The 71,926-nt window shown below is 42.2% G+C and overlaps 1 protein-coding gene across 5 annotated transcripts; it reads left to right on the top strand.

Annotated features, from left to right (window-relative positions):
• The first annotated feature begins 31,697 nt into the window (after positions 1 to 31,697).
• On the top strand, positions 31,698 to 69,566 carry FBXL5 (F-box and leucine rich repeat protein 5). Of its 5 annotated transcripts, none has more exons than XM_040966459.1 (11): positions 31,698 to 31,853; positions 39,053 to 39,268; positions 41,336 to 41,431; positions 42,772 to 42,958; positions 45,095 to 45,277; positions 50,682 to 50,807; positions 55,295 to 55,443; positions 55,989 to 56,071; positions 57,287 to 58,012; positions 61,434 to 61,582; positions 68,799 to 69,566. In XM_040966459.1, the coding sequence occupies exons 1-11, from the start codon at positions 31,770 to 31,772 to the stop codon at positions 68,873 to 68,875; spliced, it is 2,076 nt and encodes a 691-aa protein (XP_040822393.1). In that variant the 5' UTR covers positions 31,698 to 31,769; the 3' UTR covers positions 68,876 to 69,566. The 5 variants fall into 5 exon arrangements, with proteins under 5 accessions (XP_040822393.1, XP_040822392.1, XP_040822391.1 ...); XM_040966458.1 differs by having other exon boundaries at positions 31,720 to 31,852; positions 39,103 to 39,268; XM_040966457.1 differs by having other exon boundaries at positions 31,720 to 31,853; positions 45,098 to 45,277.
• The last annotated feature ends 2,360 nt before the right edge of the window (positions 69,567 to 71,926 follow it).

Raw genomic sequence — 71,926 nt, 5'->3', positions numbered from 1 at the left:
TCTCACCTCGGTGGTCTCTGGTCCACCAACGTTAGAGGTTGCCACCTCCAGTCTCAAAAGGACTCAAAGCACACACAGCTTCACAAGCCACAGCTAGCCACACCCCACTTCACCCCAATTCCTCCAGCCACACCGCTTCCGGTTTCAGAACCCGTCCTCTTCCTCTTTTCCCCTCTTGCCAGAAAACAGCGGGGTTGGTCACCAGCGCACCCAGTGCACAGGGTAGTTTGTCTTTCCTAATCTTGAGTCTCTCGCCGCAGTCTCGTGGTATCTGCCCCTTCCGTGTTGTGGTGGCAGGTGCGCCCTGGGTGCTCCCTAGGCGGACCAAGGGACAGAGGAGGGTCTGAGTGTGTCGGAGGTGGGGCCAGCTGCTGGCCAGTGCCCCTGCCCCATTGGCTGCCGTCCTTCGCCCTGCCCCAACCAGACAGGGAAGCCAGTCAGCGGAGCCCCCCAACCCCCCCGGAACTTTGAAAGTCTGTGTACAAGAAATATAGAGAAACTTGAACTCTAACAATAATATTGGCCTGTTTACATATATAGCCATATTTAATAATTTAGTCATCTAGTACGTCTGAGTTAGCAGTTCATTGATTTTTTTTATACATATATATGTTTATCCTCTCCTGAATTTAACAAAACACATTTGTTGATCGATCACAAATCACTGCAAATTCCCGCGTACCCAGCTGACTTTAGGGGTGGGCATTCCGGCTCCACCTCCACCCAGGTTTGTTCAGACCTGCAGAATTCAGGAGAAGCCAAAGGAAGCATGTGGGAGGTGGCAAGATGGAAGAGAGGGTCAGGCCTCCCCCAGGCTGTGTCCCCGCTGCAAGTTCTTGGAGCCTGCTTTCAGAGGTTTTCTGCAATAGACATGCTTGGTTAATTCTTGACCATTTTCTTCAACTTGGTCTCCAAGGTCTTTCCCTTTCTCAGAGTTGGAGTCAGGTGCTTAAAGTTCCAACACTGGATTTCTAGTGAAATCTTGCATCTGGCACTGAACCGGGCCAGACCCCAACACCCTCTGGTGTCCTGGAGGACCAGGATAGATGTGCGATGGACTAAGCAAGGTCTCAAACCCCTACTGAGCCATGTGTGAGCCATATGTGGGTATGGACAAACCATGGCTGGGCTGAAACATCCAACAGCAAGAACCAGTTTGGGTTGAAGGCCAGTCAGGAAAAGCCACTATTCCTGTTATGACAGGAGGTGGACTGAGTAGGGCTGGCTCATTTACCCACTGGTAGGCATGAAACCAGGCATTGGGAGAGGTTCTGATGGAGGAGCCTGGGCAACTCCTCTGGCAGGACACAGACCCGGCAGGTAAGCGCAAGAAACATGATAGGAAACAGCCCAGAAAAGGCCATGAAAAGTTACCCACTGGCATACAATTGGCAGAGGTCAGGGGAAGACCAGGCTGAATCTGTCCATGTCATCTACTGGCAAATCCAAGCACCAGAACAGTGTGGGTTGAGCCAGGTTTGGTCGCAACAAGGACTAGTGCACAATACGGAATGTCAAGGTGAGGTTGCCTGTACAGGAAGGGACCACAGTGCCCAACCAGCAAGCATGAGAACAAGGAAGGGAGGGGGCAGAGCCGGCAGGGGAATATGGGAGGGTTCCTTTGCTGGACAGCTACTCCCACAGGAGAGCATGGGCTGGGTTGGGGGCAGACCAGACTAGGCAGAGCTACCACACCTGTGCGCCTCATGTGGACTAGATCAGGGAAAAGCCAGGCTGGGCTGATTATTCCTACTGGTGCAAACAAAATTAGAGTGGGTGAGGGATGTTTGGGCTTAGCCACAGCATCAGCTGGCAGAAGCTGACACTGGGGGCTAGTTTTGTCAAGTCAAACCACAGAACTATCTGGAGAGTGCATAATCTTGGAGTGGGAGAGGCCTGGGAGGGAAATAGTGGGCTCCTCCCTCTTGGGTTACCACTTCCACGGGAGGGCATAAAACTAGGACAGTGGCTGGGTGGAATGGGGTGTGGGACAGACTGGATTACTGCTACAGATACTGGCAAACCAGGGTAGGGGGCGGGCCTGGTGGGGGTTATTGCGGGTCGCTCCAACTAGGCTGCAGCTCCCACTGGTTTATGTGAAGGCTGAGTATGTGCTGGGCAGCACCAGGCTGGACTGCAACACCCATTGGTTCCAGTGGAAGTTGGGAGTGAAAACAGAACCAACCCAGCAATTGCAACCACCAGCTGATTGGGGCGATGGACTGTGCTGGGCCCTGTACTTGCTAGCACATACAAGAATCTGGTTTGAGCACACCTCAAAGTTTCTTTGGAGATCTCCCCAATCAAAATGCTGGACTCAAAACGCTAACCAAGAAAAGAGAGAAGCCAGAACAGGTCAACCAACCATCTCAGCTATGATGGACTATGTCAATCAGTGGATTCTTCAAGGACCTCATAGTGCTTCGAGTGTCAAGACTGGCAGCAATTCATAACTGTTGAAATATCAAAACCACTTGAGCAAGAATCTCAGAGCATACCCTACATCCGGGACCTGGGGAGGGTGGGAAATTGGGTGGGCCTTCTCCCTTAATAGCCCCCTGTAAAGATGAAGGAAACAATATGGAGAAAATACTAGTCTTACCCACTTTCCTGTAGCCCTTGAACCTTTTTACCCTAATTAAGTATGTAAAGATTATCAAAATTAAAAAAAAAAAAAAGAAATCTTGCATCTGGAAGCTCTGGAGGGTCTCTCTCTGCCCCTACCCATGAGTCGCTTCTCAGACATAATTTCAACTGTGCTTGACAGGGAAGCACTGAATTACAAGACATGAAATTCCAAGAGTTTTAGGCACTGAAGACAAAGGATAAATACATTTTTTTTATTAGACCACAAAAGAAAATCCAAAATGAGTGTACGAACCCCACATCCAGGGTAAGGGATAGGAGGGTGATGCCTGTTGAAGTCCCCTCTGTCTCTCATTGTATTCTGTTCCCTCCCCAGCGAAGCCTCTATCTTGCATTCTGTCATCCAGGAGATACCACTGTTTAGTTTATTATAGCTTTAAGGCAGTTTGGCTGTAACCCTATTGCATGCATCCTTTGTCCATTGTTAATATAAATGGGTGTTCCTTTGCCTGCATGCTTTTATATCTCACTTTCATTTAACCCTTTTCCTAATGAAATCCATTGCTGCTCTTCCCTTCTCGGCTATACAACATGCTGTTTTAGAAATACACCACACTTGGGCCCGGCGCGGTGGCGTAGTGGTTAAGGTCCTCACCTAGCACGCCTGGGATCCCATATGGGCACCGGTTCTAATCCTGGCAGCCCCACTTCCCTTCCAGCTCCCTGCCTGTGGCCCGGGAAAGCAGTCGAGGAAGGCCCAAAGCTTTGGGACCCTGCACCAGCATAGCATTGGCCGTTGCACTCACTTGGGGAGTGAACCGTCAGACGAAGATCTTCCTCTCTGTCTCTCCTCCTATCTGTACATATGCCTTTCCAATAACAATAAATAAATCTTTACCAAAAAAAAAAAAAAAAGGCAAATGGACACAAAAAGAGACAACTTTTCCATCCACTAGTTCTGGGCCAGGCAGAACTAAGGGGTCGGGAACTCAGCGTGAGCCTCCTACGCTGGGGGCAGGCAGTAAGGACAAGGACCATCACTTGTCTCCTCCCTGAGTGGAATGAGTGGACAGTCCCAAGGGCTGTGCCAAATGCTTTCTCTGCCCAATTTGTCATTGTACTTTATCCCTGTTTCCAGTCTCAGTCAGTGTATGTGCTACCGAAGCGAGCACTTCAGTTTCGGTTTCTGCTGTAAATTTTAGCTATAAGTTAACAGTGCTTTGAAGAAAGTGAAGTATTGAACAAAATATGGGAAGTGAAAATTAGAGTGAGTTCATTCTTCTACAGCTTACATAATTCAACAGATGAAGCCAGTGATCTGGAAAAGCTCCTCGGAGCTCCCAGCGGCTTCAGCTGCTTCCCGCGGTCTCTAGGGGGCATTCACTGCTTTTTCACTAGTTCCTTGTGAAGTGACAGGAAGTTGCAAATACAGCGATTGTACTTATATGACCAGTTAACCTGCCATTAGGGCAATTACCTTGCTTATTTTCCAACATGATTGAAATGAGGCAGCAGGGCCCTGCGCGGTGGCGCAAGTGGTTAAGTCCTCGCCTTGCACGCCCGGGATCCCATATGGGTGCCGGTTCTAATCCCGGCAGCCCCGCTTCCCTTCCAGCTCCCTGCCTGTGGCCTGGGAAAGCAGTTGAGGACGGCCCAAAGCTTTGGGACCCTGCACCCGCGTGGGAGACCCGGAAGAGGCTCCTGGCTTCGGATCGGCATAGTATCGACCCGTTGCGGCTCACTTGGGGAGTGAATCATCGGATGGAAGATCTTCCTCTCTGTCTCTCCTCTCTGTATATCCGCCTTTCCAATAAAAAATAATAAAAATAAATCTTTAAAAAAAAAAAAAAGAAATGAGGCAGCAGATGGGGAGAAAGGAAAGTTTTATGACTGATATAAAGGGTTCACGCATGATACCTTTACTTTGTAATGAAATCATTATGATCATATATAATTTCACTAATATTTAAATGCAATATAGAGAAATCAGCTCAAACAAAAACAATGCAAATTTTAAAAATAGGGAATATCGTTTTTGAAATGATGTGTGTGTTATCCAATCTGAAAACAGAAAGGCAATCCTCATATCCTAGGGTACACTATTAACCCTATTTTTTCCAGTTTTTATTTTGTTTTTAAGACGTATTTATTTGAAAGATAAAGTTACAGAGAGAGGGGAGGAGAGTAAGCAAGAGAGAGAGAGAGAGAAAGCCAAGAGCCAGGAGATTGTTCCAGGTCTCTCATATGGGCGGAGAGGCCCAAGCACATGGGCAGTCTTCTGCTTCTTTCTCAGGGACATTTGTAGAGAGTTAGTTCAGAAGTGCAGCAGCTGGGACTTGAACCAGTGCTCAAATGAGATGCTGGCACTGCAAGCAGCAGCTTCACCTGATAAGCCACAGTGCTGGTCCCTCTCGTTTCTAACTGGGTTAAATATTAGTATAACATTCATTGTACTTGGGGCCCGGCGCGGTGGCGCAAGTGGTTAAACGTCCTCGCCTTGCACGCCCGGGATCCCATGTGGGCGCCGGTTCTAATCCTGGCAGCCCCGCTTCCCTTCCAGCTCCCTGCCTGTGGCCTGGGAAGGCAGTCGAGGACGGCCCAGGGCTTTGGGAGCCTGCACCCGCGTGGGAGACCCGGAGGAGGCTCCTGGCTTCGGATCGGCATAGTATCGGCCCGTTGCGCTCACTTGGGGAGTGGATCATCGGACGGAGGATCTTCCTCTCTGTCTCTCCTCTCTGTATATCCGCCTTTCCAATAAAAAAATAATAAAAATAAATCTTTAAAAAAAAAAAAAACATTCATTGTACTTAGCAATGGACAGTTATTTCATCCAAAAGAGTGATAAATTTAATGTTCCATAATAATTCTTTAATGTTTTTGAAGTACGCGATATCATTTCATATTCCTCATATGCCATAACTCAGTACTTGATCAAGAGTTTCAGAAAACTATCCACATACTTTCCTTGAATGTATCAAATTTTCTTTTCTAGAATGTAATGGCCAGAAACAGTAAAAAAAAAAAAGTACAAATATACATGTAAAGCAATATTTTTTAATATACTCACCTGCAATCATTGCAGAACAATGAAGCCTGAGTGACAGGAAGTACAGTGAGTTCTAAGACTGGATGTTGCCTCCTTAGAAGTCTAGGCCGCAGCGCAGACGGGGGAAGCACACAGCCTACTGGAATCCCTAAACTCACGAGGCAGCCAGAGTCCACAGCATAGAACGCTGGAGAGGCAAGAGCTGCTCACAAGGAGAGTTCTAGATATTCAGAGAAAATTCCCTTTGAGTTTTTAGGAAAATAACAATTGGTATTGTATAACAACAACAACAAAATAAAAGTATGAACAAAAGGGTCACCAAAAAAAGGATCAGCAAAAGTATGAAGGGGCTTCAAAGATTTCAGGGAAATTTCAGCTTATCTTTTAGTGACGTTCTCCATGATTTTTTTTTTTTAAGATTTGTTTATTTTTTGTTTGAAAGGCTGAGAGATGGGCTAAGTAAATGGTAGGTACCTCAACAGGCTAATCTTCACCCTGTGGTGCCGGCATCCCATATGGACACCGGTTTCCCTGCTGCTCAACTTTTGATACAGCTCCTGCTTATGGACAGGGAAAAAAGTAAAAGGATGGCTCAAGTTCCTGGGACCCTGCAAACATGGAGGACTCGAAAGGGAGTCCTGGCTCCTGACTTCAGATCAGCTCAGCTCTTGTGGTGGCAGCTCTCTGAGGAGTGAATCAGCGGATAGAAGATCTCTCTCTCTCTGTTTCTCCTCCTTTCTGTAAATCTGCCTTTCAAAAAATAATTAATAAATCATAAAAGAAAAAAGAGAGAAAAAGAAAGGCAGAGTGACAGAGAGGGAAACAGATCTTTTCCTCTGCCGATCCACTCCCCTGTGGCTGCAATAGCCAGGTCTGGGCCGGAATCAAGTGCGAGAAATCTATCCTGGTCTCCCAGGTGGGTGACAGAGGCCCAAGCACTTGAGCCATCCTGGACTGCCTTCCAGATGCATTAGCAGGGAGTTGGATCCAAAATGGAGTAGTTGAGACATGAACACGTATTCCAAATGGGATGCAGGCATCAAAGCACTGGCTTTACCCACTGTGCCACAACACCATCATTCTATTATCTTTTTGAAGAGCAATAGAATTGGAGATAATTGTGTTCGATTTATGGAGGGCTGGAAATAAGACAGACTGGAAAGCTTCATCATTCACAGAACTTTGTGTAATACACATAGAAGGGTTTTGTCTCAGTTACAGGGCATAATTATCTCTAGAGTAAGCACCGTTCCTGCCTTGCATTTAGGGCAAGCAGGAAACCAACTAACCATTCCATAACAGTGTTCAAGAAGATCAACACAAGTACAAAATACTCACCTGCAGAAGGGTAAAGTTCATAAGTAATATTTGAAAATGATGACTCAAAAATTTCCAGATGGAAATTATAAGTCCAAATATCCAAGACAGATGAACTTTAAGCATCACAAGCATGCAAAAACTAAAGGAGGATACATTATAATAATACAGTGATAAAATAAGAAGGGTGGGTGCTTTGTACTGAAAAGAGACTACTTGGGGTGCCTGTACCCCAGACTGAAGTGCCTGGACTTGAGTTCCTGTTCCACTTGGATTCAGCTTCGCACCTAATGCTTAATGTGGACACTGCAGAGGATGGCTCAAGAAGCGGGGTCCCTGCGTCCATCTGGTCGCCCTGGACGACGTCAGGCTTCTGTCCTCAGCCTGCTCAGGCTGTCCTGGCTATGTATTTAGGTTAATGAGCCAGCAGATGAAAAATGGGTTTCTCCATGTCACCAGACTTTTGAAATAAACAAAAATTTAAAAGCAACTATACAGAGACAGGCACTGTTTCTAAATAACTTGGAAATAAAGTTACAAAGGTGTGATTTCATTTTTCTGCAGGAAACAACTTCTCTGGGCACGGAATCTTCATTTGACAGGATTTTCCAAATATCGGAAATACATTGCTTTACTGATTTCTCAAATGAGTTATCTTTGAGAAACAAGAGCAAAATTTATTTTCTGACAAAAGCTAAGACAACTCATAACCGGTAGATGTGAAGTATAACAAATACGAAAGCGAGTTAACTTTCTCAAGTAAAAACACAAGGCCAGCAAATTGCCCTGAAACGTGTTATTTTAGTTCCCACAACTAAAAAATGCTTTTTCATTCTTCTCAGTAATTAAAAAGGAAAAAAAAAAAAACCTCCAGACATTGCCACATGTTTCTTGGAGGGCAAAACTTTGTCCAGCTGAAGACCACTAGCTTTACCTAGCTTTACTTATCTACGGATCCCAGTTAAAAGCCAGAGAGTAGTGGATTGGATTTTTAAAAAGACTCAATTATATGCTGCTTGTAAGGCATACTGTGACGCTCACAACCCAAATAGGTTGAAAGGATGAAAAAGAAAGCACTGTAATGCCAATCAGAAGAAGGATGGAGGCTTTGTGATTGTTAAGATAGATTTTGGAGGAAAAAATGTTGTCAGGTAAAAAGAATGCAAAATGAAGCAACCATTTTGGAAATTATTTCGTTGTAAACTGAAATATACATCTACCAAGTACATCATCTAGCAACGTGGTCTACCACTAGTCATTTTAGCCAAATGTTCCATATGAAGACCTTTATAGAAATGCTGAAAACAGCTGTTACTCAGCACCGTTTTTAAGTAATTAGTTGAGATTCAAAGTTGTATACTCCTAAACCAAACTTGTTAGAAGGAAATCTGTGAGTTCTTTCCTCACAATATTCTTTAACTAGAATAAGGCTATGTCATTAACAAGGGTGGAAAAACTGTGAAACAAGGCAGGGAACTTGAATGTACTTTTTCCTTTTCCATTAATTTACATTTTGTTTTCATGTAGCATTTTCTGAAAAGTTTTCTTATTTTCAGAGTTATATTGACATATTTGATAAACTCATGTTAAATTATCTTTTATATCATCTTTGCATTTTTTCGCAGAACGTAGTGTAGAAGAAGTAAAAACATGTTTTTTAAAATTTATTATTGCCAAATTAGAGATACACAGAAGAGGAAAAACAGGAAGATCTTCTGCCTGATGATTAACTCCCCAAGTGACAGCAATGGCCAGTGCTGCGCTGATCCAAAGCCAGAAGCCAGGAGCTCTTCTGGGTCTCCCACGTGGGTGCAGGGTCCCAGGGCCATGGGTTGTCTTGATTGCTTGCCCAGGCCAAAGCAGGGAGCTGTATGGGAAGCAGGGCTACCAGGATTAGAATCATTGTCCATATGGGATCCCAGCACTACCAAGGTAAGGACTTTAGTTGCTAGGCTACCATGCTGGCCCAAAATTTGCTATTTAAAATAAACATTTTTGGGGGGCCTGGTGGCATGGTCTAGCAGCTAAAGTCCTCACTTTGAACATGCCAGGATCCCATATGGGCACCAGTTCTAATCCCAGCAGCCCCACTTCCTATCCAGCTCCCTGATTGTGGCCTGGGAAAGCAGTGGAGGATGGCCCAAAGCCTTGGGACCCTGCACCCATGTGTGAGATACCCGGAAGAAGTTCCTGGATCCTGGCTTCAGATTGGCATATCATTGGCTGTTGCACTCACTTGGGGAGTGAATCATTGGACAGAAGATCTTCCTCTCTGTCTCTCCTCCTCTCTGTATATCTGACTTTCCAATAAATAAATAAATCTTTAAAATAAATAAATAAATAAACCAACATTTTTTTCTTTTTTCATTCAAGATTTATTTATTTTTATTGGAAAGTCAGATATATAGAGAGGAAGATCTATCTGTTGATTTACTTCTCCAGTGGCTGCAATGATCAGAGCTGAGCTGGGACCCTGGTATTATTTTTGACTGACACTTCATAATTGCATGTATTTACAGGGCACAAGTAATACCTTGAGTGAAATACAATGTAGAATTAACCTAACTGGGCCCAGCATGCTAGCCTAGTGGTTAAAGTCCTCACCTTGCATGTGCCGGGATCCCAGTGCCAGTTCATATCCCAGCTGCTCCATTTTCTATGCACCTCCCTGCTCGTGGCCTGGGAAAGCAGTAGAGGATGACCCAAAGCCTTGGCATCCTGCACCATGTGGAAGACCCAGAGCAAGCTTCTCCAGCTCCTAGCTTAGGATTAGCTCAGCTCTGGCCGTGTGGCCACTTGAGGAGTGAGTCAGAGGACAGAAGATTTTTCTCTGTGTCTCTCCTTTTCTCTGTAAATCTGACTTTCCAAAAAAAAAAAAAAAAAAAAGAATCAGCTATCACCCAGCTTATCATTTTTACCTAACATCTGAAATTTGTTATTATCGACTTTAGCCACCCTGTCACTACATCATTTGCTACTCTGTCCTTTGATTAAGGACTCCTTATTTCTCTTCAAACCCTCAAGGTTAATGAGCTTAACGTTTTTAGATTCTACATTGAAAGATGATGCAGTATTTATCTTTCTGTATCTGCCTTATAATAATTTCTTTTGAAATGAAACTTACTTAATGACAGTGAATAAAAACACTCCTGATATTAAAAACCTTAACCTAGTAAGCAATTACATTTTTTGGTTGCTGGGGTTCGGGGGGAGAAGTTTCTCCACCAATACTTATGTTCTCCAGGGTGAACCTGGCGGGGCGGCAGGCTAACTCACTGAGCGGGGTGCTGCATCCCTCACCGAGCGCCAGTGGGAATCTTGGCTACTCCACTTTCAATCCAGCTCCCTGTTCATAAACCTCGGAACAGTGCATGATAAAGTTCTTGAATCCCTGCCACACGCACACACAAGAGACCTGCTGGAATCCCTGGCTCCTGGCTTTGGCCTGATCCTGCAAAAAATGGCTCTTTGGCCGTTTGAGGAGTGTACTAGCGGATGGAATCTCAATTTCTCTCTCTCCTGCCCTCTCTTGCTTTCTTCCTTTCAATTAAATTAATAAACATTAAAAATACTCATATTTCCAGACAGGTTACAGAAATATTTTTTTTTAGATTTATTTTTATTATTTTTTATTGGAAAGGCGGATATACAGAGAGGAGAGACAGAGAGGAAGATCTTCCGTCCAATGATTCACTCCCCAAGTGAGCGCAACAGCCGATACTATGCCGATCCGAAGCCAGGAGCCTCTTCCGGGTCTCCCACGCGGGTGCAGGGTCCCAAAGCTTTGGGCCGTCCTCGACTGCTTTCCCGGGACACAGGCAGGGAGCTGGAAGGGAAGCGGGGCTGCTGGGATTAGAACTGGCGCCCATATGGGATCCCGGGCGTGCAAGGTGAGGACCTTAACCACTTGTGCCACCGCGCCGGGCCCAGAAATTTTTTTAAGATTACCATTTTTTAAAAAGAATCTGGAGAAGATTTACATTACATGAACAAGATAAGAAAATGGTACTTTAAAAAAATCAGTAGGAAATTGAGGCAATTCTGAACGGATTTGGGCATGAGGAAAGTGAGTCAACTTCTTATTTCAGTGCAAGTGTGTGACATGAGTTCTCAAATAGCTCTTTATTTTGTTTTCATCAGCTTGATTTCTTCATGAGATACAAGAACACGGAAAGAGGTAGATTCCTAGCAACAGCCAAATCCATCTCAGTTTGAGGGCCATGTTTTATAGTGCGTAATAATTCTACCATGCTTTGGACTAGATCCAGGTAAGCATGTCTTTATGTTTCTTTTCTCTAATAAACTTTAGCTCTGTTCAAATGGCATATGATTTTAGATTTTGTTACTGTATGTTTAAAACCATTTATTGAGCTCTAGCATGCTCGGTAGAGGCCAGAAAGTGATGGAAAGCAGTAAGAATAATATACTGCGAACGCTGGCCAAACGTGATTAGGATCAAAATGATTTTAGATATATCTGCAAAATTTTTCAGATGACTCCATAAAGGTTTTACAACATGAGCAGGGGCAACGACTGTAAGGCAGCTCATCCTAAGGAAAGAATAAATATGTTGGACAATAACAAAGGCATTGTTGCAGTGAAGGAGGGGTTTTGACTAGTGTAATATGGCTGGACAAATAATTCATCCTGGCTCAGACTGCTGAGGTGTGTTTGCTAGAAGTCTCTGAGTAAACACAACAGCTTCTTCACTATCCTCCACTGCGACCCTCCGTTAGGACCTCGTGTGCCTCAAGGAGCAAGCTGTTCTCTGCTTCTTTGGCACTAAGCCCCTGATGACCACCCAAGAGCATCAGGCCCAAAGGAAGAATGAGTGGTTTGCCTGTCGTTGTGGCTAACAATGTAGCTACCGGGGAGCCTGCTGAGAAGTGAGCCTGGGAGAAACCTCAGGGTAAGGCAGCAGGCATCTTACTGAACTAGCAAGCTTAAACTTGAAGGTGGCACAATGAAGCATTAAGATTTGTGTGTTAATATGAATGTCCCCATGTGTACCTCTGGGCTGTTTGGACTTGGAGAAATATGGCCAAAGATGAGCAAAACAGTGATCCTGCCTTCAAAGAGAGTCCACTCCAGTGAGAAAAAATATATTTACATCAATGAAAATAAGTAATATAATCCATTTTATAAGTCAGATATTGAACCAGGCGTTTCATTAAAGGACACATAAGAATATTTGGATCCCATTTGATAGAAATTAGAGTGCCATTACTTTCTTTGGTTTTACCAAGGCAGCCATCTATCAGATCTGTTTTAGAAACATTTTCAATAGCTGGTTTAGCAGAAGGAATGAAAGGCTAAGGCCAGGGAAATTACAGTTCAGGCAGAAGGCTAACAGGGCATAAACGAGATGTTTATTAGTAGAATGGAGAGGAGACTGAAGATGGATAAAGTGACTGTGTCTTATTCACTATTGGATTGATAGAAAGCAGAAGCTTTAACGTCACTCTAAAATCTCTAGAAGCAGTAATATATGCTACCTTGAAAGAGGCTGGGCCACAAACTGATTTAACTTTGAATCTTGGATTTGCTATTTGTGAAGTAGACAGGTTTGTTTCTTTTTTTTTTTTTTTAAAGTCTGTAAACTTAGGATGATAATCATACTTACACTGCATAGAGATACCGTGTCAAAAGAAATAATAATAATAACACCCCCCCACAAAAAAAAAAAAAAACACCTTAGAAGCAACTCTGGTTGGTTTATTCTCATTAGTCTAGCCAGGGTAACTGAAGGAGCAACCATAATCATTTTCCTCTCGGAGAATACAGAAGACTTGGCAAACTCAGAAGGTGCCGAACATGTGGAATCTGTAGTTTCTGGCACATGGTAGTTACAAAATAAGTTCTGGTGAATAATAATAGAAATAAGTAGATTTTTAAGAAGTGCTTTAAAAAATGCCAATTATTGTTGTAAAGTCTGGCTACATGATCTTATTTAACCCTGACCACAATCCTGTGAGCAGGCAGTATTGAGAGAGGAGTTAGAGTGGGTAGTAGGCAGTTAGGGTATTCTGGGTCCCCGAGTAAAAGAGAATTTCCCCACCATGTCTAGAACTCACCAGAGCACGTCTCTTCCAAGGGATAGGGGTGCTATTAGCATATCAATTCCCCACCAGAAGTATCTGCCATTACCTCTGGCCATTGTGGGAGGGCCTCAGGCTGATCTCTTTATCATTGAAAGGAGAGCAGGAAGAAGTAATACACATCTGCCTAAGGCCTGGAATGTCCTATATGTCTGGCACCTCTGTGGCCTTTTGTCCCAAGGCCAGGTACCATAGAAACTAGGAATTTTCTTTGTTCATGGAGGAACATCTTTGAGGGAAACCTTTAAAAGGTGCATTCCCCACCATTAATACGCGTTTTGCTTCTTGTCCTCCTGCCACTATGGCAGAGGACTAGGGTTCTTGTCTTCCTGCCACTATGGCAGAGCACTGGGGTCCTTTTCCTCCTGCCACTGTGGCAGGGGGTAAGAGTCCTTTCTATCTCAAAACCCCCTTCCGTCGCTAGGACGGGAGTCATCTCTTCTCAGCCTTTCTAATAAATCTTGCTTTAAAACTAAACTGTGTCCGCATGAAAATTCTTCTTTCCTGCGAGACAAGAATTTGAGGTTGCTGCCATACTCGGAGTCAAAAATCCTGCAAAAGTATTACTTCCACAGTACAGCTGGTTTACAGGCATAGTGAACAGGTCTGTGGCTTCACAGTGTTAGTAAAGGCATTATTCAAAAAAGGGCAAAAGAAATTTTGATTCACTTTGCAGGTGGTAGGTGAGAAAGTGTATTAGCTGCGATTTGAACCCAGACCGTCCAATTCCAGCATTAGTGTATTACATGGTTCAAAGCCAATGGAAAGCTCTGGGCCCTACTGATCTCAATAGTAAAGCATATCAGGAAATGGTGTCCTATTTCATAAGTGTTAACTGTTTACTAACAAGGACACCTATCACCCATTGAATGGCCAGCTTGTGTCATTAATTATGTTCTGGTGTTACACATATTGTTCCCAGTCTCCACAATAACCTATCAAGGTGAGATAAGCAGCACCATTCCAGTATTAACTGAGGCCCAGACATGGGAGGGAACATGCTCACAGTTGCCTAACCACTGACAGCAGAGATTTTATCTCGGATCTACTTATTCATAACGTCCATACCTATTTTTATACTAATTTTCAAGTTCAGCAATTTAGAATAACATAGTGTGTTTTGCAAATTATAACACAGCTTCCTTGGACTGTATGAACCACTTGTTAAATTTGAAAAACACTTTAAATTCTGGAAGAATGGTAACTGGGACAGCATTTCTTCATCTTTAGTTACAGAGAATAAAATACAGGATCCACACCTTGCTGCCAATGTGCTGGACAAGCTTTCCAAGTGCGAGGTGCACATAGTTCATCTTTCAAAGCACCAGAGGACTGTACTTTGAGGAAGTACAGGATGGGGCTAGTTTCGACAGTGTGGCCTCCAAGCTTGCTGTTTGAAGTCTTACTGCATTTTTCATTGCCAGTACCATACAAGTTAGTACCACTTCTTTATGATTTCATGTCTGCTGCTGCTAGCACAGCTGAGGGCAAGCATGTGGCCAAGAAGCTGACACAGCATAGACTCTGTTGCTCGCTCTTTCCCACTGCGTGCCTTTCCCCTGAGGAGATGCTTAGCCAGCCTACGTGATCAGATTTGTTTTAAAGAGGAAGTCAAGGTGTGGTACTGTTCTAGCGTTTTTGACCCCCGAATATGGCAGCAACCTCAATTCTTGGCTCGCAGGAAAGAATTCTCGTGCGGACAATTTAGTTTTAAAGCAAGATTTATTAGAAAAGTTGAGAAAGGAGACTCTCATCCTAGTGATGGGAGGAGGCTCTGAGGTAAAGACCCTTAGCCCCTGCCATAGTGGCGGAAGAAAAGTAAAAAGACCCTAGACTTCTGCCATAGTGGCAGGAGGAAAAGTGGAAAAAGAGACCCATATTAATGGCAGGGAAAGCACCTTTTAAGGGTTTACTTCAAAGGAGGGTTTCCAAGGACAAAAGGAATTTCCTGTTCCCCTGGTATCTGGCTTTGGGGCAAAATACCAGAGAGACTGGACATTCCTGGCCTTGGGAATTTGAGTACTACTTCCCCCCAGTCCTTCAATGATAAGGAGACTGGCCTGAGGCCCTCCCACACAATGGCCAGAGATAGTGGCTGATACTTCAGGTGGGGAATTGATATGCTAATGCACCCTAGTCTCTAGCAAGAAACGTGCTCTGGTGAATCCAAGAGTTGGTGGGGAAAATACCCATTTATATTTGAGAACAAAATGACTTGGGGACCCAGAATACCCTAACTGCCTACTACCCAGTCTAACTCCTCTCTCAGTACCCTACAGGCTGTGAGCTCTGGCTTCAAATCCTACGCCTTCCTCTCTGAACTTTGGTTCCATCAACTATAAAACTGAGTTGGCCACCTGTTTCACATCATGAGATAATGTGATACACAGTGCACTATGCAGTTGATCTTATCCTCCATCTATAAAACACTCTGGTATAAATTACTCCATAGCATAAGACAAACCCATGTGCTTGTTTTACAAAATATTTCCAGGTTAAAGTATGTCGAAGATGATGTGGGAAATTACAAAGGGTTTCAGAGTTTTACATTATGTATGATTATGTCTCTCTGTTCTGAAGTGTTTGCCGATTGTGTGTATGTTTGTATGGTCATAGTGTTGCAGGATTTTTGACTCTGAGTATGGCAGCAACCTCAAATTCTTGTCTCGCAGGAAAGAAGAATTTTCATGCGGACACAGTTTAGTTTTAAAGCAAGATTTATTAGAAAAGTTGAGAAGAGATGACTCCCGTCCTAGCAACGGGAGGGGGTTTTGAGATAGAAAGGACACTTACCTCCTGCCACAGTGGCAGGAGGACAAGAAGCCAAAACCCTCTGCCATAGTGGCAGGAAGAGAAGAAGAACCCAAAACCCGAATGAATGGTGGGGAATGCACCTTTTAAAGGCTTCCCTCAAAGAAGTTTCTCCATAAACAAAGAAAATTCCATTTATATTTGAGAACAAAATGACTTGGGGACCCAGAATACTCTAACTGCCTACTACCCACTCTAACTCCTCTCTCAATAGCAGTTCTTGTTTTGAATTGAGTACGTGTGTGACTGATTTTTAACTCATTTAGACCTCTAAATTCTTCAGTTCTAAACCAAGTCTCCAGACCTTGGGATTTCCAGCCGGATCCCTGGAACTCTCAAAGATTGAGACAAAATTTAGATAATATGTCATTTAAAATAATTTGGATATGATTGTCATTTGGGATAATTTAGATGATGGAAAGCACGTTGTAATGTCACTTATGCATATCTAGAGCAGTGCTTGCCATAAAGAGGAGCAAATTCTGCATGTGAGCTTATATGCTCTTTTAAAGTGAATGAATACTGGCAGGATTACAAAGGTCCTTGGTAAAAGTTTCAAACGTGGCTAATGTATACTGGTGCTTATGCTTATTGGTCAAAATCTTTTCTAACTGTGAAGTTGTTCCATGTTGTGGGATTATTTGTGTTAAACGATCAATTTATCTACCACACATCTTAAGCTTATTTGACACCCTTCACAGTCATTTAACAGTCATTTAAAAACTCAAATATTCAAACTTACTGATTTTTGATATTCCCAGCGAGGCCTCATGGGAATGTAAAAAAGAACGTATCTCATTTTGTAGAGATGACCACTGATTAGGCTGTTTGGATTTTATCAAAAGGTGCTGTTAAGGGCCCTGCTCAGTGGCGCAGTGGTTAAGGTTCTCGCCTTGCATGCCCAGGATCCCATATGAGTGCTGGTTCTATCCCGGCAGCCCCGCTTCCCTTCCAGCTCCCTGCCTGTGGCCCGGGAAAGCTGTGGAGGACGGCCCAAAGCCTTGGGACCCTGCACCTGCGTGGGAGACCCAGCAATAAGTTCCTGGCTCCTGGCTTCGGATCGGCATGACATTGGCCGTTGCGCTCACTTGGGGAGTGAATCATTGGACGGAAGATCTTCCTCTTTTGTCTCTCCTTTCTGTATATCCACCTTTCCAATAAAATAATAATAATAATAATAATAAATCTTAAAAAAAAGGTGCTGTTAAGATGTGAAGTGGTATGAACTTTATGTTATAGTAATGAAATGTTAACAGACTGCTATTGACACAACTGTCAAAATATCACTAAAGTCTAATGAATTTATTGCATTATTAGTCACAGCTGTTATCCTAATGAACAAGGCCTAGAGGCCTAAACAGTACGTGTGTGTGTGTGTGTGTGTGTGTGTGTGTGTGTGTGTGTAAAGTCCGACAGGTGGTTCCACAGTGTACTGTGTGGAGTAAACAGATGTTTACATTCGTTGTTTCTAGGTTCCAATCGATACTACTGCATCTTTGCAGACAGAGCTAAAGTTAAACAGTAAGCTACAGTTTCCAACTGAAAGCATCTTTAATTTGGGTTACTAAAAGCAAAATGTAATTCTAAATAACTGGTAACTTTAAAGCATTTTTGAAACTTTAAACTCGTTTTTCAAAGGGTGTTACAAAAGCTGTTTTGCTTTATAATGTATGTTAATGATATGCATGTACATGTTTACGTGGCAAGCTATGTAGTCTATTTTAATTAACTTATAGATGAAAATGTTCATAGATGAGAATTGCTAAGCTAAATCTCTTAATTTTGATTTAACTAACACCTTGAGATTAGGGCCACAGAAAAATCCTCCAGCTTCTTAAAATGTTTCAGGAATGACTTTGACTATATTCCATTAGATCCTATGTAGAAAAGAATAGGCAATATATAGATAACAGATTCCTAACTGTCCTGGACTTTCGGAAAGAGCTTTAAAGGTTTACAAATGGGAACCTGAAAGTGCCCTGATATCCTCTTAAACGGGTCACATGGTCTTTTACCTCAGAGATCCCATGGCAGAGCAGGATAAGAGAGGTGTGTGCTCCTGGTTCCAGGGAGACCCCTGGAGGACTCACAAGTGCTCTTCATTGCAGAAGCAACTTACACCTAACCAAGGATCATCAGAAAGGACATCCAGTGCCATGTCCCAGCTGCCAAGGAGGTCATTGGAGATATGACTGCTGCTGAAGGCCAAATACTTCAGGTCAGTCATTTCCCATTGGATCCCCCACATGGGACAGAAGCAGCCAGGGAACAGGTTCAAGGCCATCGATGGACTTCAGTGACACTTCGGAACAGCACCCAGGAGCCCCAGGTGGTTCTCACAGTGGAAGGGAAACTGTAAGTTTCCATCTGGACACTGCCTTCTCTGTCTCAGCTGCCTTTGACTTCTTCCCTTTTACAGTGACCATCAGGGTTTCTCAGGAGCCCCACATTAGCTCAGGTGACAGACTAATCTAGAAGCTCAGAAAAGAGGCTTTTCGGGCCTGGCAGCATGGCCTAGTGGCTAAAGTCTTCGCCTTGAAAGCACCGGGATCCCATATGGGCGCTGGTTCTAATCCTGGCAGCCCTGCTTCCCATCCAGCTCCCTGCCTGTGGCCTGGGAAATCAGTCAAGGACAGCCCAAAGCTTTGCGGCCCAACACCTGCATGGGAGACCTGGAAGAGGTTCTTGGTTCCCGGCTTCGGATCAGCGCAGCACCGGCCATTGGACTCACTTGGGGAGTGAATCATCGGACAGAAGACATTCCTTTCAGTCTCTCTTCCTCTCTGTATATCTGACTTTGTAATAAAAATGAATAAATCTTTAAAAAAAAAGAAAAGAAAAGAAAAGAAGCTTTTCTAGGGAAAACTTGGTTAGCCTGTAACTGTTCAGCCTGCAACCATGACCAGGGTCCTGATAGACATGTTTGCCATCTCCCTCTCCAGTTTTTGCTAGACTTCACTGAGATAGGATACCCTCACTGCCATGAGGCAGGTTTCATGTCTTGCACATGATTTGCCAAGTTGTTTGGGACTTCTCAGCTCATCTACTTAAGATTCATGTGTTCTAAAATTGCCAGTACATGGCTTGTTCGCCTATAAATTAGTAGATTGTTTGCCTCTGCCTTAAAGTGTATAAAGTTCTATAAAATCTTGTTGGAGGGCCTGGCACGATGGCGTAGTGGTTAAGGTCCTCGCCTTGCATGCCCAGGATCCCATATGGGCACCGGTTCTAATCCCGGTAGTCCCGCTTCCCATCCAGCTCCCTGCCTGTGGCCTGGGAAAGCAGTCGAGGACAGCCCAAAGCTTTGGGACCCTGTACCCGCGTGGGAGACCCGGAAGAGGCTCCTGGCTTCAGATCAGCATAGCATCAGCTGTTGCGGGTCACTTGGGGAGTGAATCATCGGACAGAAGATCTTCCTCTCTGTCTCCTCTCTGTATATCTGCCTTTCCAATAAAAATAAAAATAAATCTAAAAAAAAATCTTTTTGGAATACTATAAACTGCCGGGTTATTATAAATGAAAACTAGTTAAATTTTGTGCCATCTACAATGTGACTAGTAGGTCTTATAACAGAATGTTTTAAGTGCTGTGCCTTAAGTTCTAGGCTAGATGTCTTCCTGAGACTCTTAGGGCTTACAATGATTCGTAAAGTATAATTATTTAGAAAAATCTAACACTTGCCTTTTCCCTAGCAAAACTACTATAGCATTTCCAAACAAGTTGGCTTGCATTTACGTGTCCTGTGATGAGTTATGTTCTGATGCCACATACTAATCCTTTCATTGTTACAGATAACAATTTTATACAACCGAAAAGGTTTCATGAGTTCCATTGCATTCATTGGGTATGTTTCAAAATTTGGGACGTGAAATAGTTAAGTTAAACTGATATAAATCTAGTCCATTGTTTTAATCTAATGTAATGTTTACTCAGACAAAGGTTGAAACCTGACAATTCTTTTATATCTAAGCTAAAAGCCCAAGTATTCCAACTGGGTTTCTAACTGAACTCATGACTTGCTAGGCTGGGAAAGATTACAATTATGATATATTTTGTTATCTATACTTCAACAAAGAGAAGCCTCCAAGTGCCAGGCAGTACTTCAGACATCTGATGACTTCTACCTTCTATCAGGAACCGCTAGAACCTCCTACTGCTGCGGTTACTCAACAACGCCCCCTTTCAGCTCGAAGAAGCTAGAGCGGTCGTCGTCCCGTTATCCCTGTTCACTCCTCTGTTTGGAAATGTGAGGAGTTAGATAGGATGATTGGCAGTCAGGGTCTCTGGTTCCTGGTGAAGCTACCCTGTCTGCATTGACCATTCAGGAGTAATGAAGAATCCAGTACAAGAAGGCCTGGCTAAGAGAAAATGAACTCAAGGCACCTTTTCAAAAGAACTTTTAATAACGCTTCCCTCCATTCCCATCCACTGAAATGTAAAAATTTTTTTAAATCAAACGATTAACCAGTTTCTTTTGCAGGACTAGGAGCATCCCTCCATGTCCGATTCCTCCCACCAGACTGCAACCATTGCTGAGACAAAACAGCTCCTAGAAGCCATAGAGAACAATGCCCCTCTTCCTTTATATATTACAAAAGGGAGGAATGTAAGGAGTTATTTGAATATCCCACCCTGGACCCCGTGCCATTTCCTCTTGCTCACAGCTCACCAAATTCGCGCCAGTCCAGCCATCCACCAATCAGATGTAACCTGACATTCCATCTGAGAATCCCACCCCCAATCTTCCAGCCCCTTCCCCAACCCTGCCCACTAACCAATCATCCCTAGGCATTCACCTGCAGTTGCCAATCCCCTGGGGCCTGCCCTCAATGCCTCCCAATCCCCACCCCCCACACCTTGCAGACAAAAAGGCTGCTCTCTCTTTTCTTCTGTGCTCTTCTTTAACTCTCTCGCCTCCTTCCAGCCTCTCCTCCCTCCCCTGCTTCCCCTTTTCCTGCCCTGCTGGAATGAACCTCCTAAGATACCTCATTGCGTCTGGTGTTTTCAGCTCACAGTATAAGAACCAGGTTGTAGGAATTAGCTGCACTTAAAAATATCGTATTATTCTAAGAAGTGGAACTTAAACTGTTATAAATAACTAACACAATAACTGATGGATATCATCAACACATAATACTCTCTTACTTTCGCAGAGGAAGACTGCAGAAGTGTTATGTTATATGTAAAGGAATATATATCATTTCTGAGGAATGTTCAGCAAGAGACTGACAAGATTAAACATGTGAACTTGTAATTCTTCCTGAATAATAACATTTTTTAATTCTTTGAATCTTCTAAAGCTGACTTCAGTTATACATTTTGTTTGGTAATATTTCACAATCATCTCTTATTTTTCATTGTTCCTCTTATAGACAAGGTCAATTGTTTCGTTTATTGGTTATTCTTATTATAAATGAGGTTATTGTTTTTGTTTTATAAATCAATTATTCAGTTACTGAAATGGTATTTGGACAAAGAACTCAATAATATCAAATGTTCACATGAATCTTTTTATTTGGGGAATAATATCTAAGCCAAAAACCTGTTCATTTTTCTATGAATGCTTGTCAACAACACTAACACCTTAGCAAAAAGAAGAGTTTACAGGGCCCTGCGGCGTGGCCTAGCAGCTAAAGTCCTCACCTTGAACGCACCAGGATCCCATACGGCTGCTGGTTCTAATCCCATCCAGCTCCACTTCCCATCCAGCTCCCTGCTTGTGGCCTGGGAAGGCAGTCAAGGACAGCCCAAAGCCTTGGGACCCTGCACCCATGTGGGAGACGTGGAAGAAGCTCCTGGCTTCTGGCTTTGGATTGGCATAGCATCGGCCATTGCACTCACTTGGGGAGGGAATCATCAGACAGAAGATCTTCCTCTCTGTCTCTCCTCCTCTCTGTGTATCTGACTTTCCAATAAATAAATAAATAAATCTTTAAAAAAAAGAGTTTATAACTTGCCACCTATCACCTACACAGAAATATTTAAATTACACAAAGGTCACAGTTTTATAAAATCTCACTTGAATTATCCAAATTGAACTTCTACTTTCAATGATTTCCAAACTGGCTTTTCAATGGGGCAAGATATCTCCTATTACTTCTTGAGATGTTCTTGATGCATGTATTACTGTTTCTTCTAATTATGAGTACCCAGAAATTCAGAGGAGGCAGCTAATTTGCCCTGTGCCACACAAAGAAGGATGGGCCTGGGATGGGAACTAACTATGTCTGATTCTTAGCTCATTCCTGTAACACTTTGCTAAACTTTCCCAAACCCCTCAAAGTGAGTAAATTATATTTTGAAATAATTGCATATAATAGTTTTTTTTTGAAAATGGGATGTTAGCAATTCAGAAAAAATATGATGGAGTATTATAATTAAGAGTATAATAATTGAAATCACTGCTATATGCATATATAACTCTTCAGAGAATCCACCAGCTTCCCATTTAAAATGTTCAGTTGAAGTAATTATTGTATTTCACTTAATTTAAAAAGTTTTGCCAACATTTTAACTAAGGTGACATTAGACATTGGCCAGAAATTGCAAAACGTGGGAGGCCGTATGACATTATGATTAATATTTATTAGCAGTGTGACGGAATCTAGTGCCTTGGATTACTCTATGCAAAATGAGGTTTAAATATACTCTCAAAAGATGAAGATATGAAGATGACCTCATTATCATGACATAATGAATCTTAAGTGCTTAAGATATTGACTGTCACATATTAGATATTAAAATCTAATATTTACCTATGATTGAATTTAATTTACAAAAAATGGTCTAACGCAGGAGTTACTGTTGTGTTCACTGGTCAGTCAAGAAATTTTCCTAAAAACTTTATGGATATAATTTACTTTCCAGGAGCAGAAAGCTAGATTCTGGGTTGCAGGTCATTAATAGTAGGAAGCTGGAGTTTTAACCAACATACAACAGAAACTGTGGAGGAGGGAAATACTGTATTTTTTGTTCAAGTGAGTCATGTGGTTGAGACCTCTGTCCCCCAAACCCCTTTTTCTATAGCAATAAGATTTCCTGACTTTTGGCTTGGTACACGGTCATTTTCAACCTTGCTTGCAACTCAGCCTAGAATTCAAGTTCCATCATCTTTAAACTTAAACATACATGAAAACTACCTTGCAGAGTTAGTAAAATAATGAGTTGGGAGGAACTTGTGCCCCTAAAGGCAAACTGGAATAGAGCTGCATAGCCAGACCTGGACCACTTATGCTAGTCCTTTTCCAAGTGTGGTAGGCAACCTCCAACACAGCTCACAAGTGACCCTGTGTCTGCCTTGCATACCCTCTTCCAGTCTTCCTCCACATGATGCAGGATGGTTTGTGTGACCAGTAACATAAGGCTCAAATGATGGCTGGTCTCTTCTTAGATTACATTATAGAAGGTAACTTAGGGAGTCTGGACTCATCTGCTTTCTTTCTTGGCACTCACCTTGGAGAAAGCAAGCTATCACATTCCTCATAGTTCTATGGAGAGTCCCATTTTGGCTAGCCCTAAGGTCCTTATTTAAATAGCCTCTTAACACCTACTTTTTTCCCAGTCACTTTGGATATAATTGCAATCCTCACTGCTGACTTTATAAGATAAACTGAGCTTTACAGGAGGACGACCTGGTTAAGCCACTGGGGAATGTGTGATTTTCAGAAACTGAGACAACACATGTTGCGTCCTAACCTATTGAGTTTTACAATATTTTGTTAAGCATCAATATGAAAATATTTTGAAAAGTTCTTGAACAATTGGGTTAAAACATAAATTTGGGCACAAAAATTTTGAAATCTATGCATGGATTTTTTTTTTCAAAGCATAAATTTTCTGTGAACTCTTGAAGACTCTGTGAGGAAAAGAGGGAAGGAAAAAAAAACACCCCTATCTTGGTTAACACAATGCCATTTGTACATTCCCTCCCTGGCAATTTAACTCTACATCCCATTCCCAAGACCTCAACTTTAAGTCAATTTGTAACACATACCTAAAGAAGCAGTTTCCAAGGTTCTGGAGTTCCCAGAAGTCCAGAACAGAGAGTAACTAAAGAGAACATCTTGGCTTTGGACTGACTCAGCCATGGCAGCTGAGGCTTTTGCAGAGTGAGCCAGTGGATAAAGGTTTTTGTTTCTTTTGCCTCTCCTTTCAGTAACTCTGCCTTTCAAGTAAAAATAAATGAGTCTTAAAAATAATGACTAGTGAAAGGCTACCTAATGCCTGACTCACCCAGATGGCTGATGACTGACTTTTCAGAACAGGTAGGCACATGTCTGGAAAAATCCTCTTAACATGTTATATTGACTTAATTCATGCACATGGATCACTTAGGGATCCAAAGCATTTCAGATCAAATCTTCAGTTGAGGAAACTCAGGCCCTAGAACAGTCTGGCAACTTGCTGCACATCCTGTGGGAAGCTGGGCAGAGGCAGGATTGGAAGTTAGGTCATTCTCTGACGTACACACTAAGCCGTTTGAGGAGAAGAGCTATTGGTGACTAGGAAGCCCTGTTCCATTCTACCGACACAGTCCTTACTATCTTTTTTTTTTTTTTTCTGAGAGTTGGCTTATTTAACTGGGGATTTCTTTGGTAGTGTTTTCAGATGTTTTAACATCTAAGGTAGGGGGCCCTGCGGCGTGGCCTAGTGGCTAAAGTCCTTGCCTTGAACGGGTTCTAATCCCAGCTGCTCCACTTCTCATCCAGCTCCCTGCTTGTAGCTTGGGAAAGCAGTCAAGGACAGCCCAAAGCCTTGGGACCCTGCACCCATGTGGGAGACCCAGCAATAAGTTCCTGGATCCTGGCTTTGGATCGGCATAGCATTGGCCATTGCACTCACTTGGGGAGTGAATCATCAGATGGAAGATCTTCCTCTCTGTCTCTCCTCCTCTCTGTATATCTGACTTTCCAATAAATAAATAAATCTTTTTTAAAAAAACAACATCTAAGGTAGGAAGGAAGGAAACTGATATTTTTCCCCTAAATGATTTCTCATCCGTCTCTGTAAGCAGAGATTAGGCAATTACCAGCAGATTTCATCACGGCAATGACAGTGTACAGGAAGCTAACTGTCTCTTCCCATTCTAGAAATTCGTGTGATAGTTTCCCCTCATTACATGATGTGAACAGCTGACTCAAGCTGTCCACGGCACTAGCTGCTTTCCTTCAGGCCATGCATCCTATACTGTTATTTGATTGGAAGTCAAGGAGTTGGTGTTGACTCGGCAATACTTAGTAAGAATAAAAAAGATGACAGGGCTGGAAGGTCCTTGTTGTTTGGAATGTTTGCTATATATTCTGGCTCCACATTTGTGATAAAACAAAATATGGCTTTAACATTATCTTAACTATGTCTCATCAAAAGGCAGTCTAAGTAATGGACTATTCCATATTTGGACATTCATGTAGTTTGTGGAACAACTCAAATTCCTCTGGGCAAAGAGATGACCACAGATGGAACATATCCAATAACTGGGTTTAGGGCAAATTCCTGCTTATAGGGGCCAAAATGAAAACTTTTTACAAGGAGAAAACAGAAGAAAATAAGGAGGACTTTAAACACAGTTGTTTGGATTAATTGTCCTTAAAAGCCATTTACCTGTATTATTACTAAATAATGAGAATTTTTGTTTGTAAAAGTCTTTCACATTTTTATTTGTTCACGCAATGAGAACTACACCTGTTGCATGTGGATACTAGTTCTTCTAGGAACACAGGTAAGGAGATAAACACACCATCATACAATGTCTGATACTTAAATTGTTAGGGATTACATTATTTACTGAACTACACTTTCGTTTGCTATTGTTGTGATTTGGGGGTTTTAAAAAAATTATGTAGTTAAAGCTGTCAGCCACGGGAATGACAAAGAGGAAGCACCGACTTATCCAAGGATTTGCGATAGTGTGCAGAATATGAAACTCTGAATTTCCTTAAAAATGATGAGATTCTCAAGAACAGCCATCAGAATTTATTCTACTTGATATTTTCAGCGTATTCCACAGTATTCACTTAGTACTGAGTAAATGAAAACCAAGTCTCAGATGTGCTAGTCGGATAAGCCCTCTGTGCCCTCCAGTGCTCAAGCGCACTTGCACCGGAAAGCTCTCGTGGGCTGTGCGGGAACAGGCATCGCTCGGTGTGTGTCTGAGGTGCCTCTATTGACGCCAATCGCAACACACATCCCCTTCTCTTCACTGGTTTGTTCTCCTGGGAGAGTGGAGGAGTTCATGCTAGTCACCCTGGCCTGCAGCTTAGGGGTTAGTAGCACAAATTACGCACTTGTTCATATGAACTCACGACTAGTTACTATTTTTTGAGTGTACAGTTAAGTGCATATTTTAGAACAAGAAAGTCTCAGGATTTAAATCATTGGTTTTCTACTAATTCTATGATTTTAGGTAAATCAATGACTAAATATGATTTTCCTATGAGATGAAAAAAAATATATTTACCCTCACTTATTATGAGGATTACATCTGAGAACTCTTGGAGAACATTTATAGTGCCTGATTAATGGTAAGGCTGAATCTATTTTAGTTAATGTTTTCTTTCTACTTTCACATACAAGTTTTTTTTCTTTCTTTTTTTTTTTTTAAGATTTATTTATTTATTGGAAAGTCAGACATACAGAGAGAAGAGACAGAGAGGAAGATCTTCTGTCCAACGATTCACTCCCCAAGTGAGTGCAATGGCTGATGCTATGCCGATCCGAAGCCAAGAACCAGGAACTTCTTTCTGGGTCTCCCACATGGGTGCAGGGTCCCAAGGCTTTGGGCTGTCCTTGACTACCTTCCCAGGCCACAAGCAGGGAGCTGGATGGGAAGTGGAGCTGCTGGGATTAGAACCGGCACCCATATGGGATCCTGGGCATGTTCAAGGTGAGGACTTTAGCCACTAGGCCACGCCGCAGGGCCCACAAGTTTTTTTTCTTTCCTTTACTCTTTCCTTCAGTTTGCATTTTCCTTTTCACTTGTGTTCCATCTGTCACTTTTTCTTTTACACATCTTCCTCTCCTCTGCTCCTTTGTTATGTTAGGGCTTTGCACACATCCAATCATTTCTTTCTTTCCTTTACCAAGTATCAGTGAGCCACCTCCAGGGGAGAGAGCCCCACATTCTGAGAAACAAGCCCAAGCAGCCATGCCTATGCTGCGGTCTGATCCGGGAATGGCAAGCGTATGCTCCCACAATCACACCTGAAGTTCAGGGAATGGCTGCAGTGGCTTAATGTGGGCAGAGAAGAGCAGCTGAGCAGGAAAACACACAATGTGTGTCAGAAGCCTCCCTAGCAATGATGTGGACTTGAAGAGGAGCTGGAGGCAAGGCTGGCTATGGAGACCCAGTCAAGGTGAAGGGTTTCTGCATGTGTCACGTGCAAGTATGGTGGTCTAAGGAACAGAACCTAGGTAGAACTCACCAGAGTGGCTCTTGCTGACAGGCCAAGAGACTCAAATGTTAATGATGGGCCTATGTGGCAAAAGACGGAGTCAAGGTCTGGAGGTACAGGTGCAGAAAGCACTGCAGGATCCTCTGTGTGTGGATGTGAGGGAGGGCGAGCCTTCAGAGATTTGTGCAGTCTCCAACAGGCTGAGAGTTCTAGCACTAGTGGGAATGGATAGGAATTGACACTAACTACATTTTTTTTAAAGGTTTATTTTTATTATGTTTTTATTGGAAAGGCAGATATACAGAGAGGAGAGGAGAGACAGAGAGGAAGATCTTCCATCCGATGATTCACTCCCCAAGTGATCGCAACGGCCGATACTATGCCGATCCGAAGCCAGGAGCCTCTTCCGGGTCTCCCACATGGGTGCAGGGTCCCAAAGCTTTGGTCTGTCCTCGACTGCTTTCCCAGGCCACAGGCAGGGAGCTGGAAGGGAAGCGGGGCTGCCAGGATTAGAACTGGCGCCCATATGGGATCCCGGGCGTGCTAGGTGAGGACCTTAACCACTTGCGCCACCGCGCCGGGCCCAAAAATACATTTTTTAAAAGCTAATTTTGTTAGCTTGGATTCCATGAAAACATGTTTTTATTAGCTAAATTTTTAACAATTAAGATCAAGAGATAAATAGAGTAAAAATCATTTAACTGAAGATTTTCCAAAAGGAATTTAACTCTTTCTTAGCCCAACATCCCTGCTCATAGTTCTGTTGTATTATTCTAGAAACTTTTATACAAAAGAACATAATTTAACACTGCTTTCTAACATTTTTATTGTTTTACTTCAAAAAATTTTGGCTTTAACAGCAAACAGAGGTGTATCATACTTTTTAATAGATGCTCACTTTTCAACTGAATAGCTGGTATCTAACGTGTTACTATCAGACTTTTTTTCCCAGTTTTTTCATGATTATATATTTAGGATAAACTTTTATTTCCAAGTTTTATGGGCTGATTTGTGTTTTTCCCTAACTTTTATTTTGAAGTTCTAGCCCCAGTACTTAATAATGTTTAACTGTTAGAGCCAGTGCTGTGACATGGCATAGTAGGCTAAGACTCCATGTGGGGAACTGGAATCCTACGTGGGCACAGGTTCAAGTCCCAGCTGCTTCACTTCTGATCCAGCTCCCTGGTAATGCCCTGAGAAAGCAGTAAAAGATGGCTTAAGTCCTTGGGTCCCTGCACCCAGTGTGGGAGACCAAGAAGAGGCTCCTGGTTCCTGGCTTTGGATCAGCCCAGTTCTGGGCATTCCAGCCACTTGGGAAATGGATAGTAGATGGATGATATTTCTCCAATGCTGTCTTTCAAATAAGAATAAAATGCATTTTTAAAACATGTAACTGCTTTTGGAGATTGGGCATTGAAAGAGATATTACATAAAGAGATTTTAAGGAAATTGATTTTCAATTTTAATTTAAAATTTTACATTTGAAAGAGACTGATGATATAAAAAAAGAGGTGTTTGGGGAGGGGGTACTCTAACATGGCAGATGTCATTACAATAATGGAATGGCACATACAGAGAAATCATACACAAATGAAAAGCTCCTATGTGGACCCTTCTGAGAACAGTTATCTGTAAACCAAGGAGGATGGTCTTGAGGAAATATTCTACACACACACACACACACACATACGCACATACATATTTTACTAGTTGAGGATCCCTTGTACATAAAGTATACTAATTTTTTAAAATATAGTTCTGAGTTTTGTATTTTCTAATGCCATCATCCATCATAGTAGAATTTGATCGCTAAATCAAGCTAGACTACCCGGATCAGTTGTTGATTGGCTATTTTCCCTGACAATAATCATGCAGATCAGCTGGTACAAAATTTGGACTGTGATTTCATCTGTCTTGAACTACAATTTTTTTTTTCATTGCTTATTTTCACAACTAAGCGCCTAGTAGGGAATACTGTGTCCCATCCTCAAATAAGAATGCCTTACAATTGACCTTCCCCAGTCAGTCATGCTTTTCAGAGCTTGGTTGGAAAATCCTACGGAGCAGGCCTAGCGCGTTGGTATTTCTGGTTGCCAGGGAATAATCTGCTTCAGAGCGTGAGAATGGCGAGAGAAGCACCCGTCCTTCGTGCCCTTCACGTCCACTGCCGGTTGGCACTGCTCTGTGCTCGCCTGCCTCACCCTGTCTATGCCACTGCAAAGATGGTGGTCAGAATTCTGCTGCTGTCACTCAACCAATGATGTCATCTGGCAGGGTGATTAGAACCACAATCTGGGCCTGAATAGCAGTTTTTATCGGTAGTAGTCATAGTAATCCACAGTAAAGACATGCATTTATCAATGTTCTCTCTGCAGGGCTAACGTTCAACATAAATAATTCTGGATATATAAAGTGATTAATTGCTACATTACTCAGCACATGCAACTACTGTTTCTTCCTTCTTTGTGGGGAAAAACCCCAAAGGGTAATTTTTTTAAGCACCTTATTGCCTTCATTTTGTCATCTTAAATTCCTTGAAATGGTCAGAGTCCATAGTGGCTGTTACTGTTCTTCAGATGACTAACACAGCTTCAGAACTGGCCTAAAGCTAAACTCTGTGTAGACTTTCTGTTATAAAACCTTAATGTATATATACACACAGCTGGTTTGAAGGGAATACAAGTGAACAGCACAGACGCAAGCGAATGGGGATTCAAACGAGGGAACTACAGAATGCCATGAAAATAGGTCATGAAAAACTTCACAAATATTTACCGAGTTCTGCTTGTAACTAGGAGGCCATGTAAGTGCTGAGGATGAGACAAAGGTCACGTCCCTATGGCGCTCAGTCCTGCAGAGGCACGGTCCCTGGTAGGTGTGACTGCGCTATCAGAGGCACATTCCAAGATAGCTGCAGAAGGAAAGAATCGGAAGGTCAATAAGGAAATGTCTTCTGGCAGAGCCTCGGTGGACTGAGCGTGGGGGAAGAGCTGCAGCTATGAAAGGTTTTATTATTCTAGTTCCTGACTGTGTACACGTCCTGTGTTCCAGTGAGGCAGCGCCCAGGCAGTTACCACAACGTCCTCAGGACTGTTTCCTACGAGACCACCTGAGAATCGTCTTATTAAGAGTTCACACTGTACTTACTATGTGTTTATGACAGATCATTAAAATCAGTTCAAATAAAGGAACCTGGTTACTTCTAAAAAGCTTGAGGCAGGGATTCTAGTTCCCATTTTACAGAGGAGAAAACTGAGGTGGAAAGAGGTCACTTCGTTTGTCCAAGGTTGTACAGCTGGCACTTGGCAAGACAAGAATTTACCTAGCTGTCCACAACCTGTTCTTAACTACCTGAAACGTGGGCGGGCAAGGTTACGTAGTGAGACCGCACTCCCCTCCCTACAAAGCTTCTAAATTCTTACCCCCATGTTGTCTGGGCACTGTGTAACAGTGCTTCAAGGGTGAACACGGCGTCTCTTTCCCGTCCTCCGGGAATTTGTGGCCATTAAGCACTAGAACGTGCCCTAACGCAGGTTCTCAACCTTGCCTGCTTCCTCCCATTTCCTGGAGGCCATCACTTCTCCAACCAGGTGAGGGCTGATGGGCGCGCAGACAAGGACTCTGACCGGCTGTGACCTGGGCCAGGCGACACAGGGAAAGGAATGCCGACCGTTGTCCCTGCAAATCCCTTCCTCCCAGCTTCCGCTTAAAATGGAGGAAATTGGGGCTGGGTTCCTTCCCGCATCGGCTCCATGACTACCAGCCTTTCCCCCTTTCTCCCTTCCCTGGCCCGTCTGGCCCAGCCCACAGTCGCGGTCCAGCGATCTGGAGGTGCTGTCCCGTGGCCGGCAGGATCCCCAGGACACTGCTCGCTCCCCGTCGCGTCTGCCCCGACCCCTCACACCCAGGCACGGAGCCCGCCGTGGAACCCCCTTGCACCGCCATTTTTGGGGTGGGTTCCAAGACCATGGAGACCCCTACATGTGCACCCAAGCGCTAGGCCCGGAGCCACTCCTGGGCCCTGAGCCCTCAGGCGGGGAAGTAAGGGGCGGCCTGGAAGGTTCGATGGCGCGCAGCACTGGCCCTCAAGCTCACAGGGCACCACCACGGCCTCGGCCCCTTTGGTCGAGCTCTCAAGCCCGACCGCGGCCATTGTGCTCAACTGCCACGGCCTCAAGGCCAGCGGGCAAACGGTCTCCCCGTCGCTCACATTCATGTTTCTACGAGGTCAAGCACAGAAGCGACACTGCTGCTTCCGCCCTGCAGCCCGCTAGAACGCGGAACGAGGAGACTCGGCGGAGCCTGGCGGCAGCCGCGAGCCTCCGCGCGCCGGGTCACGTGGGCCGCGCAGCCCGCATGGCGGCGGCCCGCGCGCCCCCGCGCCCCCGCGTCTCGGCCCGCCCCGCCGCCCGGGCGCGCGCGCCGACGGGGCGGGCGCATGCGCAGGGGGGCGCGCCGCCTCTGCCCCGCGGCGAGGGTGTCTATGGAGAGGCGGCGGCCGCGGCTGCTGAGGCAGTGGCGATGGCGCCGTTCCCTGAGGAAGTGGACGTCTTTACCGCCCCGCACTGGCGGATGAAGCAGCTCGTGGGGCTCTACTGCGACAAGGTAACAGCGCGCGGGCCCTCCGGCTGCGGGCGGCTGCGGGCGGCTGCGGGCGGCGCGGGCGGTGCGGGCGGCGGGGAGGCGAGGGCCGCGTCCCGGGGCGGCCGGGCCTGTGCGGAGCCCCGAGCCCCCAGGGCCGCCGCGGCCGCGCCTGGAGCCGCCTGCGCAGCTGTCAGCGCCGGCCGCTCCTCCCGCAGCTTCCCCCGGCAGCCTGGGAGCGTGGCCGCCCTCGGGGCGCGGGGGCCCGGCGGGCGGAGGGGGCCGCCGCGCTGCGCCCTTGGGGAGCGGGGCCTCCGCACCCACCGCACCCCACGACGCCTGCGTGCGCTCGGGCCGGCCACCTGCGTGGGGTCCCCGTGCGCCCGGGATGGGGTCTGCCGCTGGCCTCCCCCGACCCCAGCCCGGCCGCGGCCGGGTTCGGGGGGCTCCCCGAGGCGTGTGCGTCTGGACCTCTCGCCTGCGGGGCGGCTTCTTCCCGTCCGGCTAGCTGGCCGATTTGGGGAGGAAAACCAGGTTTCGGAACTTGAGCAGCCCTGGCTTCTCGCGTCCCTGGAGGCTCTTACTGCCCAGAGCGTTTTCTCGCTGTTGATTTCGTTAGGAGACGACAGCTCCTCTCTGTTGGAATTCTTAGCAAGACTTCGGTAAAGGGGGCCTCGGCAGAGCTTGGTTTAACCCACGGCGAGACCCTTCCTCAACTGTTGCTGCTGCAGCTTGGGCTGGCGAGTCGCTTTTCTGCAGGGAGTTTCAGGGTCTTTTGCTCGTGGTTTTTAGGGCCGTGAAGAAGCAGTTACCACCTGTGTGTGTGGGGGGGGAAGGCTGATGAAATCCTGGAAACCTCACGCTGGCCCGTTTCTTGTAGAAATGAACCACAGGAAACGCATCTACAGGATTGTTGGTAAAACGCAGAAGCCAAGTTCTATGAGTACTGAGGAACTGTGTCACCTTAAACGTAACACTGTGACAGAAAGGGGGTCTGGGGGTCGGGGGAGGATGCGCCGAGCGTTGGGTGCTGGACCGCACTCAGCAGTCCTTAAAGCGCTGACGCCGAGTTGGAGTTCTCAGTATCCTGTTGAAAACCTCTTCTCCCTTGCTCCACTTTAAAAGTTAAATAAACAGATAAATAGCTAAAAGATTAGATGTGATTTTAAAGACTGGGAGTGTCAACCCTGCTGCTTAGATGGCTTCGAGGGCTGCGACTCCTGCTACACAGATGCTAAAATGAGCTCACCTGAGGTTGGGACCCAGAGGTGGGACCCCGGGGGAGAGCAGCTTGGGGACCGGGAGAGGACCCTTCCCGGGAGGGGATGAAGGCGTGGGTAAGTCCTGACTTTCCCAGTCGGCTCTGTTGTACGCTTTTATCCCTGTGGCTTTGGATCTTGTTCACCCTGACAGTGGCCTCCCATTGCAGGAAGGGGAGAGTAGGCAGGGTTCTCACTGCCCGACCGGAGGAGGGGTGAGTGAGGACTCCTGCGTGTGGGCTGGAGAGGTGGGCTTGGAGCCTGAGAGCATCCTGAGCCCTTGAACATGTACACGTGTTCCTGGGGGCTTTGTAGCTTGCTTCAGATTTCCAAAAAATCACTGTTTCACTTGGCTGACTTCTAAACTAACTAGGCTTATTTAAACATTTTGTGGGGATCAAGTCACTGTTTTTATGTCTCGTCTTGGTGACTGAGAACATTCGAATAAATTTTGAAATTGCTGTTAACTATAAAAAAGAATATGTTATCTAAAGCAAGTAAGATTTTCAATAGTTAAATGCTTTTCTTCTTCCATATCGAGTTTAATAAAGTGTTTTTAATATGACATAATATTAAGTCCAAATTATCACTAACTGAATTTGGTAGCTGTAGTCAACGAGATGTTGGATATAGTCATCATGATGATTAAAAGTCCAGTTTTCTGAACGAGGACTTGATGATTTGGGGGGAAAAAAGCTATGAGTTCTTTACCTGATTTCTTCTCAGTACTGGTGTTGGGGTAAGTCTCTGAGCATGCTCTTTGGGATCTGGAGTGAAAAGCGAGTATGTGGTGATGGCTGACCGGCCTCTGGCGGAGGGCCTTGTTTACTTGTGTTTACTTGTCATTTCAGTCTCTGCCGTCACAATTCTTCGGTTGCATAGACCAAGGATATCCAACCCAAACGGGAAACAGTAAAGCCATACAAAATGAAAACTAGTTTTTATACTCAAAAGGCATAAAATGTCTCCTTTAACTGTATTCCGCATTTTTGCTTGGAATTGCCAGTGAGAATTTATGCATATTAACATACCGAATTTTTCAACTGCAGAATTTTTTTCAAATATTTATTTGAAAGGCAGAATTATAGAGAGAGGAGAGATAGATAGGTCTTTTACTCCCCAGCTGGCTGCAAGGGGCTGGAGCCGGGACATAGCCAGGATCCCGGAGCTACTTCTGGGGCTCCCCTGTGGGGATAGGGGCCCAAGGGCCTGGGCCGTCCTCTGCTGCTTTCCCAGGCCACAAGCAGGGAGCTGGATGGGAAGTGGAGCAGCTGGGGCACAAAGCTGTGCCTGGATGGGATCTCCGTGCTTGAAGGGGGAGGGTTATTTAATTGAGCCAATGCCCCCAGGCTCTTACTTATATTTAAAAAATTTTACCTTTTGAAAAAGATGTATTTTTTTCCCAGTTGACTATCACAGCCATTTGGGCCAGACCCAGGGCAGCAGACAAGCAGCAGCAGGCTTGTCCCTGTCGTGGGTGGCAGGGTCCCAGGTACTTGGTCTGTCTTCTACTTCCTCGGAGCGTTAGCAGGGAGCTGGATAAGACACTGAGTAACTAGGACTTGAAACTGCACTGGATGTGAGGCGTGCAAATGGTGTCAACGTGCTGCGCCACAGATAATTATTCTGAAGTTGTTACAGTCTCTTTTTTTTTTTTAAGATTTATTTATTCATTTTATTTTTATTGCAAAATCAGATGTACAGAGAGGAGGAGAGACAGAGAGGAAGATCTTCTGTCCGATGATTCACTGCTCAGGTTGCAGCAGTGGCCGGTGCTGCGCTGACCTAAAGCCAGGAGCCAGGAACTTCATTCCAGGTTTCCCATATGGGCACAGGGTCTCAAGGCTTTGGGCCGTCCTCAGCTGCCTTCCTAAGCAGGGAGCTGGATGGGAAGTGGAGCTTCTGGGATTAGAACCGGCACCCATATGGGATCTCAACGTGTTCAAGGTGGGAACCTTAACGGTTGCACTATCACTCTGGGCCCCAGAAGTTGTTACAGGTTCTTTACTTACTGTTTTGTGATACCTAATTTAATAATTTTTTCGTGGATTTTTCTCATTTTATGAAAGGCTTTATGGAAAGTTTTTTTTAACCTTTTTTTGAAGATTTGTTTTTAAATTTTTATTGGAAAGTCAGATATACACAGGGGAGTTAAAACAGAAAGGAAGATCTTCCATCTGTTGGTTCACTCCCCAAGAGGCTGCAGTGGCCAAAGCTCTGCTGATCTGAAGCCAGGAGCCCAGAGCCTCCTTTGGTTCTTCCACGCGGGTGCAGGGTCCCAAGGCTTTGGGCTGTCTTCTACTGTTCTCCCAGGCCACAGGCAGGCAGCTGGATGGGAAGTGGAGCAGCCAGGATTAGAACATGCACCTATATGGGATTCCGGCCATGCAAGGTGTGGACTTTAGCCGTTAGGCTACTGTGCAGGGCCCTTTTTTTCTAACCTTTGTTATACTGACAGTATGTTCTGAGGTAGGTACGAACAGAGGGGATGTTTCTGTTTATAGCTAGGGGATTGTGAGCCTAAAGTCCTGGGTGAAGGTCATATGAAAAGGGACAGATTCAGATGGAAATTCATGTTAGCGTTGTGGCTCCTAGCCTTGTTTTCTGGGTATGAAGTTATAGTACCTGTGTTTCTAATTTTGGGGGTTATCAATCTGCTAAGAATTCTTTATTTGCTTATACTGATCTCTAATTGGGGTAATTATAGTGAAGATTAGCATTAAGTGAAATTTCTTATTTTACCCTAGTCCCTCAGTGTTTCCTCTGATTGTTTTTTTTATTTTTTTAAGATTTATCTATTTTTATTGGAAAGCCAGATATACAGAGAGGAGGAGAGACAGAGAGGAAGATCTTCCGTCCAATGATTCACTCCCCAAGTGAGCGCAATGGCCAATGCTTTGCCAATCCGAAGCCAGGTGCCTCTTCTGGGTCTCCCACGTGGGTGCAGGGTCCCAAAGCTCTGGGCCGTCCTCGACTGCTTTCCCGGGCCACAGGCAGGGAGCTGGATGGGAAGCGGGGCTGCCGGGATTAGAACCAGCGCCCATATGGGACGCTGGGCGTGCAAGGCGAGGACCTTAACCACTGCGCCACCGCGCAGGGTCCCTGGATTTTTTAGAAGTCAATGTTTTTGGTGTTTCTTCTCTGATTCTGCTGCTTGTCACTGGCTCTGCCATTTCACGTGCAGTGTTGACTGCGCTGCAGTGTCTTCTTGAATGTTAAGTCTCCCAGGAAAACGGCCTACAGAGTAGACGGGGTTTTGGGTTTTTACACACAGTTTCTGTGTCTAATTTTTGGCTTTTTTCCAGTGACACGTTGGTTTTGATAATCACTTTTAGAGCAGGCTGTAATTCCAGTGTTTTCAATAGCAGTTTAAGGTAAAACGTTACTAATACTTTGTAATACAGACAAATCCATGTTACTTTGAACTGTCTGTTGATTATGTAGAATCCTTACTGAATTTGTGAAGCACAGAGTATATACCAGATAGGTCACTGGGAGCCTTTGCATTCTACTGGTTTTCAAAGTATGCCCTGGGGACCACCTGCTGTTGTAGTTCCCAGGTTAAGTGGCTGCTTGTGATGCTAGCATTCTATATGAGTGCACCTTGCTTCCCCGTTTCGGTCCTTGCTCTGGTGCCTGGTGAAGCAGCAGAAAATGGCTCACATGCCTATATCCCTACCACATGTGCAACGTGAGACCCAGCTGGAGTTCCAAGCTACTGTCATTGGCCTGGGCAACCCTGGCTGTTGTGAAGTGAACCTGTGAATGCAAGAGTTCTCTCTTACTTCCTCTGTCTTTCAAATAAATAAATCTCTATACAAAATTAAATGTATCCTACTGCCCATTTGCAGGTCAAAAATCAACCCAAAAAAATAAAGCATCAGGGTACCTCGCAGAATAGAGAGGGAAGCCTCCCGAGAGGTGTGTGGAGTGTGGAGTGTGTGTGATGTACCTGGGTCCGGATTGCGTGTGTTTCCTACTGGAGAGTGTGTGTAACAATGTTTGACTAACACTTCCTTGGAGCTGTGCTTCTCAACCAGAGTGCTCATTGGCATTTGGGGCCCCTGGAGCCTTTTTTTGGAGGTCGGCTCTGTGCCTCGGAGGATGCTTAGTCACGTCCCTCGTTTACCCGCTAGGTGTCAGTGTCACTTCTCCTGGGTGGCACCGACACAATCCAGAACTAGCCCTCTGCCCCCTAGGGGTGCCTGTAGGCAACTGTTGCCTTTAGATCCAGCATGCTCACAATTCATTCTTTTGGCTTTGTGAAGATGACTTTATGATTGGAATTGTTGTATCTTACAGAAAGAATGTAAGTGTTGGAGGCAAAGAGATCTGACCTCTGCTTTGTTGCCTGCTGTGTAGTTGTATAATTTTAGGTTATTTCTCTGAACCTCACTTTTTAAATGTATGAAGATTTTAATGTCTAATTCCTGTGATTGCTTTAACAATGAAATATCTAAAACACCTACTATAGCATTTAATATCTTGTAGACCTCAATATGTCTCACAAATTATGATTGTCCTGTTTATTTTTTTCTTAATCAAGTTTGTATGTTTGAATAACTTTGTGGAGGCAAGCAGTGTTTTAAAAAATGTTTATTTAAACTGATCATTAGAAAGATCACATGTGCTGTTATTCTTATAACCTCCGAGTCTGTTAAACTAAGGTGTCTGATTCAAAACATTTGTGTTGTGGTGCAGTGGGTTAAACTACTACTCGTAACGCCCACAGCATATTGACAGAGTGCTTGTTCAGGTCCTCACGTCGTTGTTCCTGATCCATCGTGGGAGGCAGGAGGTGATGGTTCAGGTGCCTGGTCCCCGCTGTCCATGTGGGAGGCCACAATGAGGCCTGGCAGTTGGTGGGCACTTGGGGAGTGAGACAGCTGATAGATGGTCCCAGTGTCTGTCTATCTGTCCTGAAAATATAAACCTTTAAAAACTTGGCCCTTTTCACATTGGACAAACTTGCTTGGGTAGTAACTTTAAGGCTGACTGTGCTTTTGTTTTCAGTTACTGAAATCAACATGCATGTGGAGGAGTTCAAACAAGGGAAGGCCTTTCTAGCCAGTTGTATATACTTCTCTGTGCTCATTCAAGAATATCATTTTTCTTTTTTTCTATTTTTCATATTTCAGAAATAGAATGTATTTGAAAGGCTGAGTTAGAGAGCAAGAGGCGTTGCAGGCGCAGGTCCATCAAGCATAGATGAAGTTACTAAGAATAGTCATTTTCTCTCGGGGAATACTAGAAATGAAATGCTATGAATGTATTTCTCTATGTTTTTATTGGTTTGTATCTTTCAAGTTCATTTTCTTTCTTGTGATGTATTAGGTTTCCGCATTGCAGTAATGTAATGCATCCAAACTTAGAAAACTAGATGCTTCAACTACTAGGTCTTTTATGTTACTTCTCTGTAAAAAAAAAAAAAAAGTACTGGCCATAAAATTATCTGAAGGCATTGTAGTGGCTCGATATTTTATGAACATCTCCTGCATAGATCAGTCTTGTTTTTGATATTAAAGTTTAAACTATAGTAGGATTTAAAAAAATTTTTAGTTGTAAAGATAGAATAATAGCATGAAGAATGTTTTGAGTGAAGAATAAAGCTCGTATATCAATGCAATTGTTTTAATATTTACATGTTTCTTTGATGTGCGTGCCTGTGTGTAATTCCCATAAAGAGTTAATGGAATTTAAGGTTTGGAGTGGTCTTGCCTAATTCCTTTTATTTAAAGAAACTATGTGATTTGTGCCTGTATCTTTTTTTTTGAATTACCAGATTCCTCAGAATGCAAACCTTTTTCTGGCCTATTGAACTTCTTATTATACAGTCTTAATTTATGAATTTGTAAGAGCAGTGTCTTGGTGTGTAGTTAAGTAAATTGGAATGCATTTGTATTTTTCTTATTAGCACATGTTTGCATGTACGTATTATGCTCTTCTGTTGCACTTTTTGTTTAGCTTTCTAAAACCAACTTTTCCAACAACAATGATTTCCGTGCTCTCCTGCGGTCTCTGTATGCTACGTTCAAGGAGTTCAAAATGCATGAGCAGATTGAAAACGAATACATCATCGGCTTGCTTCAGCAGCGCAGTCAGACCGTCTATAACGTACATTCTGACAATAAACTCTCAGAGATGCTTAGTCTCTTTGAAAAGGGACTGAAGAATGTGAAGGTAACTTTCAAATACTGGTATTTAACAATCATAGTTTATACCAGATTATGGTACATCACTGTCAAAATTTGTTAGCAATCTAAACTTCAAAATAAAATTGATTGGGGCCAGCATGGTGGCACAGCAGGTTATTTTGAAGTTTAGTGCACATATAGTGTTTATTGTGTTTTGTTTTTCTCGTGGTAGGGAGTAGGGTTGGATAAGCAGGATCGTTTTAAAGTTTTGTGATTAATTTTATAATTTTTGTGTATAGTTTAGAGTAATGATATTCTCTACTTTATATTTCTATATTGTATTTGAAATTTGATCTTGCATATTTCTCTTCTGACTCAGTGAAATGAAGATTTAGCTTACAGCTCCGTCCAACCGTCCCGCCTCCTTAGAGAATGGTGTTGTAGCAAGGCTGTAGAGCAGGGAGGACAGTGGGTCCGAGGGGAAAGCTACAGAAACGTTATTCTGACAGTGTGGAATGCGTGGTGCTGCCTGAGGAGATGGCAGGCTGTGTGGGTGCTGCAGAGCGACAGAGGGAGGTGTATTTTCCTGTTGCAAACTCCTTTGTGCTCTTTGGATTGTGTATCATATTCATCTGTTACCTTTTCAGGAAGGTATGAATCAGAAATAGGGCAAGGGACAAACTTGACAGTTTTGTTAGAAATGCAGTTGATAGAGGACAGTGATTGTATCTAATGAGAGGGAAAATAGAATGAAGTCTGTGTACAGAGTGTTAGGAGGGTTGGATCGGTTAGGTTTGAACTGCTCTGTAGTCCAGGTGTGCGGTTATTATTTAGGGGAGGGAGAATGGATAACTTTCAAGGTAACAAAAATCATCTGATGTAGAAAAAGCAAATTTGATAATTACTAAAGCGTAAAATGGACCTGGAAGTAACATGGTTATGCTCAAAGTGTGTAGAATCCTGAGAGAATGAAATGTTGTGTTTGTGAAGCGGTTGGATGGATTAGCTCAAGAAAAGGAGGCCGAAGAGAACTCCGGCGGCAGTGACAGAAGCATGGCCTTGCTAATTTGTTGTTGTTACTGTTGTTCATATAGAACACGATAATCTGATCTAACACCTAAGTTTTGATATTCTAGTACTTTTTGAAATGCATGAAAATCTAAAGAAAACATGCCCATATTTCAGGAGTTTTTATTATTGTGTAATTGTCTTTGAAATTGAGGGCTGGTATGGAAATGCTGGATGAGTTTCAGGGAAGCAGGTCTTAGTTCCTGTGAGGAAGAACTTGTTAGCTGTTCCGAGTTGTCAGGGTTAAGGTGTCATGAACCTCGTGCCTGTGGAAGTGCTGGTTCTGATGTGTGTGTGCGTCTGTCCAGCTCACGTGACGGTCACTGTGGACAGTGGTGAGCACGTGCCGGGTGAGCGTGAAGGGATTCTGTGATGTGTGTGCGCGTCTGTCCAGCTCACGTGACGGTCACTGTGGACAGTGGTGAGCACGTGCCGGGTGAGCATGAAGGGATTCTGTGATGTGTGTGCGCGTCTGTCCAGCTCACGTGACGGTCACTGTGGACACTGGTGAGCGTGTGCCGGGTGAGCGTGAAGGGATTCTGTGATGTGTGTGCGCGTCTGTCCAGCTCACGTGACGGTCACTGTGGACACTGGTGAGCGTGTGCCGGGTGAGCGTGAAGGGATTCTGTGATGTGTGTGCGCGTCTGTCCAGCTCACGTGACGGTCACTGTGGACACTGGTGAGCGTGTGCCGGGTGAGCGTGAAGGGATTCTGTGATGATGTGCTGAATGCTCTGGAACACGTTCAGATTACTGGCCCGTGGTAGTTATATGAAGGCATAGGTTAGAAATCAGATCAGTGGAGGTTTCCAGAAGAAACCTCTCAATTTTAGACTTTTATGTGTTAAGAAAGTAGTAAATTACATTTCCAAAGAAATTAAAAAATGTGTATTTTGAATCTGATCACTCTTTCATGTTGATAAAGTAGAGACCACTGCTATTTGTCAGTTTTTTCTTTTGAGGTTTTGTGTTGCATTTAAACTAACTTTGCAGGATCAGGGACGGTATACATAATGAATATAAAATATATATTTTTTGGTTTCTAGAATGAATATGAGCAGTTAAATTATGCAAAACAGCTGAAAGAGAGATTGGAGGCTTTTACAAGAGATTTCCTTCCTCACATGAAAGAGGAAGAAGAGGTAAGTATGATTTATACTCCTTGTTTAAATTCATAAAATCTTGCAAATACTTTATCTTAGAGTCTTGAAAATAGACTGTATAGATCTGTAATTCCAGCTAATGGAGAGAAGCCTTCAGTTTCTTTTGGAAACTAAAAGACAAAGAAAAAAAAACACCCAAGAAGGGAAAGCGTTTGTTTTGTTTCCGTAGAAGAGTCGTTGACTCGTGCCCGATGCCTGTATTAAGGATTTCATTGTATAGGTAGGCAAGACATCTCCCCTTTTCCCTTCTAATATGGGATGGATATTAGCGTGATGCATAGAGAAACACTGGGGACTGCATAGCTGTAATGCTGCCAGTACAGTGATTGTTAATCTCATAGTCACTGATAGTAAAAAAGACAGCTACCTGCTTCTTAACCCCTGTCCAGACAAACTAAATGGGATAGTAAGCATTGGAATGATTTTTTTTTCCAGGACTTCCAAATTTAACATAATCAGCCAGCTTTGAAACCAGTGTTATTAGAGCAGTGTTTCTTAAGCCATGATGCCTCATCAAAATGATCTGTGGAGGGCAGCCCCATGTCCCAGCAGCTCAGCTGATGACCTGTGGTGTGCCCTCATGGTTCAGTGCCTGGAGTACACCCAGCTGTGTTCTCCGTTTCAGCCTCTGGCTGATGCTCACCGTGGGAGGCAGCAGGTGCTGGCCACCTGCGTGTGGGAGACCTGGATTGAGTTCCTAGTCCCGGGTTTGGGCTGGTCCAGACCTCACTGCTGTAGGCATTCAGAGAATGAGCCAGTGCATGGGAGATAGCCTCATCGTTTCCTGCTTCTCAAATGGATGAATAAAATAAAAAATATTTATCTGTGAAATAATTGAAACCTTTGATTATACCACTCAAGATTCGTGTTATTTTATAAATTGGAAATTGGGACACACTTGTTTCACTGTTTGTGAATGATTATCCAGGAGTCACTATTGCAAAGTAGTGTATCCCAATTGCAGAAACATATCCAAAATCCTGAAAGTTCAAGATCTTGGTGGAATTCTGACTTTTTGGTTTCAGTACACTGAGTTTCATTCTCCTTTGAGGCAGAGGCCATGCTTGCGTGGAGTTACTACAGTGCTAGATGGGAGAAAACTGACCCATGTCTAAATGCTAAGTATTTGACGAATTCAGTGCAGGAAAATCTTGTGTTGATGCTTTAAATTTCCTTTGTGGGAGAAGCCAAGATTTTTTTTTTTTACTTTCTGAGATATATGGCCATGATAATATTCTTGAATCATTAGTACTATGAAAAATGTAGAGTAAAACAAAACTGATTAATCATGTTCCCTATGAACATTCTGTTTAATTTAGGTTTTTCAGCCCATGTTGATGGAATATTTTACCTATGAAGAGCTCAAGGATATTAAAAAGAAAGTGATTGCACAGCACTGCTCTCAGAAGGATGCTGCGGAGCTCCTGAGAGGACTCAGTCTGTGGAATCAAGCTGAGGAACGACAGAAGTTTTTTAAGTATTCTGTGGATGAGAAGTCAGATAAAGGTAGGATTGATACGTTAGAGAACAGTTTATTAGCTCAGGGCCTTTGATGTCTTGTTGATGTAATCTGTAGATTTTGTTTCAAGTATCTTTTAACTTAGGTTTGCAGTGTTAGTTGAAACCTTTTAAATCACTTATAAATTTAAATGAGAATCATAGTTTCTATTTAAAATTTTAGCGACTTTTTATGGGCTATCATGTGATGATGTTTTGATACATGTACATGTCATATAATGTTCAGTTTAGGCAGTTTCTGTTTCATAGTTTGGTAGTTTATCGTATACTTGGATCATATGCAGTATAGTAGTGTTTCTTGAGTGAGTTTATATATGCAAATAGTAATAACATTTTGGCCAGCCAAAGTTAATGAAAACTAATAGATACAGAGAACTTTTACAGTATCATCCCACATTCTGGGTCCCATTGTGGCTATTTTTGTCTTTTTTGGTGTGTTTTTGTTTGTTTTTAAGTCATGCAGTTGGTCCCTGACAGGATTATTAGCTTAGAATCTCCTTGACTGTTTGAGGATGCAAAGTGGTGTGCATGTCATACTTCAGATTTTTCACTTTGGTCTCTTCCCAGGCATCAGTATATGGCCTGATCCTCTCTTGGGATGCTAGGCAGTGGTACCCAGCCCGCTGTTCCTCATCAGCTGTGCAGTCCTTGGGTAGAAAGCTGACACACCAGAATGTGCTCGCAAAACTAGGATGTTTAGTAGGCTGGATGAAGCAAATCTATTTTCAACTTACTGGGTTCTAGCCTCATCATAAGTTGAGGAACAAGGGGACTTTTATTTTTATCCTTTTTAGTGTATCATTCTCTGTTTCTATACAATTGTATCTGGGGGAGAAAGCATAAGATTCAAAGTTTTTCTCTGTGCAGTTACTTTGTGACTGATTGGGAAATGCAAATAAAATATGCCTGTTGTTTTTTAAAGTATAGATTACTTCATTTCTTGTTTATCTTCAGTAATTTTACACTTTAAGACGTAATTGAACAGTTGGAATCCTCAGTTTACTAAAAATTTCTTTTCTTCCTGGTGAATGGTAGCAATGATTTTCATGTTAAAATAGCCTACACTTTTTGAAATTAGTCCTTCTTTCTTGTTTTTTACATTAAAGTAGGTGAGACTCATGTTGAAACAAAAATATCATAGCTGAAGCTATAATTAGATCCATAAAGCTTGTGTGCTGTACTCCGGGCTTGGACCTTAAATACCAAGCTAAGACCTGTTGGATCTGGTTTAATTGTAATTATAACATGGGATGCAAAAGCATCATGCTTGTTACGTTTAATGTTCTTACTCTTTCAAAGCAAATTACAGCTGTTATGTGTTTTAAACTATTTTGGCATTTTAAGAGCAGTAGTCAAGCAATTTGGTCTTCATTTCTGTAGTTAAAAGTTGCTTTGTGAGGACATCTGATAAGCAAGATTCTTAAATTCTTTGTAGTAGAATTTACTATAAATCTCAATTCCTCATTTTCCTTTTTCTTTCAAAAAATTGCTGCTGAAGTTGCATGTTATAGGAAATACATCCAGTGACTGAACTTGCTATGATAGTTCCTTACGGAAGATTCCTTAGCAGTGTCATTCAGCATCAGAACTGTTTATATTGTGTCATTTGGTGTATAACATAGGCAAAGTGGTTTATAGGCTGTTGGGTCAGATTTCACAGAGCTTCTGTGTGAGAGATGACAGAGAATGTGGTACCTGAATTGAAAATGTGGTGGTGGTGGTGGTGTGTGTGTGTGATTAAAACGCCTTGGAGAACCCATCGTCTGGCCTGCTGTATACTTACTGATTTCAAGTTGTATAACCTGTTTGGTTCTTTTCCTGATGATGCTGCTCAGCTACAAAGTGAGCATTGTACTGCGATGCCTTTTATAAGAGGAAGTCAGTTCTGTATTCACCATTGTAGCTCCTGCTGATGAAGTACGATTTGACCATGACAGTTTAACCCTACAAATCTTAACAACTTTAACATCCTCATGGGACCTGTAATACATGTTACTTCCTATTCACATCTTGCGAACAGGAAGGAATTAACTGCAGGCACTGGATTTTATTTATGGAAATGTGATGTAATTTCTTACTATGTTCTTAAAGACATTACTGATAATCTTTTTCTTTTTATTTCAGAAGCAGAAGTATCAGAACACTCCACTGGTATAACCCACCTTCCTCCTGAGGTAATGCTCTCAATCTTCAGTTACCTTAATCCTCAAGAACTGTGTCGATGTAGTCAAGTCAACACTAAATGGTCTCAGCTGGCAAAAACCGGATCACTTTGGAAACATCTGTACCCTGTTCATTGGGCCAGAGGTAAGTAAATGGGACTTTAAGTTTGCTTTAATATTTTAATGTGTTTTTTGGTATTTATGTGTTAAAACCCATTAAAAGCAAAATCAAGGAAGGAAGCTGAGAGATTGACCACATATAGGTTTCATTGTTAGGTGATGAATTCTTGGTGTTTCTGAAAAGCGTTGAAATGTTGAAACGTTCCTGGCTAAATGATATGGTAATGGAATACATGGAGATTCATTGTATGAGTTTTTCCTATATTTGACTATATTTAAGATTTTTCATAATAAACACGTTGCAATAAAATTGATAGATTCTGAGAACTGTTTTAAATAGATTATTTGAGTATTTTAAAAACAGTTCTACAAAATTTAAAGACAACATTGTGGCTTGTCTTGCTGGCGGCACAATTAATTTTTGTTTATAATGTATCTTTTTGTGATTATTAATTCTCCATTCTTAAATCACTGTTTGGTTCCCTTTGTTGTGGTAAGTTACTTGGACATGTGAGAGAACATTTTATTCTCATGAGCATGTAGTGCAGCCATGGCATTAACACAACTTAGTGCCATCTTCTGTCATTGAATTAAAAGTTTCTTCTGTGTGTTAACCTAAATATTTACATTTTTTATGGCTTTCTGTTTTATGAAACTTCAGCATGGAAATATGTGGTTATCACATTTTATATCTGGTTTAAATTATGAATATGATTTAAAGACAGTTTTATTTATTACAATAGTATATAACATTTAAAAGTAATACATATTTAATACTTTTTAGTCAAGCTATTTGTAGTATTGGGTATGTTTGTATGATCCACATAATTAGAATTATTTTATCTGGAATAATTTTTTTGCAGTAGGACAGTGAAACATTGAATGAGCAGTTAAATAAGGCAGATAGAGATGTATCCGATTCCCTTTTGTTTTCAATTCAGAATTAAAACATAGGAATATTCTGATACTGCTAGTAGTGCCGGTGCCCCAAATGTAAATACCCTACCTATTTTTCAGTTTTTAATGTATCTAAGCAAGAAATTCCAATAAAAATGGTTTTTATTTATGGAATTTGTTCTGGGTGGTTTTGAGTCCAAACTGATTTTTTTTTAAGGTATAATTTTTTTTAGAAAATCAGACAGTGGAGGAGAGACAGAGAGGAAGGTCTTCCACGTGATGATTTCACTCCCTGAGAGGCTGCAGCGGTTGGAACTTTGCCGATTCCAGGCCAGGAGCTTGGATCCTCTTTCAGGTCTCCTACACAGCTGCAGAGTCCCAAGGCTTTGGGCTGTCCTCAATTGCTTTCCCAGGCCACAAGCAGGGAGTTGGATGATAAGCAGGGCTGCTGGGATTAGAACCGGTGCACATATGGGATCCCGGTGCACTCAAGATGAGGACTTTAGCTGTTAGGCTATCGTGCCAGGACCCCAAATTGATTTTTTTTTCTCTAAAAGCAAGCAATGTGTAGGCATTTTTGTTTGGTACATATTTATGGTTTATGGTGGAATCTAGTGGGTAAAAACCAGGTTGCTGACAGCCTCCCTCTGTCCCCAAACCCCTGTCGCTGTCCTGCAGCGATGGACTTGGTGCACGGAGCCGATAATAACATGCGTGGACCCTGACTGATGGTCAAAGCCGAAGTTTATTAGTGGCATCAGACTTTATACACTGAGGGTCATATGGGATAAGTGAGGAAGTATTGAGCTCATAAACAAAACCCAGTAACAGTTTCTATGTTTTTGTTTGGAACTCCTTTTGTCTTGTATATTCCACCAAGTGTTCTCACACACATACTGTCCATTCAACTGTTCTTATACAAATGATATCCAATCAGGTATACAAAAGGTGGCCATTCGGTTGTTCTCATGCAAATATTAGTCAATCAACTGTAATCCTGTGCTCACTGACCTTCTAGGGTCACAATGTCTTCCTACAACCCCCACCTCCAACAAAGAATGATCTGTCAGGAGCCAAGTGTTATGGACTAGTGACTTAACCCGCCACTTGGTCCTACTGCTCTCATAATCCAACTCCCTCCTTGTGCATATTGCAGGCAGTGGAATAATGGCTCCAGTGGCTGGGCACTGGCACCCACAGGGAGACGCAGGTGGAGTCTGGGGTTTCTGGCTTTGACCTGGTCTGCCCTGAAAGTTCAAACCTCTGTCTGCCCTTTGAAGTAGATGAAAATAAGCATTAACTACCTGACACCTGGCAGGTCACGTAGGCAGACCACTCCTCAGGAAGGAAGTACCTGGTGTTTGATAAGATTCACAGCCCAATAGCTTATCAATTTGTACTTTTTGAAAGTTGCTTGTTTCAAACCCACCAATAGAAGCCTGCTAAGTCATGACTGTATAATTAATAGCCTGAAACGTATAAGAACTGGGGGGCTTGGGCTCTTCCCTCGCTCTTCAGGCTCTCGCTTCTTTTGTCCTCCTTGTGGATCCTTGCAGCCTCGGCTGCGGCTGCCCCTCCCCCGCCCAGCCATGCTGGGCTGGGGGAGGTCGCTGGGTTACCTAGGCTAACCTGAATAAACCACCTTTTTGCCTCAGCACCGACTTCAGACTTGATGATTATCTGGGGGTTTCAAAAAAACCGGCACAACAGAAATAATAACAAAACCATGAAATTCTCTGGGCAAAAATGTGAATAATGTTAAGGTTATGAAGCCTTAATTTAGATGTAATGTGGAGTGCAGTGTATTAATTCTGCATTGTGTCGCACTTTACAATAGTAGTGTATGTTCCAGAATTTCTGTATGTATAGCTTTGCTTTTGAATTGTGTCCTTACTTCTGAGTTTCTCGCAGATTGACTACAGAGCACAAAGGCCAGCATGTTCTTGCTTGTTAGCTAGCGTTGAGGTGGACCTGTTGCAGGAGCCAGGTGAAGTCACAAGAGGGGAGGAAGGTTAGGTAAAGTCTCATGTAGGGCCATTGATAGGTACTTTTTCTAGAAATGAAACTATAATTTTGAAGTCTATTCTGGAAAGAATAAAAATTGAGAAATGGCAAGCTATGTACATTTTTGTATTTATAGTTTTAGAGAATTTACTTCAGGAAATGTGAACGGTTCACTAAGTATTATTATTAACTGAATCCATAAGTCATACTTTTTTTCAGTATGAAAACTGAATTTAATTTTTACGTTGTTTGCATAATTGGAAGGGATGTGTGTCCTTGTGGGGGTCTTGATTAAGGTGGGAAGGATCCAGGTATGGAGGAAGGTAGGTGGGACAAATGGTTCTTTTTTTTTCTCCTGTGTCCTCACACAGGGAAGGTAAGGGGACTACTCCTTGTTGTCAGTCTGCATCAGCAGCCGGGGATGGGGGACAGTCGTTTGATGACACCTTAGAGACCCTGATGTGGAGAAGAGTGTTCCAAGTGCATTACTTGAGAGCTTTTCTTAGTTCTAAGATGTTGTAGGCTCTGTTGCTCCAGGGTTGAGAAAGTCTTTTCAAGGTCTGTTGACTGACCAAGTCCACTTTAGTACATTCCCAGGTCCAGGATGTTGTTGCAAAGCTTGGCCAAGGAGAGTGATCCAACCTGTTCTGCTTTCTATCCCCCAAGGACTTGGCACTCAGCGTCCTCTGCTGGCCTAGGTGAGCTGGCTGTCATGTCCACTGTGTGCTTCCTCTACCAGCACTAGCAGCTAAGGAGATCCACTTCCTATACATACACTCCAAGTTTGGATCACCTATTTTGTGATTTTTCCCTGTGGTCGGGTTTGAGTCTAACCATCTACTTGGAAAGTCTCTGAAGAAACCTTGCCTGGAGTGACCTCAGATTTGACTGTTGTGTTCGTACTGGCCCACCTGCAATTTCAGATCTTGCTTGTGGGTGTTGCAGCCTAGCCCAGCCATATGTGGCCTATACCTTGTCCTGGCTCTCTTGCATGCCTGCAGGTACTGTAGCCTGGCCTAGCCTGGCTTGCCCCCAGATGAGGCCCACACAAGTGCTGACGAGTATTGCAGACTTGCCTGTCTCTAGGCTCGCCACCAGCCCAGGCTCTTGTGATCCCCAATGGGAGCTGAGGCCTACCAGGAGTGTTTCCCTACCAGGCCTAGGATTTCATTAGTGCTGCAGCCCTGCTTGGCATGGTCTGCCTTCAGTCTTGGCCTTTGCATGTACCTGTGGGTGCTGCAGCCTGGTCCAGCCTGACTTCCTCCTAGCTCTGGCTCCCGTGAGTGTCAAGTGTGTTCTTGTCAGGTGAGTTCCGTGGTCCAGCCTGGTTTGGCTTGTTGCCACCCCTGGCTCTGTGCAAACCAGACTGCAGTCCCACTGAAGGGAGCCCACAATTCCCCTGCAGAAATCTGGTTCTCGTGTTCTGGTGGGTGCTGTGGCCCAGTCTGATGTGGTCTACTCCCTGCTCCGACGTAGGCTGGTACCGCAGCTTTCCCAAGCCAGGCATGCTCCCCAGCCCCAGCTTTTGCATGCACAACTGGGCAACAGGCAGTGTTATTTAGTCTAGCCCAGGTCCCACATGAGCCATGCATGCCCTGTTTTCTGCCTCCAGACCACTCCATCTCAGTTCCCTCCCCTACTTGCAAGTGCAGTGGCCTGGTCTGTGGAAATCCCCAGAAGTCATTCCTTGCCCGTCAAATATGCTCACAGCTGCTCCTACTCCAGATATGCTCCTCAGCACCCGCTCACTCCTGCCCAGGGGCTAGGGTGGTGTTCCCTGCCTTCTCTAGATAATCTTAAAAGAAAAAAGAGAGTAAGCAACTATGCTAGCACACTTACAGTTCACAGAGTTGGCATTAGCCAGGCCCAGAGTGCCTGCCAGCTGTCAATTGCTTTTCTTCCAGGAGGGTAACACTTGTCTAGGTACAAGGCAACCTAGGTGGTTGACTACAGCAGGGAGATACAGTTATACTGCTTTTCAGAATGTTTGAGTTGAATTCTTTGCTTGATCAGTATAATTTTTTAAAACCTGTAGTTTTTATAAAACTTTTTTTTAAAGAGCTTGTTTATTTTTCTTGAAAGAGTTACAGAGAGAGAGACAGGCAGAGACAGGGACAGGCACAGGGACAGGGAAAGACACACAGAGGAAGATCTTACATCTGCTGGATTACTCCTCAAATAGTTGGAATGGTTGGCTGCATTGGTACAAAGCTGGGAGCTAGCAGCTTCTTCCTGGTCTCACAAGGGGATGCAGATGCCGCAGGTGGTGGGCCATCTTCTGCTGCTTTTCCAGTCAGAGCTGGATCAGAAGTGGTACATCCAGGACTTGAGCTGGTAACCATATGTGATGCAGGTGTTGCAGGAAGAGGCTTGGCTTACTACGTCACAGCACAGGTCCTTACCTACAGTTAAATATTTCCAACAGGAGCTGATCGTTTCCTGTGCCTTGGATGTCAGATGTCTGTAGAGGCTTTTACTGTGAGTGCATCCGTAATCTAATCTGATTCCGTCCTTTATTCGTGGGCTAGGTGATTGGTATAGTGGTCCTGCAACAGAGCTTGATACTGAACCTGATGAAGAATGGGTGAAAAACAGGAAAGATGAAAGTCGTGCTTTTCAGGAGTGGGATGAGGATGCTGACATTGATGAAACTGGTAAGCCATCTTTAGAATTGAACTTATGTCTTTTAATAGTTTATATTATGTTTAACAATTACTAGGTATTAAGATTCATGTATTTTGTATTTTCTAAAGACTTTTTTCAAGTATTTATTTTGTTATTTGAAAGGCAGAGTTATAGAGTTGTTTCATCCCTGGTTTATTGCCTAAGTGGCCGGAACTGTGCCTATCTGAAGCCAGGAGTTACTTTGGGGTCTCATGTGGTAGCAGGAACCCAAGCACTTTGGCCTTTGTCTAGTGCGTTCCCAGACCATTAGCAGGGAGCTTGAACAAAGGTGGAACAGCTGGGACTTGAACTGGTGCCCATTTTGGATGCTGCTGCTGCAGCCAGAGGCTTAACTTGCTGAGCTTCTCCACCGACCACTGTTTTTGTCTTAAGATTAATTTGTTGGGCCTGGTGGCGTGGCCTAGTAGCTAAAGTCCTCGCCTTGAACTTGCGCAGGATTCCATAAGGGCACCGGTTCTAATCCTGGCAGCTACACTTCCCATCCAGCTCCCTGCTTGTGGCCTGGGAGGGCAGTCGAGGATGGCTCAAAGCTTTGGGACCCTGCACCCGTGTGGGAGACCTGGAGGAAGTTCCTGGATCCTGGCTTCAGATCAGCATAGCATCGGCCGTTGTGCTCACTTGGGGAGTGAATCATCGGACGGAAGATCTTCTTCTCTGTCTCTCCTCCTCTCTGTATATCTGACTTTGTAATAAATAAATAAATCTTTTAAAAAAAGATTCATTTGTTTATCTTGAAAGAGAGCGAGGGCAAGAGAGAGAAAGCTGCTTCTATCCACTGGTTCAATTCTCAGGTGGTTGCCATGGCCAGAGAGAGGCCAGGTCTGAATCAGGAGTCAGGACCTTCATCTGGGCCTCCACATGAGTGGCAAGGACTCAGGCTCTGAAACCTACTTTTTCCTGGGAACTTTATTAGAAGAGGAGTAGCTGGGATACAAACTGGCAAAACATCGCTGGCAGGGCCTTTACCCGGTACACCACAGTGCCAGCCCCTTTGTTCATTTTTGATTCAAGAGGCTGAGAGACAGTATTAAGAGAGGCAGAGGGAAAGAAAGCATCCGTCCATTGGTCTGCTTCCCAGATTCCCACAGTGGGCTCTGTCAAAGCTGGGAGTTGCAGACTCAGTCCAGGTCTCTCCTGGGTGCAGGGACCCATTTAAGGGAGACTTCACTGCTGTCTCCGCTGCCTTAGGGGAAGGTGGAGTCAAGAGCTGAATGTCAGCCCTGGATCTCAGTGCGGGACATGGTGGAATCCTGTAGGCTAACCACCCACTAAGAAGTCTACTCCTCTTTAAAACTTTTAAGAATGGGTATACAAAGGGAAGATTTATTTTATTATTTTTTCCTCCAGAGAATGCAGGGTTATTTTCTAGATTTTGGTTTTTATTTTTTGTAAGATTTATTCATTTTTATTTTTGAAAGACGTGTATACAGAGAGAAGGAGGAGATACAGAGAGAGAGATCTTCTACCTTCTGGTTCATTCCCAAGTGGCCGCAAATGCTGGGGTGGCCTGAGCTGATCCGAAGCCAGGAGCCAGGAACCTTGAACCTCTTCCAGGTTTCTCACATGGGTGCAGGGTCTCAAGGCTTTGGGCCGTTCTCCACTGCTTTCTCAGGCTACAAGCAGGGAGTAAAGAGGGAAAAAGAGCAGTGCCCATATGGGATCCCAGTGGATGCAGGCAAGGATTTAGCCATTAGGCTATCACATTGGGCTTTATATTACTATCACATTGGGCTATCACATTGTGTTTATATTAAAATAAAAAACCACAAGTGATGCCTGTTTTCTTTATGGCAGTTGCGAATGTCCTCTGATCCTCTGTAATGCTTTATAGCTTACATTGGGTTTTGAGGAGCCACTCGGTTTTTCAGCTCCTTGGCGTTTATTGAATCATCTGTGGCCCAGAGGAGCAGGCTGTTTTCATAGAATTAAAACATAAAGGCAGAATTAATTGTAAGGGATAAAAGATTAAAAAAAAAAACTAGTCTAGCCATTTTTTTGAGCACTGTAGAAGAGTTTAGGGGTCATGCTGTATTGCTACCCTTAAAGAATCAGAAAGGGGAGGATTGATACTGCATAATTCTTAATCAAGGTATGTAATAAAAACTACTATAACAGATGGGAGGAGTGGTGCTTCTTGGGACTATGGAGGAAAAAGGCAAATTCTTTTCATATTTATATTTACTACTAACTACTAAAAGATGGGTTAATGAAAAAGTAACAGATAAGATTATTTTTAAAATTTTTATTGCAAAGTTAGATATACAGATAGGAGGAGAGACAGAGAGGAAGATCTTCCATCCAGTGATTCACTACCCAAGTGACCTCAATGGCTGATGCTGTGCCGATCCAGAGCCAGAAGCCAGGAACTTCCTCCAGGTCTCCCACATGGGTGCATGATCTCAAGACCTTGGACTGTCCCCGACTGCTTTCCCAGGCCACAAGCAGGGAGTTGGATGGAAAGTGGAGCTGCCGGGATTAGAACCAGCGCCCGTATAGGATCCTGGTCCTTTCAAGGCAGGGACGCCTTCACGCCAGGCCCCATTATTGTGTTTTGTGCAACAAACTGGAATATTTGTATAGTCACCCATTTAAAAGCAAGCTGGTTTGGTAAAAGAACTAAATGTGAAAGTAAGAAGTTAAAGTGTGAAGGTGGTGATTTCAGCAGCTAGAGTTTATTCTTTTTTTTTTCCTTAAGATTTATTTTTATTTGAAAGGCAGATTTTACAGGGACAGATGGTGAAAAACAAGGTCTTGCATCTGCTAAATCATTCCTCAAATTATCTCAGTGGCCAGTGATGAGGTGGCCTGAAGCTGGGAGCCAGGACCTTCTTCCGGGTGTTGGAACCCAAGGGCTTGGGCCATCCTCACCTGCTTTCCTACACCATAAGCAGGGAACTGCTATGGAAGGGGGAACTGGCGCCTGTATGGGATGTCAGTGCCACACAGTGGAGGATTAGCTGGCTGTGCCACCATGCCAGTCCCTGAATCGTTTATTCTTAGGAAATGAAGTTGCCAGATTTTGGAACAGCTGTGAAATTGAAAGGTACTTTAAAGAAAAAAAAAAGAAGAACCAGGACATAATACTTAAAAAGAAAAAAAACAAACCCAGAGGGCAGATGGCAGAGGGAGGCGGAGGCAGAAAGAGAAATAGATCATCCATCCACTGGTTCATTCCCAAGGTTCCCAGACCTTCTGGTGCTTTCCCAGGCACTTCAGCAGCCAGCCTGACTGAGCGCCAACAGCAGAGCAGCGGGGCCTGCAGCACTCATTTCTGCAGCCGCTGCCTTACCCTGTTGGGTCAGTGCCTGTGCCAGTTTGCTTTTTTTCCACCAAGATTCCATAGGAGATAATATGTAGATGGAGAAAACCACACAAACAAACATGGCTTGGGAAAAAATTAGATTAGAATCTTGCTGAAGTAATTTGTATTTCTTTTTGTATCTTGCATGTATGTGTGGTTAAAGCAGGCTTAGAGGATAGTATTTGCAAGCCTGGAGTCATTCATAACAAATCCGGTGATTGTTTTTTCTACTTTTGTCTACTGTATTCATTCATTCGCTTTCTCTCATTTTAAGACTATTTATTTTGTTAGATTTACAGAGAGAAGGAGAGATAGAGAAGTCTTACACCCATTGGTTCACTTCCCAAATGGCCACTGTGACCAGAGCTGGGCCTATCTAGGCCTGAGAGCCAGGAGCTTCTTCCAGATCTCCTGTGTGGAACCACCGTTAGCTGCTTTCTCAGACCCTCAGTAGGGCACTGGGTCCAGAAGTGGAGCAGCTGGGCCTGGAGCCAGCACTCACAGAATACATACTGGTGTTGCAAGTAGAGCATTAGCTTGCTGTGTCACTGCAGTGGCTTCTCTGTTTTAAGTTGGATTTCCTAAACTTCACGTTATTAAATTTTTTCATGCTTAGAAACATTGAAATTGGGTCTTTAAGTGAGCATATTAAGATTTATTATTTTCAGTGTAGTTAGTATATATTTTTGCCTTATTGGAGTTTACAATATTTCTTTGTTGCTACAGTAGTGCAACTTTATAAAAACACTCAAGCATTCCACGGTTTTCAAATGAAAAGCAAAGCCATGTTTGTTTGCAACTTTGAAAGGTTCTGAAGTGTTTTCCTTGGTTTGATTCATTATGGTAAGATTAAGTCAGCTTCAGACCTTTTCTGGCTCTGTGGCCCTTTTAGTTAAGGAGAGTAGCTGATCTGACTTTCTACTATAGTTCATTTATTTTATCTGATATGTCAAAATGTTCTCTGGAAGAACTTTCATTGTTTAGTTGGAATTTTTTTAATTAAAATTCTTTCATTTCTGGAAAATGAGATTTTACTATTAGGGAGTTTAAGGAAAATATATAAGTATTTTATACTTAATGATTTGATTTGGTGAGTTTCTTAGCCTAATAATAATTAGCTTATTAAGTTCTTAGACTTTTGAATTCATTTTACAGAAGAGGTTGCAGAGGAATCGGCTGCTATCAGCATTGCACAAATGGAAAAACGTTTACTCCATGGCTTAATCCATAATGTGCTACCATATGTTGGTACTTCTGTAAAAACTTTAGTATTAGCATACAGCTCTGCAGTTTCCAGCAAAATGGTATGTATGCATTAGCACTAATTTGGGTTTTAAGCAGTGATCTAACTTTAGTTGCTAATTCTTGAGTTTGATCAAAGAAGAACATTACTTAAGCTGCCGTCCCATCTGTAGGTACACACTGCTAGCTGTGATGGCATTTTACTCAGTTCTCACACGCATCTTTGTGACATTGACATTGCCTACACATTATAGATGTTATAATACACTGGAGAATGTTGAAAACCACTGTGTTCAGTCTCAGATATGTGAAGTGATAAAGCCTAGTTTTACATGAGTTTATTGTAATGAAGCATGTAAGGCATGGTGCAGTTGGCGAGTCAGATACATAAGCGTATCTTGATAAAAATCTCCTTGCATATTCCTTGAAATATAAACATCCTGGGTCCAGTTACGTAACTGCTTAGTCAGGTTTTTGAGGATTGAGCTCAGAATGTACCATTCAACACATGTTTTACAGAGAATCAATGGGATATGTTTACTGCTAATTACCTTGCTTATCTAACTACAGGTCTGTCGATCTTTACAGTGGCTTTTTTCCTCCTTAGGTTAGGCAGATTTTAGAGCTTTGTCCTAACCTGGAACATCTGGATCTTACACAGACTGACATTTCAGATTCTGCTTTTGACAGGTTAGTTGATTTTACTTATTTAAAATCTGTTCTGCAATTTATCATTTACTTGGCTGCAATTTAATTTTGATGTTAATTTTTACTCCCATATCCTAGTCATGTATGGCTACATCTTGATAATACTTAAAAAAAAAGAATCTTTAAGTTATTTTCATTTGTTTGAAAGAGATTGAAAATCTTCCACCAGCAAGTTCATGTCCGCAGGTGTCAGCAATAGCCAGGGCTGACTCAGATTTAACCAGGAGCCCAGAACTCAGTCTGGATCTCTGATTTGGGTGACAAGGACCCAACTAGTGAACTGTCACCTACTGTCTCCCAGGGTGCCACCTGGAAGGAAGGAAACAAAGTAGAACTTGAGCTAGGTGCTCCAATGTGAAATGCAGGTGCCTGAAATGGCATCTTAACCCTTGAGCCAAATGTCAACTTTCTGCCCCTCTCCCCACACTGCCTCCCACCCCCCAATTCCTTGCCTCTGTAAGTCTTTGCCCATCTGGAATTCTACTCAGAATCATCTTATATTCTGATAGAAGTCTCTATATAAGTCTCTATATTCCTTTACTATAGCTAGGCCTTGAAGCTTTGCTGTATAACCATGTATCTAGATGCCATTTGGCATAGCTGCTTCTTAAATTCTTCAGTTATTCTCAAATACAGCTCCTTTCTTCAAGCTGTACTTTGAGTAGATTGTGCTTCCTTGGGTACCAACATTTTCTCCTGTTCTGTCTCAGCCCTTTTCCCGTTGTGGCATTTACTGGTTCAGAGGGAGCGCAAGGTTCCTTTCTGGCTAAGGCTGCTAGTGCTGCAGAGTCTGGAGCGCGTTCCTGCTGGAGCTTCCTCCACTCGTCAGCTACCGTGTGTACACTGCCTGGCAGCAGCTAGTGACTTTCGGGAGAATAATCTGAAGACTTTCCATTTCTTAACTTTCTCTCATTCCATACTTCTGTTATCAGTACTCTTTACTTTTTCACTGTAGTGCCCACAATATTTATTGCAAGTGATACTTGATAAATATTAGAGTCATCATATTAAATTTAGAAGCTTTGAATCTCTGTCTCTCTGTCCTGGTATATATATGTGTGTATATACCCCCACTCATATGTATAAATTTATATAAATAATTGTGTGTATATATATGTGTGTGTGCTTGTGTGTATGTAATGCTTTTTGATGCATATAACAGTATCTCTTAATGATCTTGTTGCTTCTGTATTACAGTTGGTCCTGGCTTGGTTGCTGTCAGAGTCTCCGGCATCTTGATTTGTCTGGATGTGAAAAAATCACAGATGTAGCTCTGGAGAAGGTTTCTAGGGCTCTTGGAGTTCTGACACCTCATCAGGGTGGCTCTTTGAAGGCTTCCACAAGGAAAATTACTTCGACTACATGGAAAAATAAAGACATTACCATGCAGTCTACCGACCAGTATGCGTGTTTGCATACGTTAACTAATGAAAGCATTGAAGAAGAAATAAATAACGAACACACCTGGCCAAAGTCTGTTTCTCCTGAAAATTTTGCTTCTCCGTATGTGTGGATGTTAGATGCTGAAGATCTGGCTGACATTGAAGATGCTGTAGAGTGGAGACGCAGAAATGTTGAGAATCTTTGTGTAATGGAAACAGCACCCAACTTGAGTTGTTCCACCTCTGGTTGTTACAATAAGGATATTGTTGGACTAAGGACTAGTGTCTGCTGGCAGCAGCATTGTGCTTCACCGGCCTTTGTGTATTGTGGTCATTCGTTTTGTTGCACAGGAGCAGCTGTGAGAACTATGTCAGCTCTCCCAGGCTCTTCTACAGTGTGTAGAAGAGCATCAAGGACTACAGTTCCTGAGGGAAAAGACTTAGTTTACTTTGGTAGTGAAAAATCTGATCAAGAGACTGGACGTGTACTTTTGTTTCTCAGTCTGTCTGGATGTTATCAGATCACAGACCATGGTCTCAGGTAAGTGATCCATTCCAGTGTTAGGAATGGACATCTTCTTCATTTGTAAACGGAATATAAAATTTTTGATCTAAGTTAATTGTTCCCATTTTATATAGGCAAGAATGCTGACCAACTTGTGTCATATTTCATGGTGCTGGAATACTGCTGTTAAGTGTTCACAAGAACAGAAACACTACTGGGTTGGAGCCTTTTTAATTTCAAAAATTTTAGAGTACTTTTGTTTTTGTTTTAATTTTTTTACTTGAAAACACATCAGAGACAGAGGTCGTCTGTCGGCTAGTTCACTCCCCAAATGCTTGCAGGGGCTGTGCCAGGCCAAAGCCAGGGCTTGAATTCCATCAGGGTGAAATTCCTATGTGAGTGACAGGCAACCAAGTACGTGAGCCATCATCACCTGCTGCCTTGGAGGAGTGCTTTAGCAGGAAGCTGTGTTGGAAGTAGAGTGGGGGCTTGAATCGGGCATCTCAAAATTGGATTCAGTTACCTGAAGTTGGCATTTAAACTGCTGTACCAAATGACCATCCCTGAGGTGAAGTAGCTAGGTGTTGTAGCTAGAATTTGGAATTTTTGGTTTGTGATCATGATGTCCCTAAAATTCTGTTGTTGAATTTCTGCATTTTGATCCCCCCCCCCTTTTTTTTTTGAGCTTATCCTATAGCTGATTTTATTTAAGAGACAGATCTTCCTTTTGTTGACTCACTTTCCAGATGTTCGCAACAGCCAGAGCTGACGCCAGAAGCCTGGGACTCGATACAGGTCTCCCCTACAAGTGTCAGGGATCCAACTGCTGGAATCAGCCCTGCTGTCTTCCGGAATGTGCATTAGTAAGAAGCAAAAGGCAGAGTGGGGCATGGACTCTAACCCAGGCAGCCCAGTGTGGCATGTGGGCACTCCTAATGCCTGCCTTCCTGCCCCCTTTTTTTTTCCTAGAGGGAAAAAGAGGTAGAAGTGAAATATTAACTAGTCGAGAGAAGTAGCACTGTTTGGAAAATAGGTTCTGTTGTATATTTGATGGAATCCACTTGAAGTTCTGTTGGTTTAGACTTGGCATAGGTTGATATTCTTTCGTCTAACTGGCATTGTGTTTAACCTTGCTGTTGTGAGACTTAGCTATGTGCGAGGCATTTAACAATACTGCAGAGGAGTGTTTCAATAATTAGTAGCTACTGTACAATAGTTGTGTGATCATCTTCTGTATGAACTTTTGGAATTGATGACATTGAAAAATTCAGGGGATTGTTGTGGCCAAGTGGGTTGGAGTCCCAGAAGGTTTGCGTCTAATCAGCATCTTGCGAATATGCCTGGGAAAGCAAGGGAAGATGTCCAACTCATTGGGTCCCTTCTGCACATGTGGGAGACCAAGATGCACTTCCTGGTTCCTGGCTTTTGTCTGGCCCAGCTCTAACTCTTAGGCAGCTGGGGAGTAAATTCATAGATGAAAAATCTGCCTTTCTGTCACCTTGGTTTAAAACAAACACATTTTTAAAATGTGCAGGAGTAAGAACAAAAGGTACAATTTAAAAAACCCCCAAATGTTCAGGAGTAATGGAATTAAAAGATAAATTTATTTTGTTACAGAGCTGTTTTGTAGTACATGCATAGTTTTTGTAATGTGTGTTTCCAGTGAACTTTTGAAAATTTCTCATTCATGGATTTATTTTGTTTTTTTTCTTCACCAAAGGAAACTTAATTCTGATTTTCCATAAACTTTTTGAAGTATTCTTGTGGTTCTCCTTAGCGTGCTTATTATCCCTTCTGGGAGAGTGTGTAGAAACACTCTGAATTTCCATTGCTTAGGCTTTCCTATAAAACCAGCCTTCTGCACCACTGGTAATAGAATTGCTTACCTTTGTACTAGAAAGGTGAAAAAAAACATGAAAAATGCTTGTGGTGTGCGCCCAGGCGGACTTTGAAAGGTTGTGCTGTATCCTGAAGTTCTTATGAGGTTGTCTAATGTAAGAACACAGAACAAGTCCGAAGGCCTGTGGTGGTTCCGTGGGTGCTGAATATCTAAGGGCTCATCAAGCCTGCTTTCTTCATTGAAGAGCAGACAATCATTGTCAAAGTGTTGAAGGCACAAGCAGAGCCAAAATGTTCAATAAATAAAGGAAGCTTTTATTAGGTAATTAAAATGTTAAGAACCATAATGAGGTAAAAGATACTTTATAATGAAAACTTTGCCTGACACAAAAAGATTATTATAATAGTCTTGTCTAAGTCATCTACATTAATAAAGTGTTTTCTGCTGAGGTAAGTGCTGTTATGATTTGATGGCCTTATATCATTCCATTAATTTTGTTTATTTAATTTAAAATACATATATTAAAGTTTAAAAGCAGTAAAGATAATCATATTTTGAGTTTTATTCTTTAAAATGGGCTTCAATTTAAAATAAAAACAATTTTTGCTTCAATTTAAAACCTAGTATTTTATTTTCAACTGAAATTGTCTTTTCATTACATCATACTTATTAAAATGTATTTATGAGTCTGTCTATTGTATTTTCAGCATGAGACATTTTGTTGTTCAGAGAATGAAGAATTTATAAAACTGCTGTCCTGTTTCAGAGCTGAAATGATTTCTGACCAGTCAGTCCTCGGTTTTAGAAACAACCCTGAACTCATTAAAATTGTTTATTATTAACAAATTGTTTGCAAGGACAGTTAAAATTTTAGTGAATCCAGATCGTGTCTTCATTCACTTTGAAAATACTTAATAGCAATCAGTCTTCATTCTTTCTTGCCTTTATTCACTGGTAACCTACTTTTAGTCTCTGCATTTACCTGTTCAAAAATAATAATTTTAATGGAATACGCAGTATGTGGCCATTCTTTTTTCTTTTACCGAGTATGTTTTCAAGTTTGATGCATGTCATAATACGTGTCCATATTTGTGACTGCATGATATTGTATAGGTACATTTTGTTTATCCATTCATCAAATAATGGGCACTTTGATTTTGATTTGTTGGCTGTTGTGAAGAATGTTTTTATGAACATTTGTGTGAAAATTCTTGTGTAAAATGTATGTTTTCAGTTCTTTTGAGTGTATACACCTGTAAAAGGAATTTCTTGGTCATGTGCTAGCTGTCATGTTTTGAGGAACCATCAAACATCACTAGGTTTAAAACTTGAATAATTTTGTTGATACTTTTTAGACAGGTAGGAACAGGAGCATGACAGTTGTAGGGTTCAGCATTTCTTTTGCTTACTGTTTCCTGAAACACAAGTTTCAATGATACCTGTAGAAGTTTTTCTGAGTTAAATGGACTCCTGCCTAAGAATAGGTTGGTTATTGGGACTTCTTATATTTTCTCATTACCAAATTTAGAAATATGCAAAATAGTGGTCTAGTGGTCTATAGCAATATGTAATTTTTTATAGTTGGATATGTTGTAACTGTTGGATTGTGTTCCACAGGGTTTTGACTCTGGGAGGAGGGCTGCCTTACCTGGAGCACCTTAATCTCTCTGGCTGTCTTACTGTGACTGGTGCAGGCCTGCAGGATTTGGTTTCAGCATGCCCTTCTCTAAATGATGAATATTTTTACTACTGTGACAACATTAACGGTAATGTCTTTTAGCAGTTAGATATCTTAAATTTATTTATTATTAAATAAATTTATTCTAATAATTTTTATGATTTTTAGTTTTCTTGGTTACTAATTAACAAATTGGTTTGCTTTCAGATTAGTCCTTTAAATTTGATAGATTATTACGTTTTCAGTAATTAGCTTCTTTAAAGTTTTTCTTTTCAGATAGCTATCTCATGTGTACATTTTTCCTGGCTTTTGAGTCATGAAATAGTTAAATCGTTAAAATTAGTAAATTGTGTTACAGAAATAATAAAATCCTTATAAAATTTTGGGCAGTTTTCACAGTATTTTTCACTCATTAACAGTTTAGAGGTGTTGGAGATTTCTTTGGAATGATAAAGTTTTTTTATTTATCAACTATAGTAAAAATGTGGGGTATTGATCACATAAGTTCCTCAGGGATTCTGTGTCTGATTCCAAATAAATCTTAACAAATTGAGATTGAGAGATGATGCTGAGTTGCTTTGGGTGTGACTAACAGTTCCTGTTGATTGTTGAAGGTACTTTAAAAAAAATCAAATGAATATTGTTTTGGGAGTGGGAGATATTTTCAAGCCTGTGCTACTGTCCACTGGACCTGTTTAATATGCTTTCTCGAAGTACATCAAGGCTGTTTTAGGCGTTTGATAGGCATTGCCAGGCAGTAAGTTTCTCAGAAGTATAAAATGCTGCTCAATTATTAGTAAATAGTTCAGCCTCTGCAGTGGCTCAATTGTTAGTACATAGTTGGACCTCTGTAGTGCTGGGAGAGATTGAGAGGGTCTCTTGTACCTGTGTTTATACCATGCAGTACTTGCTGACCTTGAGAGTCCACTTCATCTTAAAAAAAAAAAAGATGAAAAAATCAGCTGAATGTTTCTTAGAAGAATTGATGGATGCCATGAAGATGAGAAGAAACAATGATGAACTAAGGGATGGAGAAGGGAGCAAACCTGCTGTTTCCTAGAAATTAGATTGTCATGGAATACATATGAGGAGATAGGAGATTACAAGCATTTCTTTTTGGAAATCACAGTGTTAGGCAGGAAATGACTACTCCTGTTCCTGATACATCAGCGCTGTTGGGGCATGTCTTTGCTGCTTTCATTGTGCAGTGAGGGAATGTTGAAAGTGAGTGCCATTTTAGTTACAGTTACTGCACGGACCAGAACAAGACACAGTACAGTACTTACTTTAGTGGATGCGGTCAGTTTGAGAAGGGAGTTGCTTTTTTCCAGGTAAAGTCTTAACCATTTTTTTTGAGGTAACATTTTTAATTTACGTTGTAGCAAAGGCTTAATGGCTCTACTGCATAAAGAACTCAATTATATGTAAATACACATTTTTATAAATAGCAAGTTGTATTACTCTAGGTTCAGTATACTTCATAACAGGGCATATGCAATTTTTGGTCTTTAAAAGATCAAGATGCATATTGTGAAAAGGGCAACATATGATTTTCCATAAATATTTTCAGCAAAATAAACTTGATGCCTAATTCCATTTTCCATGTAAGTTTTAAATACTCTCATTTATGAATTAATGTTATATGGAAAAACATTAGGGTGTTGCTCTTGAATTCACATTGCTTTTAATATAGCTTATGCTTAGCATAAGCTTGAGAATAAATTTCATAGCTTAATTTATTATATTTATTTTGAGATAGATATTTTGGGTGGTAAGGTATTGAATACCAGTTCATTTTTATGACCTAATTTTTCTAAGTCTATGTGATTTTAAACTTCTTTAATTTAGATGGGATAAATTTAACATATAACATCATTTGCTGTGGCAGTATTTTTTTCATATTAACCTTTTGAATATGCAAATATGAAAGTATTCCAGAAAAGCTGTTACATTACTTTTGTTAGAAATACTATTTGTATTTCGATAAATTAATGATGATTTTCTGTAAATTTTAATGATGTGACTTTGAAGCTCTGAAAGGAAATTGCAGTAAATAATCTGATATTAGATCTTTTTATAACTGGTTAAAGCGTGATTGGGCAAGATGGAAGTTCTTTAAAGTTTATAGGGTAACTTATTATGTAAATCGTGTTGCAGAGTTCCAGCTAATGCTTTGATATAATTCTTTAAAAGGACATACAGGCAACCTATACAGTGTAACAGTTGGCATTGTAATGATTTTGCAAGATGTTACCACTCACCTTAATATCTTTCTATATAATTCAACTTGCAAATATTTAGTGAATAGCTAATTACCATCTTACTATTATTATTTCTGAAAGTAGTCAGTATATTTTAATAGAAGACCATGGAATAATGAGGAGGTGTACTTAAATCCCTAATTAAGATTTGAATATTTGAGAGTAACTTTTAAATAGTTGTTTTGTTAAGTGAAAATCTGCATAGTTGTTGGTTATTAACTGTCAGGTAAATGAACTGTAGGAAATAAATGCTAAGAAATATTAACCATTAAGTAGCAAATAATAGATTGCAAAACATAAGCATTAATAGAAGTTTTTGAGAAAATTGTCATTAGATATTAACTAATAACTATTTTGAGCAAAATACTAATAGGAAACACAAATTTTGATTGTTTTGAAGATTATAACTTTTAAATTTACTATCTAAATAAGGATTTGAGTATAAAAGAGGGCTTATCCATAACATTTTTAAAATATCATTTTAGAAGTGTTACTGTAGTAGCAGTTTAGTGCTTGAAGGACATTCGGATAGTGACAGCAAACTTTCGTACTTCTTGCATTCAGTGTATGTATAATTTATGAATTAAGATAGATTAGTCCATGGTTCTGGATGTCTTCGATGATTTGCTCTCTTATGTTTCTAATTTAACTTAAAGAGGAATTGAAGGTAAGTGAAGGTAAGTGCACACATACAGCCCAAGTGTGTACAGCGCCCACGACCTAGGGAAACAAGTCATTTAGCACTCAAAATCGGAGGAAATATTAGCTAACTTGGTAGTGCTTGTCACATAACATTTTAAAATATTTAATGCTTATGCAGTTTTGTTTTCCTTTTTATCTTAATATGTTATAACTGAGTGAGTCCTACGTTGAGTTAGAAATTTGCTGGTGATAAGTACTCTACAGAAGCTGCTCTTTGGATTGTCAGTATCTATAAAATCACAGCTATCCACTTGCTCTGTGTGCAACCTGAGCTATCTTAGTCACATTTCGAAATAAGTTTTTTCTGCCTCATATGGTCTCCTATCTATTATTATTTTTTCTGAGAAGTCTTTGGTGATACCTACAGGTCTTATTGTTGTGGTCTTTACATTGTTTTTAGTAGAATTAAGTCCCCTGGTGGGCACTCTTAGTTTTATTAATTAGCAGCAGTTGCTGTGTTACGGGCTTTACTGTAGGTTTGTATTTTTGAGGCATTTAATATGCTTCTCTAGATAGATCTTACTATCTAATTTGGAAATGCTGATAAGTTAATTACCTCTCTTTTTCCTTGTACTCTTAGAATGCCACTGGACTCAGGTGTTCTAGTACGTGGTTGAAGGAGAGGGCACATTTTATCTCCCTGAAAGCAAAGGCCTTTTTGTGTTGAAGTAAGAGCTGCTGGCAGTGGGGTTATTAGCTTTCTACCTTGTCTAAGGGTACAGATTTTAAGTTCTACATTTTTTCTTCCCCTGTAATTTATCACCGTTCATTTGATTTTGAGAGCGAGGTGACCCAGGTAACCAGGGTGGAACCTGAGGATGCTGGGCCCGGAGCCTGTGGGAGTGGAGGCTAAAGGCGGTGCACGTCAGCACACATCTGCATCTCCAGGAGAGCCTGCTTGGTCAGATTGTTCCTGGCAGGCTCACTTTGTTTTTCCCCTTTTAAACAAATGAGAATATAGACATTTTGAAGTATTATAGCATGTTTTCATTGGAAAATTCTGTGAAAGTCTGTATGTCTATCATTTTTCCCATAAATAATAATTTAGAATATAGTTATACACTGATGAATGATAATCAGATACTTTTTGATAAAACCCAAGAATTTATGCCTTTTATCATGGATCAAGTGCCAAGGCAGGACATGTTAATGAGGCGGGGTTTAGGTCTTGGCCACAGGCAAGACATGACAGGCAAAGCGCCATTGAGTGTGAGGAGTGAGGAAAGGCAAGCCAAGAAGGGACAGGCAGGGAGCGGGAGTTGCATTGTAGGTAAAACTGAAATAGCTTCACAGCGGCAGCCTGGTCAGAAGTGGAGGGTGGAAGGTTGTTAAGGCGCAGAATTTGTTATCAGGTCATTTCTAATAGATACATTATGGTGTGTACTAAAAAATTTCATATTGGCTTTGTGGTTAAAATGGTTTTATCTTGTGTCCTATTTTAAGGGAGAATTATCCTCACAAAAATGTGGATTTTAAATTTTTACCATATTTAACTTTTTATTTAAAATCTAACACTTTTTTCATTTAATGATAATGGGTTTTGTGGTGTTGCAGTTTTCTACTTAAAATAATTTTAAACTCTCAGTGGAAAATTTTAAACAGAAACAATGAGTCCTCATGTGCTAGCAATTTTAGCAGTTACAAATTTGGTCAGCTTTCTTTGATCGATTTAACTACCATTTCAATAATTTAAAGCTTATTCCAGGAATCATACTAGTTTTATTTTTTTTTTAAAGATTTATTTTTATTATTTTTTCATTGGAAAGGCGGATATACAGAGAGGAGAGACAGAGAGGAAGATCTTCCGTCCGATGATTCACTCCCCAAGTGAGCGCAACGGGCCGATACTATGCCGATCCGAAGCCAGGAGCCTCTTCTGGGTCTCCCACGTGGGTGCAGGTTCCCAAAGCTTTGGGCCGTCCTCGACTGCTTTCCCAGGCCACAGGCAGGGAGCTGGAAGGGAAGCGGGGCTGCTGGGATAGAACCGGCACCCATATGGGATCCCCGGGGGTGCAAGGTGAGGACCTTTAACCACTTTCGCCACCGCGCCAGGCCCAATCATACTAGTTTTAAAATGTAACTATTTAGCAGTAAATGGAGTTGGGCACGGTGTGGTGGCCTAGGGGCTAGAATCACCACCACCATCCCCACCCCGCCTTGAATGCACCGGGATCCCATATGGGCACCAGTTCTAGTCCTGGTGGCTCTACTTCCCACCCAGCTACCTGCTTGTGACCTGGGAAAGTGGTCGGGGACGGCCCGGAGCCTTGGGACCCTGTACCCATGTGGGAGACCCGGGGGAGGTTCCTGACTCCTGGCTTCGGATCAGCGCAGCATCGGCCATTGTGGTCACTTGGGAAGTGAATCATCGGACTGAAGATCTTCCTCTCTATCTCTCCTCCTCTGTATGTCTGACTTTGCAGTAAAAATAAATACATCTTAAAAAAAAAGAAAGAAATGGAGTCATAAGTGAGAGTAGTTCCACATACATGTATAAAGTTCTTGAGTTTCTTCTCATTAAAAATGTTTGTCATTTCCATAGTGACATATATGAACATTGTCCTCAGACTAGTCTGAGTAATTTGCGCTATTATTTTGTATGTGCTGTTTTGGAAATACAAAGAAAGTTAAATTTTTGGAAATGTATTTTTTCTTTGCATGTAATTTGCAAGCAATTATTATGGTATTACTGGCACAATTCCCAAGGAGTGCCATCTTAAAAACTGAATTTAGAGGACTAGCGTTTGGTGTAGCAGGTGAAGCTGTTGTCTGACTGCAGCATCCGGATGCTCCCCTTCTGGTCCAGCTCACTGCTAATGACCTGGCAGTGCAGTTAAGAATGGCCCCGGGGCTTAGGCCCCTGCCACCCCCATGGGGGACGTGGGTGAAGCTCTTGTCTCCCAGCGCTGGTCTGACTTGTCCCAGCTGTTGCAGCTTTCTGGGGAAAGAACCGGCAATGGCAGAGCTCGCTTGCTCTGTCCCTGTCCCTTCCCTCTCGCACATCCCCTGTAACTACAAATTTCAAATAAATTTTTCATTTTTAAAAAATCTGAATTTAAAGTAAGTTAGAGTTAAACTAGATATCATTCCAGAAAAGTGTAGTTTTTCAGTTACAATTCATTTGCTATTTTCTGCAGTAAAATTGTATTTTGTGTACTTTTCATTTCATTCATGTACTAGTCATGGGATCTGGTCACGGACATACTGGTAGAAGTATTCATGTACACAGTCATGGACATGGTCATGGACATGGTCACACATAGTCACGGACATAGTCACGGACATGGTCACGGACATAGTCACAGACGCAGTCACGGACATTGTCACGGACATGGTCACAGACGCAGTCACGGACTTGGTCACAGACGCAGTCACGGACGCAGTCACGGACATGGTCACAGACGCAGTCACGGACATGGTCACAGACGCAGTCACGGACATGGTCACGGACATGGTCACAGACGCAGTCACGGACATGGTCACAGACGTAGTCATGGGCGTATTCTAAGATGTCACTGGAGTCGAAATAGCATTTTTAACAGTCATCTTTCTGAAATTTGTCATTTACTCCAAGTACCTAACATTGGAATATGTGCTGTGAAACCTCTTCTTTAATACTTCTGAATTCTCAGCTTTGTTCCCTAATGTAAATTTTATCTGGTGTCTGAGTAGTATAGTGTGGCTGGAATTAAAGTTTATTTACTCCACAAATATTTTATTACTCTTGTTTCTAAGTGGATCACATTTTTTATTATGCATTAGACTATATTTATTTATTTAGTCACTCATTATATATTGAACTTTGTTTTTTTTCTGGTCCCGCTGTATGATTTTTTTTTGTTATGCACATTAAAGTACAGTGAACATATTAGGTCTGTGTTTCCATATTTTTCTGTAAGTTTTGCATTTATTGTAATTGCTCAATATTAGGTTTCTTGGCTTATCTAATAATAGGTAGAATTAGTTTGCCATATTCTAGGAAAACTCTTAGAATTATAAATATATGTTGTGAAATTGACCTCCAAATTTGTATTTACAAATATTTATTTATTGCCTTCTTTGTTTCCTAGATCTGTATTTTGTAAGATTATTGCCAAAAGCTTATTTCACTTTTTCCATTTATTTTTTGGACTACAAAAGATACACTAACTAAAGTCGGACTGCTTTTTGGTGATTTTTTTTTTTCTGAGTAATTGTTACACATTCATTGTGAGATTTTACTTCTGTTATATAAATGTACTGCTTGGAAAACAGATCTATTTTTAGCTCCCTCACAAGCAAAATTAATTTTATATGATCTGTGAGAAATTCTTCCTTTCACATTCTTCTGTTTTCACACAGGTCCTCACGCGGAAACCGCCAGTGGATGCCAGAATTTGCAGTGTGGTTTCCGAGCCTGCTGCCGCTCTGGCGAATGACCCTTGACCCCTGACCTTTGTCTACTTCATTTAGCTGAGCAGGCTTCTTTTCATGCACTTTACTTAAAGCACATTTCCTGTGTTAACTCTCCCATGTTGAGTGTGACTTGTTTTGGCCCTGTCCTTACAATCTCAGAAATACTAACTACCAGTCAATTGTACAGTGTTGTTTCTCTTACCAATGATGTCCTTTCTCAAGAAGGATTAGGTCTTTTCCTAAGGATGAGAACAGTTAATATCAACTTTCCTTTAAAAGAAATACTTTCAAAAAAAGTTAGCTAATGCTGTGCCAGCTAATGTATTTTTAAGGTTATTTTACATTTTAAAGTTATTGATTCTCTTTATATATAATCACTGTACAGCTTTGCAGATCTTTTCAGACTTAAATTTTGGAAATTTTATTTTCAAAGATTCTGCATTTTGGAGACTAATCTTTCCCGTAACATTTTCTTTATTTGGACAACTTTCAGAGGGCCAATTCAGACATTAGAGGTTGTGTTTAGGTGATAGAATAAATTGGATTCTTGGTGTTAGCTCAGTGAGCTAGCAGAGCACCAGTCTCTCTGTATGCTTTCTTCAAAGACTCCCGGTTCCCATCGTTGTTCCAAAACTGTCAGATTTGAGAAGGATTTAAAAAAAAGTCCATAATTGTTTGAAGAAATGTATAAATAAAACCTACTTGAGGACTTTACCAAGAAATGGCTGTTGTGTTGTGATTTTATTGTAAATCTCTTTCTAAGCTTGCTTTTCTGTAAAATATGACTGAATATTTTGTATTTTGATGACCTGTGATATCACTACCCTAATAAGTGATGTTTTAGATAACACATTTTGTTCAACTGAATTTCTTGGAATTAGTTGTTCAGTAATCTGAAATTTTGTGTTTATTTTCATTGCTTTGTGAAAAGATCATGAGAGTGGAGATGTGCCACTTAGTACATATGGTGCTATGTGTAAATTTATATCAAGAAGAGAATAGCGATGTGGCATCTGTTTTATAAATACATGCAAAAATGCTGATAGGAAGTAATCTTGCTTTCAAGTTCTTAAGGGCCCAGGGGGGAGGATGAATAGTAGAAAGAACGACAAATAGACAGATTTTAGTTCACAGAGAGAACTCATGCTTTGGACAGTGTTGTCTAAGGAAGAAGGAAAAATCATTTAATGGGACAATACAGAAGGAAAATTCACAAACACTTCTTAAAGTAACGTCTTAACTGTATCTTATTCTGTACCTGTCTTCTCTGCCTTTTAAGGGAATATCAACTCTAAAGGTATCTAGGGCCAGCATTGTGGCATAGTACATAAAACTACTGCCTCAGTGCCAGCATCTCATTTGGGCCCCAGTTCATGTCCCAGCTGCTCTACTTCTGATGTGCTTCCTGTGCGCCCATCTGGAGGCCCGGATGAGCTCTGTCTCTGGCTTTTTCAGATCTTTTGTTTGTTTCTTCCTAAGAGAAGATATCTGACGATGCTTTCCTTGACACTTTACCCTGCTTTAAGGGCAAGATCCCAGATGGAACTGTGGAAGTTTCTTGCAGTTAACATGGATGCGGCTGTGGGTACAGTGGTGCTGCGGGCTAATCCTTTGCCCTGTGCATTGGCATCCCATATGGGTGCCAGTTCATACCCAGATTACTTCACTTCTGATTGTGCTATGGCCTGAGAAACCTGCAGAGCATGGTCCAAGTCCTTGAGACCCTGTATCCATGTGGAAGCCCTGGAAGAAGCTCCTGGTTCCTGGCTTCACATCAGTTCAACTTATCCCTGACTGTTGAGGCCATTTGAAGAGTGAACCGGCAGATAGAAGACTTTCTTCCTGTGTCTCTTCTCTCTGTCAGATTTCCCTGTCCAATAAAAATAAGCAAATCTGGAAAAAAAATATGGGGCAGCTGTGTAAGCAGACCATGTTACCTCTGGATTTGTTGACTAGTTGTGTCTTCTGCAGCATTACTACCAGAAGCCCCATCCTGTAAAAGGCTGGCCTAGGCACAAAGGGAAACATTTCTTAATTCTCTCAGAGAACAAGAAAGAAAATCCAGGCTACTGGAGTAGTTACAGGTCTAAAGTTCTGTTTGATTTATTTTGTACTTGCCGTATTTTTATTTCCATATTACTTAGTACAGTTTATGTGAAAAATTGCCATCACAGACTTTCGAGGAAAACGACAGGAATCAGGAATTCTCTGGAGGTGAGTCCATGCTTCATCTTAAACGTTGTTGTTTGTTTCTTTTTTTACAATAAGGAAGAAGTGTAATATTGTTGAGGGAAATTTTGAATACCATCACGGAGAAAGAGCAAGCTTTGTAAATTAATTAGTGTAGTTACTTTCCTCAGAGATTTCAGGTATTTGAAATGGCTGATTCCTGCTGCTTAACATTAGACCATTTTGACAATATTGAACAAAACTGACTTCCCAAGTCAACAGGTTGTCTAGTGGGGACTCGTTATTTTTCTGTCATCTGCCTCATTCCAATCCTGCAGTTGGATGTAGATATATAGATAGCGCAATGTGCTTTGAAGTTTTATACCTAGTGAAGCGTATTTTTGGTTTATCTTAAGCCTTAGGACAATTCCTTTTGAAAGTTTCATATAACAATTTTGTAAAAATTCCTGTGATGCCTGATGAACATTAGCTATTTGGTGTGTGATTTGGGTGATATGATCATTCCAGTTTTGTATCCAGGAATAGTAGCTACAGATGAAGAAATTGTACAGTTACTACCTAGCTAATAAGTGGACAGAACAAGGATTCCTACTGAGTTATGCTCTTAACTGCTGTGGTAGCTGTTACGGTTAGGTATGAAAAAATTATGAGAGGCATATAAACAGAATTGTAATATAATCTGATAGAAGAATGCACAAGAAAATAGCAATGGTAGAAGTTGTTCCTTGACGTGGTTCCCTCCTGCTTGAGGATGTTTTTGTACATCAGTGACTCTCGGGTAGAGGCCAGTTGTCTAATGAAAGACATTGGCAACATCAGATGCTATAGGTTGTCACCACGTGGCAGGAGAGAGGGATGTGCCTGGCATGCAGTGGTTTGGGGTG

This window comes from Ochotona curzoniae, unplaced genomic scaffold, assembly GCF_017591425.1.
Source record: "Ochotona curzoniae isolate NIBS_2020 unplaced genomic scaffold, NIBS_Ocur_1.0 scaffold_4505, whole genome shotgun sequence".
NCBI classification, from domain to species: Eukaryota; Metazoa; Chordata; class Mammalia; order Lagomorpha; family Ochotonidae; genus Ochotona; species Ochotona curzoniae.
The sequence above is the reverse complement of the archived record's forward strand: the minus strand, read 5'-3'. Positions and strand labels throughout refer to the sequence as shown.

Bases quoted from the DNA above. Each gene is read 5' to 3' on its own strand.
- FBXL5 (XM_040966459.1), top strand. From the start codon at position 31,770: ATGGCGCCGTTCCCTGAGGAAGTGGACGTCTTTACCGCCCCGCACTGG. The intron at 31,854-39,052 runs GTAACAGCGCGC...CTTTTTGTTTAG, and splicing joins TGGGGCTCTACTGCGACAAG to CTTTCTAAAACCAACTTTTC. The intron at 41,432-42,771 runs GTAAGTATGATT...TGTTTAATTTAG, and splicing joins ACATGAAAGAGGAAGAAGAG to GTTTTTCAGCCCATGTTGAT.